Below are 60948 nucleotides of genomic sequence, written 5' to 3'. Positions count from 1 at the left end.
ACAGTCCATCCTTTTCTTCACCTTTCCATTTCACTTGCTTTCTCCTCCTTTGGGAATGGGGAGCCTCCACTCAGTATTTAGAACAGAGTAAATACCTTCTCCGGATCACTCCTCCTTCCAACCTCCAGAATTTTTTGAAATTAAAATTCACATTCTGGGATCCTGGATTAGTGGCCTGTTTTGGATTCAGCAGTTAGTGATATATCTCCTCTTTCTGTTGACATAGGAGTTTCCCCAATGCCAAAGCACGTGGTCATTAAGGGGGAGAACAATACTGAGAAGAGAGGTGGTTCCTGCCAAGAGTCCCAGGTAGGACTCGGTTGGATGGAGGAGGCTTTACCCTTTTACAAAGTGTTGAGTTCAAATTCCAGTTCACTCCTTCCACAAATGTTTATTAACCAGCCATGCTGTTTTGTGCTGGGCCTTTAGCTCCAGATTTCTTTCTCTGAAGACAGAACAGAAGAAATGAGCTGGAAGTGCTTCAGGAGGGGTTTTGACATCAGGAATGCTTTTCCGGCCGTGTAGAGTTATTACATAGCCAAAGAAGATGTGGTGCTGCCTGCTCTGGAGAGCTTTAAACTTGGAAGAAATTCCTACCTGCTAGGCGGGCAGGCAGAGGCACCATGGGGAAGGCCACGGTCTTGAGACAGGTGGGGAAGATCAAGCCGAGGGACCTGAGGCCAAGTGTGGGATACCATCACAGCTCAGAGCACACCCTGAACTTTTCCAAGACAGGAGCACAGGTGGGGTCTGGTCTGACTGGGTTCCGAGTCCAGGTCTAGCAGGGAAAGATGCGTGCTTATCCCCTACACCCCACTCACACATGGGACACGCAGGCAGCTATGCACACGTGGATACATGGAACCACACGCTCAAACACAGAAACTCAAAACACACGGAGAGAACCCACACAGCCACCCACACCGAAGTCCTGCCCGCCGCCTGCGGTGCGCTCTGTAAACACGCACTCACATCCGCCCGCACAGGGCACACGCAGCCTCTCGTCCCCGGCGCCCGTGTGCGTGCGCTCGCCCTTGGGCGCTTCTGTCTGTGTGTGCCCCCGGCTTCCAATCGTTCCTTTGGGAGGGGGAGGAGTGGCTGCGAGGAGTGAGAGACTGGCGGGCAAGCTGAGGAGAAGGGAGGGAGAGCAGAGGGAGGGGGGAACCCGGCCGGGGGAGGAGGAGAGAGGCGAGGAGGCGGCTCTGGCAGCGCGCGGCGGCGGCGGCGGTAGCGGCAGCGGCAGCGGCAGCAGCAGCGGCGGCGCGGAGAGCTCGGACTGGGAGCCCGAAGCTCGGCTGGGCAGCGGGAGAGGAGGAGCCGCAGGAACTGCAGCTCTGCCAGCTTGGGCCGAGCCCAGAGACACCGGCCTGGCTGGTCCACGCCAGCCGCAGGTGGGAAGGGCCTGGGATGGGGGGTGAGTGTCTCGGCTGGGGCTGAAGCTGAGCCGAGGTGCTGTCTCCTCCCTATGTTCCGTAGACCGTGGCTGAGCATGGAGCTGTCCCCCCGCAGTCCTCCGGAGATGCTGGAGGAGTCGGATTGCCCGTCACCCCTGGAGCTGAAGTCGGGCCCCAGCAAGAAGATGTGGATTAAGCTTCGGTCTCTGTAAGTCCCCGGCCCCGGGAATGGGGGGAAGGGACCTTAGGGAGCCTGAGCGGGAGGAGGAGGGGGGATAACGAGCTGGGCTGTGGGCTGGTTCTCTCCAGCACACATGTTGGCAGGTGCGAGGAAACACGGCCCTGACACGCGTGGCCAGGCCACATGTGCAAGGCATGTGCGGAGCAAGCCGGCCGGTTGGAGCGGGCTTAGGAGTTGCAAAGGTAACGATGTGCCTGTGCCTGTGGACCCCTGGCTGACAGACGCAGCGCGTAGAGGGGGCACAGTAGATGCAGTGTGTCAGGGCTGCAGGAGGGCAGCAGAAGTGCCAGGCTGACTCACACGTATCCCTGTGCAGAGTTGTGCAGATGTGGGCCACATGACATGCGTGTGCATGAGTGACCGCGGGTCGCAGAGGTATGTAGCGTGATTGCACACAGCTTTAGATCTACTGCATGGGAATACTTGTGCCAACCTGTGGGTCATATGTATCTCAATTGGGATTGGTAGTTTCTGCCTCCTGCACAGGGAGTGGGGGTGGGGGACACCCTATGCCTGAGCTGCTCATCTCTTGGGGCCTGGAAACTCACTCTATATATTAATGATGAGGGTACCCACCTGGAATCTGGAGCGGGGGTTGGAGCCCCCATCTGGAAGCTGAAGGAGGTGACGATGGTGAAGAAAGATTAATTAACAGAGGCAAGGTAACTGGCTTAATCAAAGCCTTTTTGTTTATATAGGGTCTTCCAGGATCTCCAAGCACATTTGGGCATCTTTTCCTATTGTTTCAGTACCACGGCCCTGTGGAGGTATAAATGGGGGAAGGACGAACTCAGGTATCTCATACTCCAGTCCCAGGGGAGGAAAGGAACTTTCCTCCTGCTCCTTAGAAAAAAAGAGGATTGGGTCAAAGACAAGCCAGGCACCATGTTTGTGTCCCAGTCAGCTGCTGCCATCGGGAAATCTCCACAGTCTGTTGATTCTTAATCAGGGAACAAGAGAAGATGTCCCTCTCTCTGAGATGAATCCATGGCCCCAGGAACGAGGAAATGGATAGGAGACTATGGATGTTTAGAGAGGAAACACAGTAAACACAGCCCAAATCCATTTCCTCCATAGTGAGCACTGAAGCTTTCTATTTCTGGGTCTGGTAGAGGGAGCGATGAGGGTAGGGGCTGGATAGATGCTTATGTTATATTGTTCTTTAAATACTTTACTGTGGTGATAAGATGACACCTTTCTATGGCAGGTGGGTCTGATTTATACACGAGCTACTTGGAGAGGCCTTAGGGAGAACTGAGGCGTAGTGGGCAACAAGGCTTGGAATCCAGATGTGCTTCTCAGTCCCCCTCCTTGGCTGCCTCTGGCCAATCCAATTTGCTGGGCTCTATGAAGCGCAGCCTTGGAATGAGTTCTGGGATGAAGAAATGGAAAACCGGATTGAATTGATTTTTGTTGGGAGGAGCACTGTGTAATTCTTTTTTTGGGAGGAGCACTGTGTGATTTTGATAGAATATGATGCTCTGTTAATGATAAATGAGCTGGGGAAAGGGGCAGATAAGGAAATAGTTGAATAAGGGCCCCAGGTCCATAAATGGGAGAATTCAACACGTCTCAGGATGGCTCTCCTAGCACTAGTGGCTCATGATACTTACCTTGCCTCTGTTCCAGGTAACAGGGCCCCACAAAAGAGTGGATATTACTAGCTTCACTATCTCCCATGCATTTCTAACCAAAAGGCTTTCCCAAAAATGAATTGCTTTTTCTTCCTTTAGTGTGAGAAGCGCTCAATGGTGAGAGAAGAGGATTCCCAGAAGGAGGCATGAAACCTGGGAAGAGAAGGGAATAGAGGCAGCTGTCCCTCTAGAGTGCCTTAGCTGAGATGTCCTTACATGAGATTAGGGTGGATGAGGAATCCTATTCTTATTGATTAGATCATTCTGGTCTTCACTCACTTCAGCAGTCTGGTCCTTAAGAATGCTAGCTTTGTACAACAAATTAGCAAGGAAAAAATAAAGCTAGATACATGTAATGTAACTTGCCCAAAAAAGTATAATCTCCTGATTATTAATGGGCAGGAATAGATTCCCAGTTACACGTCCTCAAAGCAGAGAAAGACGTTGATATCAAGGTAGATCCCAACTTGATCGATGTTGGCTTACTGGATTTTGCCTTTTTGAATATTGGGGAGGCTCTGACAATTAGGTAAAGGGCTTTGCTGGGTAAGAGGTGGTAGTTTCCCAACTCTCTCAATGGGGTGGTTTCTGAAGAGGTGAGAAAGGAGATGTTCCCCCTTTTAAGTGGAAATAAAGGTTCCTCCCACCTTTGGCCAAGGTAGGGAAGGGTTGCTAAGTCTGGAAATAGGAAATAGATATGATTATCTTAGGATTGGGTACTGCATGGAAATGGAAACATGGAATATATACGTGTATGTATTTACCTAACTATCTATCTAGATCCTTCTATTCAACACATGCTATTTCCCCCCCTCTACCTTTTTAATTTCTGATTAGGACATCCAGACTTTCTTATGGGAGACTAGGCCTGGTGTTTCTGACTCTGGATAAAAAGCCCACAGTAATATAATCATGCAGGGCAATTTTTTTGTTGGGAAGAGCATCCAGGAATTCTGTTTCCCACACTAAGACATTGTCAAAAATAAATTCAGAATCTAATCTGGATCATATGAGCTGAAGAGAGTCTCTTAACTCTGTGATTTTACCTCTATCTTCAGGACAATTTCCCTAATTAAGCAGACTCATAAACCGAGGCATGAGAAAGGGTGAAAGAGGCATCTGGAGGTGATGAGTTGGCCAGGATGACTTTAAGCATCTCTGACCCTCAGAGGAAGTATTTGACTTGTCTATCTACCCTTCTCTGAGATCAGAGGGCTTTAGGGAATGGGAGGAAGACCAGAAGAGGTAGAAATAATTTTCTATGTCTTTTGTGAATCAAGAAAAATGATAAGCATTGATTTGCTATCCTCAGCTCATTTATTCATCCAACAGCTATTTCTCGAGTACCTTCTATGGGCCAGGTGGCATGCCGGATGCTGAGGATACAGTCAGTGGTGGACGAAACAGTCATAGTCCCTGTTCCTACAGAGCTTGTAATCTGTTTCAACTCCATCAAGTGGTGTGGAGAGTTGGGGAGGCTCCCTATTCCTTGTTTTGCTATACCCACCCAAGTGACGAAATTCTACCACTCTGGGTTTCTGCCTCATTTTTTCTTTAGGAGGCTTATATACATAGGAAAAGCATAAATATGCGTTCTCTTTTTCTCAGGATGGTATGAGTGTCGCTCTCTTTTCTCTGCTCCAGTTTCTCTTGGAATTTTACATTTTACAGATAGAACTTCCGCCTTCCTTTGTGACAGTATAGATATAGTTCCTTTCTCTTCTTTTCCCACATGGTACATACTCAGGACCCTGAAAGTCTAGGCTTAATGTTCTATGCTGTGGTTCAAGGTCATTGTAGATGAGCTGGAGCAGGAAACCCATTTGGGATTATTTTTGCTTATCTTAGTTTCGTCAGAGTCTAGTGTGATACCTTGAACATAACAAGCACTCAATAAATGCTGTTAAATGAAGGAATGAACAAATGAAATAGTGAATATATGTACATATGTCATGAGGTCCAGTTCTGTCTCTAATTCTGTGGTGCGTGTATCCCTTCGTGTTTGTTGAGTGGTGGGGGGAGGAGTAGGAAATGGAGATGGAGGAAAGGGAGATGATGATGATGATGTGGTTGTTTTGAGAGTGTGATGCTTAAAAGGTATGGGGTTTGGGGACCTCAAGATGGAGCCCGGAACTGAAGGAGTTACAGAGAAGATCCAGAAACTGGCATTTGGATTGTGTGAATGAGATATATTAGGATGAAATTGTGAATGCCTGCCTGACACGTATACATATGTGTTTGGGTAAAGGTTGGTATGTGTGCTGGGGACAGAGCTCCATGAAGATGTGTCTGTTTTTGTAAGTGGCATGTGTGATAATAAATGTGTTGTGAACGTGTGCACTTACCTGAATACCTGAAATTGTCCTAGTTATGAGATGATGTATGTGTGCATGTAGATAATGGGATAATATCTATTTGTGAGTTTGTGTATGTGTTTGTGACACTCAGATTTTTTGACATTCCTGGTAAGTTCCAGTGGATGGGAGGAAGAAGCTGAGGGACTGGGTGCCTCATTGATTTAACCCTGCCTTTTGCCCTCTTTTTGTATATGCCGCACGTAGTGATCTTCTGTGGCTCTTACCAGTTTTGAAAATCATGCTGCCATTCTCCTTTTCCTGCCTATGGATGTGGAGTGGCTGTGAATATTGCAGTATAAACTATGGTTCCTTGGACCTCTGGAGAAAAAGGAGTGTCATTTTTCTCAGACCTTGGTGGGGATAATTTTTTGGTGCTGTCCTCACTGGGTTAGTCCTTCTTCCTCTTCTAGCCATGACAAAGGGAATCTCTCCTCCCTGGGTTTCATACCCCACTTTTCCAACAAATGTCTCCTGTCTCTATTTCTTCCATCAGCTTTGTCTTGAATGAGGACTGTGTGGTATCTCTGAGAAGGTAGAGGGTAGAAAATTCCTGCATTAAGTTGAAGGTAAGGTATAGAGATAGGGGATCAAAGTCAGCCCCAAGGAAGAACTTCACAAACCTCTGGTCAGGATATGTGGCTGGAGGGAGGGAAGCAGGGAGGCAGGGTGGTTGTAGTGGGAGAGCATGGGGAATATTGGGAGACTTGAGTTGGAGTTTATGTTTCTGCTCAAACAATTACAGCTGTGTAATGTTTAAGTCACATAGACTCTCTGAGTTCTTTTTTTTTTTTTTTTTTTTTTTTTTTTTTTGTTTTGCTTTGCCACCCAGGCTGGAGTGAAGTGGCTCGATCTCAGCTCACTGCAACTTCTGCCTCCCAGGTTCAAGCAATTCTCCTCCCTCAGCCTCCCGAGTAGCTGGGATTACAGGCGTGCCACCATGCTCGGCTTTTTGTATTTTTAGTAGAGATGGGGTTTCACCATGTTGGCCAGGCTGGTCTCGAACCTCTCACCTTGCGATCTGCCCACCTCAGCCTTGCAAAGTGCCGGGATTACAGGTGTTAACCACTGCACTGGCCTGAGTCTCAGTTCTTCATTTGATGTTATCATGTAAAAGTAAAGCCTGAAGGTCTTTCAGCATGGGAGAGCTTGCTTTGTGAAGAGGCAGGAAAATGGGAATGAATGAGCAACTATTGGCTGGGATGAGGGAGACAAAGATTCAAGATGTAGGAATATTACCTAACAGGTTTGAGCCATGATTGGAAGAGTCTCGGTGATGATTATCTGGAAGGAGTGAAGGCATGTGTCTGAGCTTAGAGACCAGGAGGATAGGTGGGCTGGAGGAGGGCTATATTATGAAGGATGTGGGCCACTGAGGTCAAAAGAAAGGAGAGGAAATTACTCCTTACTGTCTTTTCCCAATGGTCAAACTGGAAATGGATGGAACAGTTGCAGTTCTGAGACAAGGTGAGTGTAGGGGGCCCAGGGACTGCCATAGGTGGGTTCTATGAACATTGGAGAATTCCCTTCTGACATTTATTTCAAGCCCCTAGGCCTGAGGGTAACATCAGGTATACCACGTCGTATTTTAGAAAATCACTGAAGTCTCTTAGAATCCAAACATCATTGTGCTTGTCCAGGAGCCTCAGGAGGTGGTTAGAAAAAAGGCAGAGAGGAGATTTCACATTTGAGGTTGCATTTGCCACTTTTGCCCAGAGGCAGGTGAAGGAGGTTGGGGATGAATGGGTCTAGAAGGCCAGGCGAGATACTCAGTTGGAAAAAAGCCTGGACATGTATAACTGCACCCTGCCAGGCAGTTCCTGAAATCAAAGGAATGGTGGCCTCCCCATCTCCCAGACACCCCAATCCCCGACCTCTTAAAAAAACAATCCTTTTGTCACCTTCAGATTGAGATGGAAGAGCAGAAAACCTTGAAAACAGGTCTTCCCTCTCTTTTGAGTCTTTAAAGGAATCCTTGGGGATTTGTCTCCAACTCCTCTGCTCTCTCTCATTTTCTCTTCTTTGATTCTTCCTCCATTTTCTCCTTTGCCCCCTCTTTTTCTGGGTTTGCTTTTGCTGTAAGGCTCCCTTTCGCTCTTCTCAGTTGTCCTGTTTCCTCTCTCTGTCCCCATTCCCTTTGACTGACCCTTTCACTCTTGCCGTCAGTACTTCTGCCTCACCTTGGCCAGGAGTCAGAAAATCCCTGTGGCTCCCCCCTTGACCGAGGGGTTGCTGTGGTGATGGTGCAGGATAAGCTTGCTACGGGTGCCCTGTGGGGCCTTAGGAGTCCAGCTTCAACTCCTGTCTTCTGTAAGATGTATCTTTTGCCTTCTCAGTGACCTCATCCTACCAGCCACTCTGGGGAGGAAACCAAGTAATTGCCTTTGAATCTCTGGGGACTGATTTTTCTCAGGTACGGAAGTTGAATAGCTATTTTCCAACTCTCTTCAGGATAGTGGCAGAGAAAGAGGGACAAAACCAGGGCAGGAGGTGGGGTGGAGGTGAGACAACTGGGGAGACTGGAAGTTGTCAGATAATGAGATTGTCTCCTAAGAGAGCAAGACTACATGGTCTAAGAGAACTGGGGATCATTCCTCTCTTCCTTTGGGAAGGGGCATAGATGGGAATTGAGCAGGGAAAAAAGGGTTTCTGAGAAAGGAAATGGATGTTATCCATGCAATGCAGGGACGTCCTAGTACCCGTGCTGTTGCCCCTCTGCCCCAGTCCTGCAACTGCTCCTACCCTCCAGCTGGAGCTGCGTCTATGGAGCTTATTCCTCAGAAGAAAACACCAGATTCCACTTCAGCACTGAGACCTGGCAAAGGTGCACTGAGGCAGCTGTGTTGGGGTTTTGGTAGACAGGAAGGCTTGGTGGGAAAAAGCCCAGGGTGTTTTTGGGGTGCGGCCTGGGGGCATAGGGCATGGAGAAGAGCTAGAAGGTGCTTCAGGTGGTGCTGTTGGATAGAGCCAGACTTCCAGGTCAGTTGATTCCACAGCTGCAGTGAGAAGTCAGATTGGCAAATAATTTTGGTGGCTGCAGTGGGGTGATTAGGCGGCCAGCTGGTGTTGGCATCATTTAGGTTGGGAAGGGAGCTTGGCTAGCTGGGGATTGAGGGCTAGGGCTGGGGGCTGGCTCGGGGGAGAGGCTTAGTGTTTCTCTGGCAGGCAGGACCTGGGGACTGGGGAAGTTTTTCCTTTTATTCCTATTCCTTGGCTTCCCTGCTCCCCTGTCTATCAGCTCTTGCATATCTGCTTGGCACCATGTCCCTAGTTCTCTCCTCTGTGCGCACCTTGTTTGGAAACTTCTTGGGGCCTGGACTGATTGAACACACATGCCAACAGTGTTGCCAAGCTCCCTAAACCATAAGCATGTCTCTACCAAGCAATTGCTTTAGAAATTCCAATCTGGAAGATACATAATAAGTGAAATTGCACGAGACACCTCGAAGACTTCTTGGTCCCTCCTGTTCTCTCCCCTTCTGCTCTTTTTTGAAATGCCAAGAAAATTAGCTGTTTTTTTTTTTTTTGTCGCAGTGAAATAAATTGAAGATAGATATGCAGGAGAACTTCCTGGAAAGTTCATGGAACTTTTCTCTGATAAAGAGAAAAGCTACCCTTCTTTTTTAAGCACTGGGTTAGAGGTGATTTGGGGAAGCAGTGAGCCGGTCAGAAAGGATGAACTCTGGAACTGGGAAGTTGAGGCCCAAGCATCCTACTTCCCTAGTGCCTCCAACCCAGGCCCTGAATCTGAGAACCATAAAGGCCACAGAGGAAGAAACGGATGCCCAGAGATAGTTGGTAAATTAGGGGCAGTGCTGGGACCAGACCCAAATCCTGCTGATCCATAATCTCATGCTGCCCTCATCACACCTGCAGTCAGACTCTTGCCAAGCTTTTAATTTGCTTTCCCATCCCAGACCACCTTCAACATCTGTTAGGCCCCCTGGAAGCAGGGCATCTGCTGGAAACAGATGTTGGGATGTGGTTTGGAGGGCTGGTGGGGTGGTCCTTGCCGAGGTGGTTAATGAGCAGAATCAAATGGTGCAGGGAGGGAGAAGAGGGGTGGACACATGAACCGGAGAAAGCGTTCTTCTGGACTGGGTGCTGGGAGCCTCCTCTTCAGTTTGCCTTTCTCTGACCTTCTCGCTCACCCCTCCCAATTCCTCCCTCTCAAGCACTGAAGTCTGACGGAGAGGTGACTCATTTGTGTTCTCGGCTGGGAGCTAGGACACCTGGGTTCTTATTAGTCTGAGCTAAGGCTCAAGCTGCTTAGATTATTCCCTTCCTCATGTGATCTGAGTTGTGCTGGGCTGTTGCTAGGATCACCTGTTAGGAACGGCTTCTGGTCAGAAGGCAGGGGGGAGTTGTCTTTAGACACAGGCACAAGAGGAGTCTGAAAGTAGACTCCCCCACTTCTTCAGTGTGTTCCCAGACTCTCTAATATAGCACCTTTCAAATCTCCTTTCATTTCCTCCCTGCCTCCTTAATATCTCCTACCCCTCTTCCTCATCTCCCTCCACTCTCCTGGTTTCCGTCCTTCCCCCAATATCTTCCAGTCTTCCCCAGGCTCGGCCCCATTCCCTTCCCTCATCCCACCCCCACCCATAGCTCTTCTGTCCAGTGCTGAGGGCTCTCTCACCACTGCTGCCATGTCAACAGTGCTTCCCAGGATGGCACCCTAGCTTTGCCACCAGGGGGGCTATTTTTATCTGTAGAGCCACCCCCGCCACAATGCCCAACCAGCTGCCAGAACTGGGGCTGTCTGTATAGCAATGGAAGCCAGGGGAGTGGGGGGTTGGGGGTGGGAATGCTCGGGTGAGGTGGAGAGCTGGTTGTTCTTGATTTCTGGAGCTTCGTGCTCTGCATACTCTGCAGCCTCTGCCTCCACTGCCTCCCCGGAGCCTCTGGAATAAGAAGCCAGAGAGAAGTCCTAAGCGTCTGCAGTGGTGGTGTCAGGGAGACTAGAGCTTTCTCGCCAATATCCAGGTGCCATTTGAGGCCTGGACAGAAAGTCAGGGGTCCTGGCTGCAAGAGTGGGCATATGGGATTTTGTTTATAAATGACTCTATGAATATTTGCTAAACTAACTAACGATTTGGACTAAATAATTGTCATTTGCATTCATGTATCACTTTAGAGTTCCCAAGGTGTTCTCATACCATACCATATCTGATTAGGTCCTCGTGAAAATTCTGTGAAGCATGTATTATTTACCCATTTTACACATCAGGAAACTGAAGCTCAGAGCGACTTTCCCAGGGTCACACACAGTAATAAAATCTAGGCAAAAGTTTCCCGATTTCTTTTAAAATTTAGTTTTTTCTTTTCAACTGAGTAGCCAGACAAGTCTCCTGATTTTAAACTCACACCCTCTATTGGAATTAGATGATTTCCTTGGTTCTTTCAATTCACGTCAGCCAGTGAATCCCTTCCCAAACGCCCACCCCTTTACCTCCACCGACCCCTACCCCTCTTCTCTTACCAGAGGCAGTCTCCCATCCTTTGTTTCCTATCTCAACTCTTTTTTTTTTTTTTGAGATGGAGTTTCACTCTTGTTGCCCAGGCTGGAGTGCAATGGCGCGATCTCGGCTCACCGCAACCTCCACCTCCTGGGTTCAGGCAATTCTCCTGCCTCAGCCTCCTGAGTAGCTGGGATTACAGGCACGCGCCACCATGCCCAGCTAATTTTTTTTGTATTTTTAGTAGAGACGGGGTTTCACTATGTTGACCAGGATGGTCTCGATCTCTTGACCTCGTGATCCACCTGCCTCGGCCTCCCAAAGTGCTGGGATTACAGGCGTGAGCCACCGCGCCCGGCCCTCTCAACTCTTATTCTTCAGTGTAGGCTGGGCAGGCATTAGAGTTGGGTTCCTTTCTATTTTTAAACTACATTTAAGGGCTAAAGGAAAATCCATACTGGACCCTTTGTTAAGGTCATCACATTTATGTCCTGCCTGCCAGCCAGGTGACAGTCTCCTTAGAGGTAGAGTGTGGGGTGTGTGTATATGTGTGGGTAAGTGTATATGTGTGAAATTTTTCCCCAGGAAGGGATGATGATTGACCATTATCCCTCCTTATTAGGAACAGTAAGTAATGATAACAGGCTAGGGCAAATGATGCAGCATACATATGTGGGCTGGAGTGGTGAGCAGTCATTCGTGCAACTGGCTTTGGTTCTAATGGGTAAGAGAGCAGAGGAAAGGACAACAGATCCTCTTAGAGGCTTTTCTAGTCCAAGACACCTTTTCTTTTCTTTGACTGAATCTTGCTCTGTCACCCAGCTGGAGGGCAGTGGCACCATCTTGGCGCACTGCAACCTCCACTGTCTGGAGGTTCAAGCGATTCCTCTGCTTCAGCCTCACAAGTAGCTGGGACTACAGGTGTGCAACACCATGCCCAGCTAATTTTTTGTATTTTAGTAGAGATAAGGTTTCACCATGCTGGCCAGGAAGGTCTTGATCTTCTGACCTTGTGATCTGCCTGCCTCGGCCTCTTAAAGTGCTGGGATTACAAGTGTTAGCCACCATGCCTTGCCAGAAACCTTTACTTTTCATTAGGAGAGTTGAGGTTAGCACTTACTTGGGTAGAGTGGCAGGGTCTGGAGTGAGGGTACAAGATGAGGCAGGGAAGCTGGGCTGGGTTGGAGGTTGTTAGTGTTCCAGGCTGTGTGCTGCCATCTGCCCTCACTCCCAGCCCCATCCTGCCACGCAAGCATGTCCACAGAACATGCCAAATGACTTGTCCTAATCTCCTGGGTGGCATCCAGGGTCTCTGACACTGGGTCTAGCGTGGTGGCTAATGCTTGTAATCCCAGCACTTTAAGAGGCCGAGTAGCTGGGACTACAGGCGGGCACCACCACACCCAGCTAATTTTTTGTACTTTAGTAGAGTTGGGGTCTCCCTGTCTGAGAAGAAAACACCAGGTTCAGATTCCACTTCAGCACTCAGATCTGACAAAGGTGCACTGAGGGAGCTGTGTTGGGGTTTTGGTAGAGAGGAAGGCTTGGTGGGAAAAAGCCCAGGGTGTTTTTGGGGTGCGGCCTGGGGGCATAGGGCATGGAGAAGAGCTAGAAAGGGGGTGCTTCAGGTGGTGCTGTTGGATGGAGCCAGACTTCCAGGTCAGTTGATTCCACAGCTGCAGTGAGAAGTCGTGATTGGCAAATAATTATGGTGGCTGCAGTGGGGTGATTAGCTGCCAGCTGGTGTGGTCATTGCGGGGAGGGTGGTGGTGGGACACAGAGAAAGAGATGGATACAGAGAGAGTGACTTTCTTTTCTTCCAAGATCTGCAGCAGCCCTGCTTCCTGGCTACCAGGAACAGCCTTAAGATATTTGACTTCCACTTCGCTTGTTGAAATTGAAGCCCACTTCCACTTGTCCCAGTACTCAGTGGAGCTGAGAAACAGCAGGCTCCCAAACTTCATTTGTTTCTAATTCTTCAAGGCTTTGGAATAATGACAAGGTATTTTAATTTCTTCCTGCTTTTGACGGGTAGAGGTAAAGGGAAACCTTCCTGTCATAAAATCCTAGCTCTTGGCCTGTGTCTTCTCTTTTCCCTTTCTACTGACGTACTCAACCCCATTAGTTCCTTTTCCTCTTTACCACATCACTCCCAGCCACAGACCTAGATCTAAGAGATTGCAGATCCCCGAACTCTTTTTCCCCAGTGCGTTGGGCTTCACCCGCCGGCTCTCCTTCTTAGCCCCGCCCAACTCCTCAGCTGACCAATCACGGCCCCAGTGTACTGTATTGGTGATGTCATCTCACAGCCAATCAGAAGGCTTGCTGGGACTGTGTGCGCACATCCACTTCGAGCTGCAGAGGCTGGGTTCTTCCCTCCCCAACCTTGGCAAAAGCAAAGTCTGAAGGCGAGAGAGGGGTTCCTGGTCCTCGGAACCCTTCTGGGCGCCTCTTTTGGCCCTTCTTGGGCTATCACATCGCTTCTCCTTACCTCTGAGCTGGATTGACCTCTCTCTGGTTAATTCATGTTTTTCCCCCAATTTCCATTTTATAAATGAGAAAACTGGGGCTGGTGGTGTTAATTTGCCCAACCCCTTGGTTTCTGTGAGCGGGTTCTCTTGACTTTCATTCGCTGCTTGGGGGCGGAGGGCCCTTCCCTCCTTGTTGAGCGGGTCTCTGGGTAAGGATCCCCTGACACCTAGCTTCTGGAAGCCCTCCCCACTGTTTCTCCTCCTCTGTGGGAAGTTCATTCCCAGGTCTTGCTTCCATTCTGCTAGGTGGGTTAACGCTCATTTTGAAGAATCGCCCCAGAAAAAGACCCTGAGAGGGAACTGAATCTGCTGAGCTCCTTTTGGGGGGTCTTGAAGGGCCCCTTCCCCTTCCTCTACAGACATCCTCTCCGTGACAGATTCAGGATGGTTCCCTGTCCCTGCACTCTTAAGCCTTTTGCTAACCCCCTTTTTCCCAAAGAGGAGCCCCACCTCCTCAGAGCAAGGGGCTGGCCTGTGCTATTTCTGGCCTTTCTGGGATTCTTCTGAGAACAGATTCTTGTTTTCCGTCTGATTCAGATGTGAAACTTTTCCCGCAGCCTCCTCTCTCACCCAGTTCCGGTAGGCTGGGCCTCTGCCTCCCCACTGTCTTCTTCAGGCAGCCAGGCCCCTCCCCAAAGTTCTCCCTGGTCAGTTGTTCAGTTCTACTGGGACCTGGAGGAGGAAGGCAGGGGCCAAAGAGGAAGCTGTCCCCCTTAGGGGCCTTGGGGCCCGCGGGGTCAGCATTTCGATACTCTGAAGCAGGAAACTTTGATTCCCATGGCAAACCTTGTTCCTGTTCAGAGGAGCCACCTCCAGGGCCCCATCCTCAGGTAGGTGCCAGGGTTGAGGAGAGGAAGAGGGAGGAGGAAAAGGACAGGTTGTTCATAGATCCATCAGTTGTAGTTTGGTTAAGTGGAGAGATCAAGACCTGACAGCCCCCCATGTTGTGTGTGTGTGTGTGTGTGTGTGTGTGCACGCGCACACCAACTTCACCTTTTACTCTGTCCATCTTGCCCTTCACCTTATTCTCCTTCCGTTTCCATCTTCCTCACCCTTTTTAAAATCGCTTCTTCTCGACTATGGCAGATGACTTATCGGTGTTTCTTCCTTTTCTCTCCTTCCTGACTCCCAACACCTTTAAGACCTCACATCCCTTTGAAATTTCATCTTGTCTTAAGAACACAAACTGGAAATAGACTTTTTCTCCTGACTCCCAGCCCCTCTCTTATTCTAAAGTCCTTCAGAGTTAGGAGCTCCCCAGACCCACTCAAAGTCCCCACTTCACTGTTCTTCTGCAGGAAGTCCTTCTCTGGCTTCCCTGTCCTAAGCCCCCTACTTATGATGATATTTTTGGGAATGTGGATGCTGGAAGCAGAGGCAGAGGACTTTAGAAATCTCCAGAACACCAGCCATGGCGATCCAAAGAAATGAACTGTAGGAGCTGGAGAAGCTGAGCTCTTCTGAGGTGTTGGGGTTATCACTGCCAGTCTATTCCTGCCAAAGGCTGCCTAGAGCTGGAACTCCTGGAAGACTGTGACCTTCCAGGAGTCAGGATCTGAGGCTTTTCCCATCATGCAGAGGCTGAAGGTAACTCACAAAGAAGTGGTGGTGGTGAAACAGGCAGGGATGGAGGTCAAAGGAAAGTTGGGGGAAGCTGCCAGTTTTCCTTGGGGCGGGATGAGGACTGGACAAGGTTGAGTGTGCCCTTCTACAGGGAAAGGTACCGTTACTGTGCCAGATTCCATGTGGCTGAAACAGAGGGCTTGGATTAAAACTGATGTTGGTAGGAGAGAAGGACTTCCTGCAGAAGAACAGTGAGGTGAGGACTTTGAGTGGTCTGGGGAGATCCTAACTTTAGAATAAGAGAGGGTCCTGCCAGGCCAGAAAGTGCGGATGGTGTGGGGGGTTATTTGACTTCAGGAGGGTACAGTCCAGCACCTGGATCCTTTCAGCCACTTGAGTCCAGGTCCTCTTCTTAGACTTCTCATTTGTCAAATTTATTCTTTAATTTTTTTCCCTCCCTCCCCGCCTCCTTCTGGTGTCTGGATCATGTTTGGTTCAGATTTCAACAGAAGTTAGACAAGAGCTCCTGGACAAGCTCTGCAAGTGAGGGAAGGAGAAACTCGGAGGGAAGCATGTGCTGGAAGTCAGCCTACAACCTTACTCTTCTCAGACTCACCATTAGTTTCAGAAATCCCGGCTCAGAAATCTCCATTGTGAGCTCTGGGAGACAGCCTCACACCTGATTAATTTTCCCCTTTCCCTTCTATTTATTTAATGAACTTTTGCTGAGCACATTCTGTGTGCTCTGAGGATGCAGGCCAAGGTAAACAAGTCACTGTCAGCGTCATCAAGACACTCACAGTCCCCTGTGGGCCAACCAACAGAATTAATTAAGGTTGGATGGGCTGAGACTGCAGAAGCTATGGTGAAATGGGTTCCAGCCTCTCTCCAATCTAATTGCATGATTAGGCTTGTTCTGCATTAACAGCTTCATTGTTTGGGGACATGGTTAGGTTCCATTAGCTTGAATTGTAGGCCTCGACAACCTGACTGAGATGGATGAGTTGTGTGACCTTAGATAAGTCCCTTAACCTCCCTCATAAGGTGCTTGTGAAGATCAAATGAAGTTTGTAATTGTAAAGGAAAGATCATGGCTATTCTTTCTCCCATTTCCTCCGTTGGGGACTTCCTAATTACCAGCCTCTATCCAAACCAGCTCAGTCTTTTCCATCTAGACTTGGGAGATAGAAGGTACTTGGATTTGGAGGGAGTGTGATGTGAGCTGGGTAGGACCACCATGATGTTGGTCAGTCGATTCCTATTCAAATTACATTTATGGAGACCTTTTGTATGTGCCAGGACTTTTAATGTATTATATCACTTAATCCTTTTATTAATCACCCTGTGAAATGTTTGTTATCATCCTTACCATTTTATAGATGAACAAGTTGAGGCTCTAAGATAAACATTCTCAAAGTTTAATATATATTAGAATAATCTGGGGTGTTTTTTAAAAATGCAGATTGGGCTAGGAACTGTGGCTCACACCTGTAATCCTAACACTTTGGGAGGCCTCAAGCTGAGGATTGCTTAAACCCAGGAGCTTGAAGTTGCAGTGAGCTATGATCACGCCACTTCTTGTCCAGGAGCTCTTGTCTAGCTTCTGTTGAAATCTGTTGAACCAAACATGATCCAGACACCAGAATGAGGTGGGGAGGGACCAAAAGGAAGATTAAAGAATGAATTTGACAAATGAGAAGTCTCAGAAGAGAACCTGTACTCAAGTGGCTGAAAGGATCTGTGCTAAACTGTACCTTCCTGAAGTCAAATAACCACTCCCCACACCCATACTTTCTGGCCTGGCAGGACCTTCTCTTATTTTAAAGTCCTTTAGAGTTAGAATCTCCCCAGATCCACTCAAAATCCGTACCTCAGTGTTTTTCTGCAGGAAGTCCAGAACTATGATCTGGGTAACCTTGACTTGACAGCAAGACCTTGTCTCTTAAAAAAAAGCAGGCTGGGTGCAGTGGCTCATGCCTTTAATCCTAGCACTTTGGGAGGATGAGGTGGGAGGATCAATTGAGGCCAGAAGTTTGAGAACAACCTGGGCAACAGCAGGATCCCATCTCTACCCCCATCCCAAAAAAAAAAAAAAAAAAAAAAATTAGCGGGGCATGGTAGTACCTGCCTGTAGTCCTAGCTACTCAGGAGGCTGAGGCAGGAGGATTGATTAAGCCTGGGAGGTGGAGGCTGCAGTGAGCTGTGATTGTGCCACTGCACTCCAGCCTGGGCGTCAAAGTGAGATCCTACCTCAAAGTTTTTAAAAAAACAAACAGATCCCTGGGCTGTACCCCCAGAAATGCTGATTCAGCAGCTGTGGAGTGAGACCTAGAATCTATATTTTTTACATGTATCCAAGGTGATTTTAAAGACCACCAGTACTTTAATAAGTACTGATTAAGAGTTAGTGACTTGCTCCAAGGCTCACAGCAGGAAGTAACAGCTTTGAATCCAGGATTCATGCCTCTCAGACTCGTGCTGCTGCTGGATACATCTCACCAAAGCTGCCTCCTGGGCCTTGGTTTCTGCATTGTAAATGGAATGGCAATTCCTTCTCCACCTCCCTCCCTCATAGGCCCATTGTGAGGATAAAATGAGATAATGTAGGAGAAAGTGCTTTTAAAAATGTAGAGCTGGCAGCATTGTTAGCGATTATGCAAATATATGCAAATGAGTGGCCGTGGGCGTGGCTGTTCACTTTGGGAGCTTGTGCTGGGATGTGGGTTTCAAAAGGTGGGTCGAGAAAGAAGAACTTTGGTGATAGGCATTGACCCCTGGGGAAAGTTTCTTTAAAAAGGATAAGCCTCGGGTGGGAATCGGGGGAGAGAGAGAACTACAGGCAGTAGAAGAGGCCTGCCTTCTTTTTTGGGTTTTATGTCCCCAGATTTGAGGGCCCCTGGCTGTGGGGACTGATCGGCAGAGGGAAGCCCCTGCTTGTGCCTGGGCACCAAAGGCAAAGCATACCTCTTTGTTCTGTGATCTCTGGGTGGGGTACTCTGGGAGATACTGGCTCATAGCCCCTTTCTAGCTCATTTAGCTGGGAAAGCCTTTTATGATGTCTCGCCTCTATTCCTCCTCCCTAATGAAGCTGGAGCTGGGGCTGAGCTTTACTAAAATCATCCTCTTTCTTGTTAAACAACCTGCTGTTTCCACATGGAGACAGTGCAGCAGGAAGGCTGAAAGTGAGATGTGAGGATAGCCCACCAAGGAGGTCGCAGTGCCATCCTCCAACATCTTTGCCACTTTCCCTTCTGCCCTGTTTGCTCTCAGATGTGTCGTCCAGGACTGCTAGGCCCTGAGGTGAGAACTGGCCTGTGATGCTTCCTGGGGCTGGCTATTTTGGGCACCCCTATTCCAAAGCTGCCGAGATCCTGGGATTCTAGAGCTACTTCTGTTCAGGAACGCCATTGTTCTCCCTCCCCCGGCATCCCTGGGAATTGATGCTAATTTCAGCCTCTGGTCCCTGACTCATTCTCTTCTCCTCCCTGACTCATAGGGTGACCTTGGGTTTTTGAAGCCCCTCTCAGTGGGGAATTATGGTGGCCACTATTTCAGCCCCGGGCTGGTTTTAGGTGGGTGGGGCAGGGTGAGAGAAAGGAGTGAGAGAAAGGAGTGTTTAACTGCTTTCATTAAAATCACCATCTGAAGAGCTTTGTTTGTTTTGTGACTGCCTGGGCTGGACTCATCAGACTTCTAAGAAAATCTCCCAGTTAATCATCAAACCCCAGCATTCATAAGTTTAAACCACGAGGGGATTGTCCCTTCAGGCAAAGCATCCAGTGAGTGAGATTCCTGGCCCTACCCCAGCACTTTTATTCTGGAGGAAGCTTCATCAGGACAGAGGCATGGGGTGGAGATAGTAACTGTCAGAAGTTCTCTCTGGTGTAAGATGGAAAGGCAGGGGTTAACCTGGCTTTGTCCTGGTTGATGGATTCTGGAATCATAATCCATTAGCTTTGCCTGCATGGAGAGAGGCCAGGCAAAAGCATTCAGATTTGTCTTTGTTCTGTGCTTTTGCCATCCCTGCCAGGCACACAGGGGCTGTGGACATGTAACCTCCACCCCCACACCATGACCAAGAGACAATGAAATATTCTTGGGGGCTATCTTGATTGCTATTGATCCCAAAGCCCTCTTCCATGGGGAGAAATAAGCAGTTTCAACTCTTGGTTATTCAGGCTATAAAACAGATCATCCTAAAAACATCGCTTCAGGGGCTTGTACCTGCCCAATTCTGTGGGGCCCTGGCAGTTTAAACAAGACAAAGCACTGATTAAAGAGGGACTATTGAGAGGTCAGATGGTGGGAGGGATGGTGGAGTCAGGAAAGCTTGGCATTAAACTTTGGGTATAGATAAACTTAATACAGGCAGTGGCAATAGCTTGAGATTAAAAAAGAAACATTAGCTGCTATTATGATTAATGTTCGAATTCTTAACTATTTATGAAAGATTGAGGATGTTTCTGTAAAATGTACCTTATTACGGGGTATCCTCTTCTCATGATAAGGTAGCTGTGCCTAAGTGGCCTCTTTCTATCTGCTCCCTGCAGGCTGCGCTACATGGTGAAGCAGTTGGAAAATGGGGAGGTAAACATCGAGGAGCTGAAGAAAAACCTGGAGTACACCGCTTCTCTGCTGGAGGCTGTCTACATAGATGAGACACGGTGAGAGAGAACGACAGAATGAGAGGGGGCAGGTGTGGCATGGACAGAGACCGGAAGAGAGAGAGTGGACCAGATATAAAGAGCTCTAGGTAGTGGCCGGGCACAGTGGCTCACGCCTGTAATCCCAGCACTTTGGAGGCCAAGATGGGTAGATTCTTTGAGCCCAGGAATTTGAGACCACTCTGTCTCTACAAAAAATGTAAAAAATTTAGCCAGGCATGGTAGCAGCTCCTATAGTTCTAGCTACTCGGGAGGCTGAGGTGGAAGGATGGCTTGAGCCCAGGAGGCAAAGGTTTGCCATGAATTGAAATCACACTGCTGCGCTCCAGCTCCAGCCTGGGTGACAGAACAAGACTCTGTCTGAAAACAAAAACAAAAACAGAGCTCCAGGTATCCAGGCAGAAACAGTGGTAGAGATAAAGAGGCAGAGGCAGACATAGAGGTACAGAGATAGTGACAAACACAGATATCAAGAAGGACAGATGACTGCTTCAGAGTTGGAAGGGACCTTAAGGCTCATCTGCTCCAGTGTGGAATGCCTCTAGACATGTGCTGCCCAAAATGGGAGCCACCATTCTGGGTGGCTATTGAGCACCTGAAATGTGGCAAGTATGAATTGAAATGTGTATGCAAAATACATGATGGATTTCAAAGATTTAGAAAAAAGAATGTAAGATATCTCATTAACATATTTTATAAAGCTGGGCATGGCAGCTCATGCCTGTAATCCTAGCACTTTGGGAGGCTGAGTCAGGCTGACTGCTTGAGCCCAGGAGTTCGAGACCAGCCTGGGCAATATGATGAAACCCTGTCTCTACAAAAAATTAAAAAATTAGCTGGGTAAGGTGGTGTACACCTGTAGTCCCAGCTACTTTGGAGGCTGAGGGGGAGGATCACCTGAACCTGGGGAGGTTGAGGTTGCGGTGAACTGTAATCACACCACTGCACTCCAGCCTGGGCCTGTCTAAAAATACACGTGCGCACGCGCGTGCGTGCACACGCGTTCACACACACACACACACACACACACACACACACAAATGGTTTCATGTTGAAATGATATTTTGGAGGTATTAGGTAAAATAAAATTTATCATTGGGCACAGTGGCTCACGCCTATAATCCCAGCATTTTGGGAGGCTGAGGCAGGTGGACCACCTGAGGTCAGGAGTTCAAGACCAGCCTGACCAACATGGTGAAACCCCGTCTCTACTAAAAATACAAAAAGTAGCCAGGCGTGATGGTGGGCTCCTGTAATCCAGCTACTTCGGAGGCTGAGGTAGGAGAATCGCTGGAACCCAGGAGGCGAAGGTTGCAGTGAGCCGAAGTGGCACCACTGCATTCCAGCCTGGGCGACAGAGCGAGACTCCATCTCAAAGCATATATAAATAAATAAATAAAGTAAAATTTATCATTGAAACAAGTTTCACCTGTTTCTCTTTACCTTTTTAATGTGGCCTACTAGACAATTTAAAATTTCATATTTGTGACTTGCAGTTTATTTCTATTGGACGATGCTGCTCTATAGCATCCCTGAAAGACGCATTCCGTTTCCTGCTTGAACACTTCCAGAGTTGGGATGCTCACTACCTCACATAGAGACCTGTTTCATTACTGGAGATGTTAGATAGAGAAATACAAAGATAGAGAAAAAGAAAGGAAAGAGGAGGGTTGAAGACAGAGAGCGAGCTGGCATGAGAGTTACTAAATGTGGGGTGTGGCTGGGTACAGGGTCTCTAGGCTGTGGAAACCTGCTGTCTTTCCTCTGTGACTCCCCTTCTGGGGTCTCAGGCAAATCCTGGACACGGAGGACGAGCTGCAGGAGCTGCGGTCAGATGCTGTGCCTTCGGAGGTGCGGGACTGGCTGGCCTCCACCTTCACCCAGCAGGCCCGGGCCAAAGGCCGCCGAGCAGAGGAGAAGCCCAAGTTCCGAAGCATTGTGCATGCCGTGCAGGCGGGGATCTTCGTGGAACGGTGAGGCTCGCCCATACTCGGCCTCCTTCTGCCTCTGGCTGTGGCCCTCTTTCCTGGCCACCTCAGTCTTCCATGACCACCAGCCATATGATCCCATGGCTCATCCCCGTATCCCCAGCTGGCCAGACCTTTACTCCCAGACCTTCATATGTGGGCTTCTTTCCATTGTTCTCTCTTAGGATGTTCCGGAGAACATACACCTCTGTGGGTCCCACTTATTCTACTGCTGTCCTCAACTGTCTCAAGGTGACTCTGGGTTTTCGGGAAAGAGGAGAAGGTTGGTGGATGGAATAGCCACTGGGACTTCTAGACCCTGTTTATGGCATGATTTTTGCCTTCCCACTCGCCCCCCTTTTTTAAAATTTGAGATGGAATCTCTCTCTTGTCTTCCAGGCTGGAGTGCAGTGGCACAATCTCAGCTCACTGCAACCTCCACCTCCTGGGTTCAAGTGATTCTTCTGCCTCAACCTCCCAAGTAGCTGGGATTACAGGCACCTGCCACCATGCCCAGCTAATTTTTGTATTTTTAGTAGAGATGAGGTTTTACCATGTTGGCCAGGCTGGTCTCGAACTCTTGACCTTAAGTGATTCACCTATCTTGGCTTCCCAAAGTGCTGGGATTACAGGTGTGAGCCACTGCACCCAGCCTGCCTTCCCTTTTAACTGTTGTTCCCACGTTCATCAAAACAGCTTTTGCCCACTCTAGGAGCAAATTCCTACCTTCCTGTCTCTCCCATGCTGAGAGATATATGGGAAGAAAGAGGTACATTTCATCATCTCTTTTCTTTCCTATTTACCAAGACTTTGTACTCATGGGAAGTCCTTTTTGAAGTCTAACTTCAACCCCTGCTGCTGCTGGAAAGCAACATAGTCTATTGTTTCTCCACAGAACCTGGATCTCTGGTGCTTTGATGTCTTTTCCTTGAACCGGGCAGCAGATGACCATGCCCTGAGGACCATTGTTTTTGAGTTGCTGACTCGGCATAACCTCATCAGTCGCTTCAAGGTTGGGCAGCATCCTACCTCTACCTCCAGGCGGGATTCTCCATTCCTCTCATGCCTGTTCTAAAAGCCTCCTAACAAACAGATTTCACAGAATCCTCAGTCTCAACATCAGGGAAGTCTCCCCACACTCACGCCCAGTCTAGCCTATTTTTTTTTTTTTTTTTGAGATGGAGTCTCGCTCTGTTGCCCAGGCTGGAGTGCAATGGCACACTCTCAGCTCACCGTAGCCTCCGCCTCCCGGGTTTAAGTAATTCTCCTGCCTCAGCCTCCCAAGTAGCTGGAATACAGGTGCGCGCCACCATGCCTGGCTAATTTTTTTTTTTTTTTTTGTATTTTTAAGTAGAGACGTGATTTCCCCATGTTGGTCAGGCTGGTCTCGAACCCCTGACCTCATGATCCACCAGCCTCAGCCTCCCAAAGTGCTGGAATTACAGGCGTGAGCCACCGCACCCAGCTCCGGTTTAGCCTTTCTTTTACTTGCTGCACTCTTAGTTCCAGACTTCATTAATTGCTTTCTAGGGGGAGAGTCTAGGTTTGCATCCATCTAGCCTGGGATTCTGCCCTCTCCCTCTTTGCTTTTTTCCCCCAATTTGCCCTCTCTAGGCTGACTTGCAGTGTGGACACTGGAGGCCTGGAGTTCAGATGCTGTCAGCCAGTGCCCTTTGGGACTAGAATCCATGTGTTTCCTGGATAAAATTGGCCAATCCCTCCCCTGTCCCCTAGTTCTGGTCTCTGTGCAAGGAATTATCTGGAGAAGGTCAGCTCGTGACAGGGCTGGGGTGGGGTTGTATGACAGCAGGAGGGTGTGTGAACCTCATTTGCTCTTCAGCTTGTCTGAATGGGAAGAATTATATGAGATTCAAGTCCTTCCTAGATCCTACACCAGGAGGCAGCATCTTTTGGGAGGGAAAAAGTGCCAGGAAAAAAACCACTTTCACATGGAAAAACCACATTTGGGAGTAGAGGGTGAGGGAGGTTGAAGAGTCATGATGGGGATATTGGGTCAGCACTCTGGGGAGCAGTAGATATTAAAGGTGGAGGGAAACGTGGGTGCTCTGAAGGGCCATAGAGAGGGGCATTTAAAGGAGTACAGGTGGAGGGTCCGCTCCCAGGCCGGCTTCTGGAGGTCCTTCCATCCATCCTCTGCCTTCAGTTCACTAGAACAAATTATTTGTGCATGTGAGCCTTTCCTCCATCCTTGACTCCTCCTTTTAAAGCAACTCCCTAGGGGGTTTTCCAAACTTTCCTGCAATGGTCAGTTGAAATTTTCTTCAGTGCTTCTAGAAGCCTGTTCTGCAGTTTTACTTTCTTCTTTCCAATCCTGCCCTCTCCAGGACAGAGAGTAGCAGGGCTCTCTTTTCCCTAAGACTTTTCCCAGCTCATGTTTCTCCAAACTGACTCTAGACTTCAGTCACTAGCTTCTCCTAAACTCTGCCTCCTTACCTGGAAGGACTGGGTTTGGGGGACCCCAACAGTAGCTGTGTTGGGTTGGGTTTGGCCTAGGCCCAGTGTGCTTTGCTCCAAGGCAGTTAGAGGAAGGAGGGGTGCTTATTGTTTTAGTTCTCTCTGACGGTGGAGCCAGGAGGAGCTGCCCTTCTCAAACTCCACCTTCTCTTCCTGGGTACCTAGCCCCTCCCCTACTCCTCCCTTTTTCTTCCTTTTCCTCCAGGGACGCCATGGCAACGCAAAAGCAAGGGCAGTTGTCATGGAAACAGTCCTTTAAAATTTCCTGAATTTGGGGCACAGCCCTCCAGGGGTGTGGGTGGGGAATGTTAGGGTCTGACTGACTAGTGGTGCTTCTTCTGTGTCTCTGTTACCGTATTGCTCATCTCTACAGAAGCCTCCCGAGTCCTGACCCTTGGTCCCCTCCTAGCCTCAGGAGATCCAGGGACAGATCACCAGCCCTGTCCTTTGGGAGCCTTGAGCCTTTTGAAGTGGGCAGACATATCGTAAGGGCATACACAGAGACAGGGACAGAATTCAGAGTAGCTGGACAGAGCTCTGGCTCTGGGTGCTTTTGTGTGTGTATTGTGGGACTGAGGGTGTGGACACTGCTGCATGTGGAGGGTAGGGGTCAGGGAGGGCTTCTCAAAGGAGAGGGTGATCCACATCTGGCTAGAAGAGTCCTCTCTAGGTCATCTTATTCTTTCCCGTGCTTCCCACCTCTTCTTCATGGTTTTGGATTTGGGGATGGAGTGGGGTGGTTGGAAGGTAGAAGGGAAGCTTTCTTTCCTTTTCTTGGAAATCTCCAGGGAAATAATAATAATTATAGCTATTCTTTAGAGAGCATTTACTAAAAGCCTTGTACTTATCTCATTAAATTCCAGGTGGGTGGTATTATCTTCATTCTGCAATTAAGTGTCTGAGGCACAGAGAGGCACGTGGCTTGCCCAAGGTTGCACAGCCAGCAGGTGGTAGAGGCAGAATATGAGCCCAGGCTCACGTGACTAGGTCCTGTGACCTCTCCCTATGCCACGCTGCCTTCTAAAGAAAGATGGGGTTGTTGATCTTGATCCATAGTCACCATGATTCCTGTGGATCCGTCATATATCTCCATTCCCCCCACCCCCCTGCAGATTCCCACTGTGTTTTTGATGAGTTTCCTGGATGCCTTGGAGACAGGCTATGGGAAGTACAAGAATCCTTACCACAATCAGATCCATGCAGCTGATGTTGCCCAGACAGTCCATTGCTTCCTGCTCCGCACGGGGATGGTGGTAGGTGCCCTGGAGATCATTCTTCTGTGATTCAGGGCCTATGGCTACAAAACTGGGAAGTCTAGGCTGTAGTCCCATTTCTGCTTCTTCTCTTTGGTTCTTTTTGGGCACTCCAAAGCCTTTACAGAGTCAAATTAGATGAATTCACTCTAGAGAATTTGCAGGTAGACTAAAACTTCTTGGACAGTGCTAGGGACGTGTGCTGGGATGCAGTGGGAATGCTGCAGGTTCGAATGGAGGAAGGTCCTTGGCCATTCCAGGAGCTGAGAAACCTGGCTGCATTCATGAGAGCTGGCCTTGAGGCATGGGAGGGATGGGGTGAGTGGTCTAGCCTGTGTGTGGAGGTTCTTGGGCAGTGGCCAGCAGGGGTCAGTCTGTCCCTTTCCTCCTGTAGCACTGCCTGTCGGAGATTGAGGTCCTGGCCATCATCTTTGCTGCAGCCATCCATGATTATGAGCACACGGGCACTACCAACAGCTTCCACATCCAGACCAAGTGAGGCGTGGGGATGTGGCAGGGGCAGGAGGGGCCAAGCGGAGGTGGCGGAGGTTGCCAGAGCCCCTCATTACATGGGGTGGGCATGATGACCTTTGGCTTCGTAGGTCAGAATGTGCCATCCTGTACAATGATCGTTCAGTGCTGGAGAATCACCACATCAGCTCTGTTTTCCGACTGATGCAGGATGACGAGATGAACATTTTCATCAACCTCACCAAGGATGAGTTTGTGTGAGCATAAGCCAGTACTTGGCATCCCTAAGACTCCCTTACCACAAACCCTGTTTTCCACTCCCTGGACCTCCTGCCCCACAGCGCTGAGGGGGCTGATCACTTCTTTTTCTGTCCACTCAGAGAGCTCCGCGCCCTGGTCATTGAGATGGTGTTGGCCACGGACATGTCCTGCCATTTCCAGCAAGTGAAGACCATGAAGACGGCCTTGCAGCAGCTGGAGAGGTGGTGTCTGGTGGGGTGTGGCTGGGGCCAGGCCAGAGGGAGGGGTGTGTGAACTGGAAGGTGTACACACGGGTAGTTGGTGTGCCAGGTCTTTACCTGGATGCAGAGACTCCACTGGCTGCAGGTATCTGACTGCATCTCTGTGTGTGTGTGTGTGTGTGCGTGTGCGTGTGTGTCCTTACGTTTATGTACCGTCTAGGCAGCTGATCCACTGGAGAGTGCTTTGAGCTGGGAATCTGAGATGGGGGGTCCTCACCGCAGCTCCAGGACAGGCGTACTCTTGAATGTTGGAAAATTCATTCAACCCTTTTGGACCCCAGTTGTATTACCTCTGAAATGGTGAAAATGATGTGCCTCCCCCTACGACAGCTTGCCCCTGGTTCCCAATCTCATAGGGCTATAGGGAGAGTCATGTGAGGTTAAAAAAATATACTGAACAAATGCATAATTACATCTAATGCTGCTTAAAAGTGTGTGGCAGCATATAAATGTGTGTGTGTGTGTGTGTGCTGAAGGTGTGTGTTAATCTCTGTGTATGGTGTTTATGTGTGGGAGAGTATGCAGTGTCACAGCAGGTCATTGTTGAGGGTATAATAATAATTACTATTATTCTAAATAATATCTAGTGAGTACTTATTATGTGCTAGACACGCTCCTGAATACTTATTTGTTGTTTGTCACTTAAGTCTCAGAACTACTCAATATGTGGTAGAGTTGCTATTTCCATTTTAGAGTTGAAGAAAATGAAATATGGAAATTTTAAGTAACTTGCTCAATGTCACACAGCTAACGTGTAGTGTGTATATAGATCTGAACCCAGGCCTTTTGATTCTAAGAGCCTGGGCTCTTGGCTACTAATCTGTGCTGCTACCTAAACATATATAAGTGTGTGTCTGTGTGTCAGTGTGGTGTGTGTGTGTGTCTGTAGCTTTGGAGGGTGTTTGAAATTACTTGAGGCTGGGCATGGTGGCTCATGCCTGTAATCCCAGCACTTTGGGAGGCTGAGGCAGGTGGATCACTTGAGGTCAGGTTTTGAGACCAGCCTGGCCAACATGGCAAAGCCCTGTCTCTACCAAAAAAATACAGAAATCAGCTGGGTGTGGTGGATGGGCACCTGTATTCCCAGCTACTTGGGAGGCTGAGGTGGGAGAATCACTTGAACCCAGGTGATGGAGGTTGCAGTGAGCTGAGATTGTGTCACTGCGCTCCAGCCTGGGCAACAGAGTGAGACTCTTGTCTCAAAAAAAAAAAAAAAAAAAGAAGTTATATGAAATGGTGTGCCTGGGAAGTTAGGGAGTGGTCCAGGTTTCTTTTTCCTAAAAGATCAGTCTCCCTTCCCTTGCCACCTGCCCCAACCAGGATTGACAAGCCCAAGGCCCTGTCTCTACTGCTCCATGCTGCCGACATCAGCCACCCAACCAAGCAGTGGCTGGTCCACAGCCGCTGGACCAAGGCCCTCATGGAGGAATTCTTCCGCCAGGTAGCATGGCATCTTTGCCTCCCCCGTGCCATGGGGGCGTTCTCTCCCCTTTTGCCCCCCAAGTTCCCCACTCCTATTCCATATCCTTCTTTCACTACCTGTAGCCACTGACCTGATCCCAAATCCCTGGGGTAAAATCCTGTTATCCTAAAAGCCTAACAATAGTTGCATTTCATTTGCATGTACTTCATTTGCATATTGCTCATTTCCAGGTCAAGGGTGCAGACAGTTCGCACAACATCCCCCTGCCCCCCACCCGTACCCCAGATCTGGTGGGTCTGAGGTATCCTCTCCAGCTTTCCTACCCTGTTGTCTCCTCTAGGGCGACAAGGAGGCAGAGTTGGGCCTGCCCTTTTCTCCGCTCTGTGACCGCACTTCCACCCTGGTGGCACAGTCTCAGATAGGTGAGTGTCCTCTCCTGCAGGGAGGGAGGACTGGGAAGGGGAAAAGATGCTGCCTGGGCCAGGACTGGTTCAAGTCCTCAACCCCCCACACCGTTCTTCCTGTAGAGGAAAACCTGCTGTGCTAGAGCGTGGGGTCCTGGGATGGGAAGCCGGGGGCTGCAATGGCAGGGAGGAGCTCTCTGGGGCACGAGACATCATCCCAAAGCCTGCCCCGCATTGGGAAGTTTCCAGCCCCAGGTTACCTCTCCACCCTCTTTAATAAGCAGCCAGGGGTCCAGGCCATGCCAGCCGGATCCTCTGCCTAGTCTTCCAGGTAATAGTAAGACATCTCTACGGCATCGCTCCTCCACTGCAGGGTTCATTGACTTCATTGTGGAGCCCACGTTCTCTGTGCTGACTGATGTGGCAGAGAAGAGTGTTCAGCCCCTGTCGGATGAGGACTCCAAGTCTAAAAACCAGCCCAGGTGAGGGTGGCTGGCATAGCCAGATATCCTGGTTTGGGAAGGCAAAGGTAGGGAGGGATTTGGACTCGCAGAGAAGACAGACTCACAGCTATGGTGGGGTGGGGGGAGGCAGGCTGCTTCAAGCTTGGGAGTCCCTCTGTAGTCAGGGGCAGGAGGATGGGAGCAGAAAGGTGTGACCTGCACCCGTGGTCCCCTTCACCATGTTTTTGTTTCTTCCATTAGCTCTGTCTTTACTGCCTTCTGGATAATCTTGTTTTAATTTTTCTTCTACCAGGAGGGAAGATGTGGAGAGGGAGGAGTGAAATTAGCGGGAGAGGTACAGGGACTTTGGGGAGTATCTAGTAGAGGGAAAAGAGGAAGACAAAGTTCCCCGATCTTCTGCTGGTCTTCCATATCCTCCAATCCCAGGGCTAAGGTGACTCTGGAGTGGGCTAGGTCTTACCTCTTGGGACTGTTGGGGGGGGTTCTGCTTCTAGCTTTCAGTGGCGCCAGCCCTCTCTCGATGTGGAAGTGGGAGACCCCAACCCTGATGTGGTCAGTTTTCGTTCCACCTGGCTCAAGCGCCTTCAGGAGAACAAGCAGAAATGGAAGGAACGGGCAGCGAGTGGTGGGTACCATGGCAGAGGGGGGGCGGTGAGAACTTGTGTGGATGGCTCTTGGGGTACTAGGAGGTCCGTTTTTCTTAAGCCTCTGGGGAAACCCTTCACTGGACTCGTTGAGTTGGGAATGGAGCTGATCAGACCATTTAGATCACAGGAAAGACTGGCTGAATGGCCTGGACTGTTCTAAGAATGGGGGTGGAGCGATGACAGAGAGACAGCCAGACATTCCACAACCCCAGGGTCCCTGTGCACACTGTGATCCCTGTAAATGGTATCCCTGTAGATTTGGCTAATTTGGTGGCCCTGGCTGGGAAATCTCTTCCTTCATGGGGGGCGGGGGTGGTAGGGTGGTGTTGAAGGTTCTGAGTTTTAGCAAGGCTAGAGAGGCTCTTCCTAAGTGGAGATGGGTTGAATGCAGTTCAGCTTGAAGGCAGGGTGATGGAGGTGAATCCCTTACTTGTCTCCACATACTCCTTGGGTTCTGGGGAAGAATACTTCTTGGGCTAAGCTCAGCTTCCTTTATGTTCCTCTGCAGGCATCACCAACCAGATGTCCATTGATGAGCTGTCCCCCTGTGAAGAAGAGACCCCACCCTCCCCTGCTGAAGATGAACACAACCAGAATGGGAATCTGGATTAGCCCCGGGGCTGGCCCAGGTGAGCCTGTGGTGGTGGAGGGATATAGCTAGGTGTCTACCCTGGTATCTTGATGGGTCATCTCTGGGCTCCAATGGATGTGAGATTCTCCCTCCCTCTTTTGAGCAGTAAAATGGAGGGAGTAAAGATACAGAATGGAGCCAAAGTGTGGGTGGAGCAGGGAAATCCTCCCACCTCTTCTGTCCCCTGGTCCCTGTAGGAAGGAAGGAGGGAGTTCCTCAGAACAGCAGCAGAACAGGGCGGGCCGTGCCAGGCGACAGCTAACCTGCCCTGCCCCTTAGGAAGGGTCAGGGAAAAGGAGCCCAGCCACGGCTCAGTGAGGACGGCTGCACGTGACTTCGCCCCTACCCACCCCCTTGGCTAGGCACCCTTCTGAAGGGGAGCTTTTGCACAACTCTACTCGGGTCTGAGTGGGGATCAGGACTTGGAGAAGGAAGGTCAGGCTGGAGGCAAAGGCAAAGCTCAGGACACTGAAGCTTCTCCCTCTTTTCCCAGGTCTTCACTGAGTCCAAAGTGTTTGATGTCATCAGCACCATCCATCAGGACTGGCTCCCCCATCTGCTCCAAGGGAGCGTGGCCGTGGAAGAAACAACCCACCCGAAGGCCAAACGCCAGAGATTTGGGGTTGGGGAAAGGGCCCCTCCCCACCTGACACCCACTGGGGCACACTTTCATGTGCCGGCAGCAAGACTGGGGAACTTCAGGCTCCCAATGGTCACTGTGCCCATCCCTCAGCCTCTGGACTCTCTTCATCGCCAAGTGGCTGCCTCGGAGCGGGGAGCTTCCTGGAGGCTTCCCAGGGCCTTGGGGGAGGGTCAGAGATGCCAGCCCCCTGCGCCCTCCCCTATCCTTTTTGCCTCCAAGTTTCTAAGCAATACATTTTGGGGGTTCCCTCAGCCCCCCACCCCAGATCTTAGCTGGCAGGTCTGGGTTCCCCTTTTCTTCCCCTGGGAAGGGCTGGAATAGAATAGAAAGCTGGGGGTTTTCAGAGCCCTGTGCGTGAGGAGGGGAGCAGGTTCCTTCAGGGCATGGTACCTTTCTAGGACCTGGGAATGGGGTGGGTAGGACATCCTCTTCACCCCACAATTGCACTGCTTCAGCCCATCTCCAGCCTGATCCTCCCCAACCTTCCTTCTCTTCCATTCTGGTCCAGTGACTGGGGAAAAAGGAGCCATTGTGACCAGGGGCTGCAGGAGCCCTTTCCTGGGACCTTCCTTGGGACTGGTCTGGGCCCCAGGGCTTCCCACCTGCCCTGGCTGAGTCCTGAGCCCTTTGCCTCCTTCCTCTCCCATAGGGCTGGGAGGCTCCCATCCGACCAATGTCTGTAAAGTGCTTTGAGATCTCCCCAGCAAAGCACCTTCAGGATGTATCTTATCAGCACAGGCAGGAGACACCAGCTGGGTTAGGGTCAAGGGTACCTGGGGAGGGTGAGGTATAATCCAGTAACCTGTGTTGCTAAAAGAGAGGGTCTGTCCTTTCCTTTCCACCTCTCAGAACTGGTCCAGCTGCAGGCCCTAAGAAGCTCCTCCCCCGGGACAAGTGGGGGGTAGTGGGTGAAAGGCAGATGGAGGAGGGCTCAGGGCTGCTGCCTTCCTGTCCTCTGGAGAGAACCCAGCCAGGCACGGTGCCCGTTCCTCTCCTCAGGCTCCTCCTTGCCCCCACCTTGCCCCAGGAAAGGCCAAAGTCCAGGTGACTGCCCTCCTTCTTTCTTGTAAATACCAACCATGCATTTGTACAGTGGGCCCTGTTCATGCGAAATCCGTATCCATGGTCTTCTAGACCTGCTACCCCAATACTTCCACCCCACCCCACCCTGAGTAGGGCAGAGACGCATGTGACTCACCCCTGCCCTTGGTCTCCCAGACCCCTGCTGTAGCCAGAGAACAATAAAGAAGGGAGACCAGGCCTGACTGTGTGTTCACTGGGTGCAAGTGGACCGAGCGTCTTCACGTACATACACTTTTTTCAGCATGATAAAACCTGGGTGAGGTGTTCTCCCTTACACACACATATATATATAGAGTGTTATCTATCTGGGCAAGCTGAGGCCCAGACAGGAGGCCATGCCCGAGGGCTCACAGTAGGTGCGTGGCAGAAGTGGGGCCTGACGCTTCTCAGGCTCTGCTCTTTCCTCTGTATCACATGCTCCAGCAGGGAGGGGGAAAGTCTGGCCTTCTCCCCGTCCTCTCTCCCACTACCTGGGAAAATCAAAAACAGCAGCAGGAGAGAGGCCTGGCTGTGAGATCTGAGACAGTTTCTTCTCTTAGGTTTGTTCTGTGTCTTATCTGGGCTCCTCAGTGTCTAGGACAAGGGGACCCTTCCAGTCTCCAGCGTGGCCTCTTCATTATGAGCCACTGTGTTGTCTATCCATTGTTGCTAACGGGTTGAAATAAGGGACGGCGGTCCCACAGCTGGAAGAGGGAACACATCCTGAGGCTTGGGAATCCAAAAGGAAGGCAGCGGAGGCTCGGACAGGCGAGGAGGTATCCGCACACCACCACACCCTCTTTCCCAGGGGCCAGGTGCCATGGCGCAGTTCCCCCTTTGTCCAGCAGATGGAGCCCACAGCACAGTCACAGCTGGACACCGTACAGGCCTTAGAGCGCCAAGTCTTCCAGCTGCAGGGCAGGCCTGCGAGGTGGTCTGATCATTCCTCAATAGGAAAAGAGAACCTGGGCCTTTTCTTCCTGCGCGGCACCCTGGAAGTTAGTCCTCCCACCTATCTGACCCTCATCTCTCTTCCCACAGCAAGTAAAGTCAGGACTAGGGGAAGAACTCTTCCCTGCTCAAGGCTTCTCCCCGCTCCTCTATTTCTTCCTTCCCAGAGGCAGCTTGGCAGGAGGGTGGGGGCTGTGGCCAGCGCAGGCGGGAGAAAGGATTCTCCGAGTTGGGAAAGAAGGAAAGTGCCAAGGACCTAACACCAAATTTATCACTTTTTAAAAACAAGAGATTTTCCCCAAAAGTGAAGAAATAAGAAACAAATCCGGTGTCCATGCATTCCCAGACTGCAGTCCTCATTCCAGGTACCTCCTCCTCTCTCAGACCTGTATGGAGGAAGGGGGCAGAATGAGAAGGTGAGAGGCCAGAGGGTCATTTTGCCCCTTCCCCTGCTGGCCATCCCATGTGTCAACATCTAACGTCTTAGGAAGCTTGTTCTCATGTCTGAGCAGTCTCTCCTCTGTCCAGTCTGTGCAGGGGGCTGGAGATTGTAAAGTCAAGGCTCAGGAAGTCACCTCATCAATGCATCCTCCAGGCAGGGAGAGCCACCGCCCACCTCACCTGGGCAGGTGTGGATCTCCCTTTGGGTTCCAAATCCCCTTTATCAAAAAATCCATGGCCTACTGCTATCACCCATTCCAGGAGCCAGGAGTCTCACACAAAGTCTAATCTCAATCCTTCTTGCTGCAGCTATCCATTTCTTTTTGTCTGTCAGAGGAGATGCAAGTCCTTTTACCATAAAGGATAACTCTTCAGGGACTGAAGCTGGTTGTTTCCCTTTTCCTAGACTCCAAATACTAGTCCCTTGCCTTTGTCCACATAGCCTCCTCTCCTGCGACCTGGCAGCCCAGCCCTGGGGTCTTACCGAGTTGGCTCACTTGGAATCCAATGGTGGTATATGGGTTGAGGGTTCCTTTGTGCTGGGTTCCTTACTGCCTCTTTCCTGAGTTTTAGGGATGGATTCTGCAGGCTCTGGGGAGAGAAAATAGGTGGTGGGAGGAAGAGGTAGCATTCATAAACGCACTGGGGAGGGAACTGCTTCTCCTCACTGCAGTGAGGGCCCCAAGACCAAGTTGGGTGCAATCAGGCAAGACCAACAGGGTCTTCTTTGACCACAATTACTACAATAGGTTCACTTTTTAAAAATCTTCAATAAAATGGGAAAGAATAAACCCTCTAAAAAGAGTTTAAAAAACAAAACTCAATATGTGTCTAAACCTGACATGAACTCATAGGAGACTATTTTTAGTCTTTATTCTGCTTAGTAAGACCATTCATTGGATTGCAGAAATGTTATGTGTTTGATTATAGGGTTCTCTGCCGGGAATACGATGTGATACACAGTTTACATACTGTATCTTCACAACATTGGAAGCATTCTGAGTTCTGGAATAGTTCTGGGATAAGGGACAGTGGCCATAGCCCAGTGCTACCAGCTTCCACGTCCTGCATGCTCGGCATGTGTCAGGTGCTGTGCTAAGAGCCAGTCTCACTGAATAGCCACACACAACCACTGCAAGAGGCGTCCTCATTACCATTTTATACCCTGAGGTTAAGGCGTTAAAGCAGCAAGTGGCAGAGCCAGGATTCTAGCCTGTGAGAGCTGTTCCCATGAAGTGGGTTTCCCCTATGTAGCCACAGGGGGGATCTTTCAGGTTCATGGAAGGGTTTGATATCACTCAGTAAGGGAGAGTGAAGATTTAACTATAAGCAGAATATGCAAATCGATTCATATCCTTGAGACAGTTTTTACCTACCACTAGGCCTCTCCCAGCTCCAACTCTTTTCCCTCCCCCCAGTGGGTAAAGCTTGCCTCCTGCTGGGCTGGGAAACAGGATGCCTGGGGCCCTTCCCAGCCTGAACATACTTTTTGCTGTCCCAGAGGTGCCCAGCCTTGACTCCACTTCTGTGTCTGGGATCCCAGGTGGGCGGGACTCCTGGGTCCCTGTGCTCTCAGTGGTTCCCTCAGGCTCCTCTCCTTGCTCCTGTTGCCCCAGGTGATGTTCAACCATCATTTGGAGCTCTGGGGACACACAGAAAGGGAGGGAATGCTGGACATGACTGCCTTCAATCTGCCTGGAGTCTCTGCTGTGGACCCCCAGATTCAGCAGCCTCACTGAAGGGGCAGCAGGCATTGCTGGGTGTTTGACTTTCCCAACCACTGAGATCTGAGCAAGAAGGGGACACTAGCTGGCAATAAGGAGGGATGAAAGCTAGACCATAAAAAGTACTCTTTTCCGCTAGGCACGGTGGCTCACGCCTGTAATCCCAGCACTTTGGGAGGCTGAGACAGGCGGATAACTTAAGGTTGGGAGTTCAAGACCAGCCTGACCAACATGGAGAAACCCTGTCTCTATTAAAAATACAAAAAAATTATCCAGGCATGGTGGTGCATGCCTGTAATCCCAGCTACTCGGGAGGCTGAGGCAGGAGAATCACTTGAACCTGGGAGGCAGAGGTTGCGGTAAGGCGAGATCGTACTACTGCACTCCAGCCCCGGCAATAAGAGTGAAACTCTGTTTCAAAAAAAAAAAGTACTCTTTTTCACAGATGAGGGAGGTGTAGGAGGAGAGCCTTTAGGAACAAGAGATCCTCCTATCTTGCTGGGATACATGGTCTTCCCTGGGGGAAGGTGGAAAGGCTCAATTTAGATTCAAGAAAAATTGAGTACCTTATACGTGTTGTGCACTGTGCCGGTGAGTTCACATAGATTATTTCATCTGTTATAATGAGGTAGTATTCAAGGCTCAGTAAGTTAAGCAGTTTTTCCAAGACCACCCAGCTAGTCGGCGGCAAAACTGGGATTCCAGCCTCAGTTCGTCTAGCAACAGCGCTACCATAATCAAGGCAGATTTAACGACCTCCCTTCCAAAGGGCAGTAGGTGTGCTCCCCAGCTTCAGGCGTAGAGGAGAGAAAAGGGATGAGAGGGGTCTTGCGAACCTTTCATTGTGGGTGTGATTCTTGTCATCTTCTTCCGTTGCCGTGGAGACATTGCCACAGTAGACTGTGAAGGACACAGAGCACAGATGGGTGCCAGCCCCCCTTGCCCTCCTCCTTGGCCTTGCCAGGCTTTTGGATTGGAGCTTGGGGTAGGTGTGAGCTTCAAAAAGTCGGGGAAGAAAACTCCTGCTTCCCCAACCACCTCGACAGTGGTGAGCAAGGAGACTGTGTGAGAGAGAGAGACAGAGAGTGTGTGTGTGTGTGTGTGTGTGTGTGTGTGTGTGTATCTGTGTGTGTGTGGTGCATGTGTATATGTTCACTCATGCACATTGGCGGGTAGGGGCATAGGGAAATGAGAGTCAAAAATATCCTAGAGATGGGCGGCAGGGTTTTAAGGAATAATCCCCTAATGAACGTGGGGGTTCTCTGGCTGGGCTGAGTGGGATGGGCCAGCTCACCTTGAGATGTGGGTTGGGGATCCGGTCTTCATCTATCTCTGAAGAGAACAGAGAAAGGAGAGGGTGATGAGGACAGGAAACCAGGGATTCCCATAGAGCTGACTTCTCAGGGGAGGGGATTCTGCAGCCACGCTCCTCTTGGGCTGTTCCTCACATCCGTCCCCAGGTGTCACATCTTGGCCCTCTTGGCTGCCCCAGGGCTTTTCACCGGAGCGCCTCTCCTGCACTGCCGCTACCTCCACCCCCTGCATCTAGTCCTGTCCTTGACTCTGTGGTCAACCTGCGCCTGCATCCTTGCCTCAGACCCGGAGATCCACGAAGGCAGGATCTGTGGTCTTTGTGCTTTTTTCTTCCTCTGAAGTATCCATGTCTCTTTTTCTTTCAATCATTCCTCCATCCCAGGGTCAGCCAGAGCTGAGCCCTTCCTAGGAGGGAACAGTGGTACAGAACAGTACACTTGTTCTGCGCGGGGTCTGGAAAGTACAGCTGGCGGTGAGCTGGAGACCCCGGCATCCTGAGCTCCAGCCTCGAGTCTTAGCCTGACACCTTCTCTTCCACACCCCTGTCACGCTCCCCTGCCATTCTTGGAGACCTTGTTTTCTCCCCAGACCTTGATGGGGATGCTGGTGACCAGAATCTCAGCTGCTGCCTGAACTGCTTCTAACCTCCCCCTCCCACTCTGGGGGCTGTTAAGAGCTGGTGGAGGCGATCCCTCCCCCTCACAGCTGACACTGCCTCTGGGGGTGGGGGTAGCAGCATCTCAGTTGCTGGAGAAACCTGGACGGCTGTTGCCACAGCAACCAGCACTCAGTTGACCACCCCAATTCCTAGGGGGCTTAGGAGCCAGGTGGTCTCCCCACTTCCTAACACTGCTCCATCTTTCCAAAAGCAAAGGAAATTCTGCAATCCTGCCACCACTTTCCTGCCCTCAGGACTGAGGACATCCCTGCCTCCTCAGAGCCGTTCCTCTTCCATCTAGTATCCACCTCTCCCATTGGGACCCACTGCTGCAGTGGCCCCCACTCCCTTCAGCAACCTGTCCCTGGCTTACCTGGGGATGACTGGTCACTGGTCAGCACGAGGGTGGCAGGGGTGGGGCGGCGTCTCCGAATCTGAGGGAAGGTGGGAAATAGGGAAGAGGTCAATTACACATGGAAGCATCAAAGCCCCACCCAAAACCACTCAGTAAGATAAACCAGGCTAGCCTACTTAACACACCTCAAAAAATGCCATGTTGATGCAGCTGGAGGCCATTATCCTAAGCAAACTTATGCAGAAACAGAAAACCAAATACCGCACATCCTCACTTCTAAGTGGGAGCTAAACACTGAGTACACATGGACATAAAGACAGGAACAATAGACACTGAGGAATACACGAGTGGGAGGGAGAAGGGCAAGGGCTGAGAAGCTACCTATTGGGTACTATGCTCACTATCTGGATCAATCGTACCCCAAACCTCAGCACCACACAATAAACCTTTGTAACAAACCTGCACATGTACCACCCCCCGAATCTAAAATAAAAGTTGAAAAAAATGCCATGTTACACTGGACTGACTGTTCCAGGGTGAACATCCCCGGATGCCTCCTCCCCTGGGGAGAGCTAATCCTAAGGACCCAGAAGACCCCCTCCCCTTCCCCCTCCCTGCATGCCCCCATCTACCCTGTTCTGTCTCTCTACTTCCCCCTGGTCCCAGCCCCAGCTCTCCATCTCAGCAGCTATATCTGCTCTGCACATTGATCTCTGGCCTGCTGTCCTTCCGCCCATCCTGGATCAATGGTCAGAAATAACTTAAGAGGGCACAGGGCTTTCTCCCAGTCTTCTAACCCACTCCCCAAGCAGACGTTAACATTTGGTGTGACAGCACCTGCAGAGAGCATCCTTTTCAAGCGCCCCCCAGTCTGGGGGGACAGCACAGAGAAGGATCTGAATGTGCATCTCCTCTGGCCTGTGCCCCTCACTCCTGAATGTCCTCTCTATCCTTGGATACATTGCCTTTCTCATTTGTGAGGAAATGGGGTTGGGGGAATCCTTGTCATGGTAAATATAATATCAATACACGGAGGAGCCCTAGGCAGGACCCTGGTCAGGGCCTAAAGCTTAGCTGAAAAATCTTATCCTAGGCTCCATGTCCCAGCCTAAGAAATTAACATATAAAGCTGACCGACTACCCTGCCTCTGAGCCCCCTTACCCCCACTGTTGTTCTTTTGTCACACTGCCAATAAAGTTGATTGTTGTTGAAGTCAGTCCAAGGACTCCTGGGAGGTGTAGTTTTTCGCCTTTCTCTGGAGGCTTTAGAAGCTTGGAAGCGAGGGGAAGGATGGGGGTTAGAGAATGACCCTCTAGGTTAGCAATGGGGAGGGGTGGGAAGGCTAATGGGGCTGGAAAAAGGGCTAAAATTATCCTGGGCTGAGAGGAGTAGGGTGAGGACACTGAATGATCAAACCCTTATCTTTGCTTGTCCATTATTTAGAATCATCACCACTGGCTGTGGGAGATGAGGGAGGTGAACACTGCCCCCCTCTATCCCCAGAAAAGTGGGGGGCACTGGCTATGGCAAGATGGGCTGTTTAAGCCTGAGGGGGGACTCTAAAGAAAAAACAGGATGCCCAGAATGGAGGTGTGGAGAGGGAGGGCATCATTTTCCCGGGAGAATTCAGTCACATCTGTTTTAGGTGGCATTTCAAGGTCCCGCAGTCCAGTCCTTTGTGTATGTGTGTAAGTGTGTACATGTATGAGCTGCATGAACATGAACTGTGATGCACATGGGCAGGGAACCATCTGTTTCTTGTACAAGGGGTAGGGGCCATCCTTTGACTAGAAGACTCCTCTACTTCTTTCCATCCCGGAGGGGCCAGGTGTGGTGGTGGTAGAAGACAGGAAGGGACAGGGAGAGGGTGGAGTGGAGATTAGTGGGTTGAAATAACATCAGAGTGGGGAGCCCAAGAAGGAGACTGCAATTATGACAGAGGGCAGCAGGGCTGTGTGGTCTTGGACAGGTCCCTTCTTGCTATCCTTACAGCAGAAAGGAGGAAAGTCAGACTTCCTGAGGCACCTCCCAGGCACCTGAAATAGTAGGAGATCAGTAGACGGTCTCTTTTCTTTATGTTATACCTATCCCAAATCCTAGCTCTCAAGAGCACGTGGTACCTTCGCTTCGGAATTATTTCCAAACCAGTCATGTCAAGGATCTGGAAGCTGTGGGCACCCCTCCACCCCTGCCACTCTGTGCTCTATAACTTACAGCTTCCAACTCCTTTTGCCCTCCCATGTTGGTCTGGGTTAGGAGCACCTGCCAAGCCTGGAGCTTTTTGCCTAACACAGCAGGAGGGGCTGAGGTTAGACTGCAGGAAGAATTTCAGGCCTATGAGACACAGATTCTGAAGATTAGAGAAAGCAGGCCCAAGTCCCTGCTCTCTTTTTCCCTCTGGCTCCCTTGTCCCCTAGATCCCTGAACCAGCTGGCCTACCCCCTCCTCCTCCCCGCACACCTACTACACCTGCCTCCTCCAACACCAAGCAGATGCAGGTGCCAGGCCCTGTCTGTGCCAGTGGGAGGCAGTTCTCTTTGGAACCACATCCCCAGCCTCCACCGCCCAGACTCTTGAGCCCCTTTCCTGGGTCTGAGGTTATCCTGACCGATGCCCTGCCTCCAGGCATGGCAGCCTTTCCCCTGACTCCCAGGGAACACGCCCCATGCTGGTGGCTCTGCGTCCTCCTCCTGCTCTACAGATTTGTGAGGCTTCACCACAATCTTTCCCGTAGTCACATCTTAGAGCTCTGAGGCAGGGGTTCACCCCAGGCCAGAGACAGGATGGAGACACAGGTACCTAACCCTACCTCCACAATGGGAAGCTAAAGTGATGGGGAGAGTGTGTGTACCCGCTCTTCCCTTCACATCAGACCTTATTCTACCAAACAGCTGGAGTAACAAAAACGACAAAAAAACACTCTCTTTACCTTATTCCAAGAGGTCACAAAGTTTTTTTTTGTTTGTTTTTTTTTTGGTGGGGCGGGAGGAGGGGGCGGGGGTGGCCAGCCACAGCCTGGCAGCTCGTTGGGAGAAACAGAGAACTGACCTTGTGGGAAATTGATATTCTTTAGGAATGGGATTGTCTAGGCAAATGGACAGAGATTACAAAGAGATGGAGCAATAGGCAAATAAGCAAATATTTGGCGAACGAGCAGTAGTAAGGACCACGGGTAGTCGCCTGCTCCACACACACGCTCACTCTCCCCGAGGCATACACTTGCTCACACACTGCCCCCTCTGCCAGGCTGCTCTGAGCTAAAAATAGACCAGGCGAGGAGGCTGGGCCAGGGCCCTGGACTCCCACCCCTTGAGCCAAGGCTGTCACAGTGCTTCTCCCTTGCATATGGTTCATCTTGAACCCCAGCCCCTGGAAAGTCTCCACGTCCGGCTTCCCAGTGCCACCAGCCCAGTCCCACCCGGCCTCCCCACTCCAAAGGGCAGGAGTTGGGAATAAGGACCATGTGCCCAGACTTGAAGAAGGCAGCCTCAGCCTATGACCACCCCTCTCCCGCCTCCCCGGAGCCCCAGCCCTCTCAGTTGTCCTCAGTTCCTTCCTGTTATCACTTTGGGAGCCCAGCAAGGTGGCCCCCAGTTAGGAGGGGACAGGGAGAGCTGTTTCTCCTCTTCCAACTCCCACCCTTCCAGGCCCCCCCTCCATTACCGACCCCTCCCCAGACCCCTCCCGCACTGCTGCTGTTCCCTTCAGTGCCACCACCAAGCTCAGAAACTCTGGTGGGGTTGACTGGGTGAGCGATGCAGGGTTGTTTAAGGAGGGAGGGGTCGTGTCCTCAAGCAGGCCCCCTCCCCCAGGGCTGGGGAGGAAGATAGCGACTCTCGCGGGGCCAGGCATGGAGAGGAGGCGCTCTTCCTTCGCTCAGTCTCATAGAAGCACAGATCCGAGATGTGGCTCTGACGGTGGGGGAGGGGACAGAAGACCCCCCCCCTCCCCAAAATGAGCGTTCGTCCTCAAAAGGGCACGCTGCTAAGGGAGGACCAGGCAGGGATCCCGGGTTCCACCAGTCCCGGGGTCCCTCGTCCTTGGCTGGGCGCGTCCCCTGCCGCCCCGCCCTGCTCCGCACCTGCTCCGCCGCCTCGGGGTCAAGGTGCGGCTCCAGCAGCGGGACCGTGAACTGGATCTTTCGGGGGCTGCTGTCTTGCTCCATGGCTGGGGCGGCGGCCGCTGGGCGCGCGCTGCGGCGGGAGGGAAGGCGGCGGGACTCGGGGCTGGGGCGGGCGCGCTGCCTCTCCGCTCCGCTCCGGCCCCGGCCCCAGCCCGGCGCGCTCGGCTCCCGGCTCCCGGCACAGCGCTCCCAGCTCGCGGCTCCCGGGACTCTGCAGCCGCCGATTGGCTCCGCAGCCGCCCCTCCCGGACCCTCCCCCTCCCCCAGCCCGGAGCCTTAACCCCGTCGTGGCTGCGCGGCGGCTGCGGGGGTCACCGCCCCGCGGGCCGGCGAGTCCGGGCGTGGCCCAGGAGCCGTCGTAGCGGACAGCTCAGGCAGAGACCTCAGCGTCCTCGGAGTTTTGGGCAGGGAGTGGGGGTGGGGAGCGGCTAGGAAGAACTTCTCCTGGCCGGGGCGGGTTGTAGGGGCTGGGAAAGTAGAGGGGCGTTGCAGGAGAGGAGGCTGCAAACGCGAGGGGAAGACTGCGTTTATGATTTTGAAGGGGGTGGTATTATAGAGAAAAGAGGGAAAGGGGATTTAGGCATGCAGCAGGAGGGATTAAGGTTAGACTTCGAGAGGGACTTTCCCTTGAAAGGAAAACACTAGGCGGAGGTAAAAACTTGGAGGGAAATACAAGGTCTGCACACCCGTCCTGTGTTCCCTCTGTGCCAGGGAGAGGAACCGGAAGACCTCGGATGGTCTCCGGAGGGCGCGTTTCTCCTGAAGTGCATGTGGGGGTGGGAGGAGGGCTTGGGGAGAGAGGACCATCTGGGACTCAGCAAAAGGAATAATGAGGCTGGGGAGCCAATCGTGCTTGTGAAATCGAGTTCCTTTTCTGCTTGCTAAATTAGGGGATGTAAGGTAGGTGAAAGGCCTGCGAGGGGAACGTGCCTGGGGGTGGGGAGAGGAACTCCTTTGGTGGGGTGGCTTGTTTACAGATGGGGTTGGTTTCCAATTTCACTATTGGCAGGATACTGAAAAGGAGCTGCTGTAACTGAAGGGATGGAGGTTAGACTACAGGAAGAACTTACTAGTTTGGTGGAAGACGGAGATGCCAGTCAATACGAGCCAGTGAGGGAGATAGGATATTCACAGGAGCTGGTGTGCATGGTGCTAAGGGCTGGGGATCACTAGACAGGGGAAGGGGAGGTGCTGGGCACCTGGGGAGGGTAGGGCTGGATGCATCTTCGCTGGGGAGAGGGTGGAGAGAACTGGGGACGGGGAGGCCAGCACAGGGAGTGCTGGAAGAGGTTTAAGAGGTCTGCCTCTTAAAGCAAGCAACCGGCAAGTTCCATACAGATTTACGCCTGGTTCTGGGAGAAGCCTATGATCATCCTCTCCTCTAAGGGGTCAGCCTCAACCCTCAGTTGCCTCCTCTCCTGGGCAGCCCTTGCCGGACCTTGATTTCACAAGGCCCCTTCCCCTCTAACCTCCCAAAATAACTTGTCCTGCCCTCCCCCCAGCCATATCTTTTTACATATGTCAGGCTCAGTTTTCTCAGGGTAAGGCTGGGGTTATGGGGACCCAGTGGGCCAGCTGGATCTCTGTCTGCATGTTAACTGGCCCCTGTTTTGCTGTCGCTTGGACTCCAGGATGGACTCTCCACACCCAGCCTGTACCTGCAGGGCCCCTTTGCTCTCTGGGTAGCAGGGCCAGATGGAAAACAGCTGGTTGGGCTTCCCTGTCTCCCTTTATTCCCAACCTTTGCACAGATCCCCCCACGAGAAGTGACAGTGGAGAAAGAGATCTTGAAGGCCCCGAAGCAGAGAGGATAAGGGTTGGGGCTAGGGAGATACCTGGCCCATGAGGGCCCAGCTGCTTGCTCTAGCTTCCTCCCTGCTCACTCCACCTCCCAACCACACATACACAGATCAGGATCCAAAATATCCTCTGAACAGGTGACTTGTCTATTCCCCATCCCATGCTACCAGGACTGTGGGATGTGAAGCCAGGATTCTCGCATCCCTGTGTCTGGGGATTCAGGCTTCCCGCATGAGCCTCAATCTCATTTGTAAAACAGAGGATCCGACCTCCTAGGGTTGAGTATCACATAGGTAGAGTCCCTGGTGCATAGAAGGTCTCAGTTCATTGTAGCTGCTGGTTTTATTGTTATCTCCTAGCAGGCTGGCAGAGTTGGGGGGGGGTGGTCACTCGGAGTGGTCACCTCTCCACCCCCAGCCCAGTCATCCAGCTTGCCTGGGCCTCTTTCGTATTCCCTGATCTCCCTCAAACTTTGGTCTGGTCATGGAAATTCCTCCCCAAGTCTCTCACCCACCCTGTGTTGCCTTCTCAAGTCCCAGATTCTCAGAGTCCTTTGTCCTGAAAGCCATAGGTAAGGAGAGAGACCAAGAGAGCTGGAGCTCTGGAGAGATGGCTGATGAGGGGCTGCGTGGGAAGAGGGGTCCTGCAGCAGCCGGTGCTGGGGTGGAGGCAGAGGAGGAGAGAGGAGGGAGAGGGAAGAGCGACAGCTCCCAGTACTGGCTTTGGGAGGAGGAGACTGGGGAAAGTGGGCGAAGCGTTTCTGGGTAGCAGGGAGGTAGAGTGTGGCTGGGTGCAGCCTTTGGTGCTGGGTAAGCTGGAATGGGTCTGTCTGTGAAGGTGTGTGTTTATTGTCATTTTGACTTTTATTTATGTCCATAGCTATGTGAGTGCCTGTTGGGCCGATGGGTGTACAAAGGTGTGGGTTGCTCACACACAGGCCCTGGGCGCTGCAGAGGGCTTGATGCCCGCTGTTGGAACCTTTCCTAGAGCGAGTAAGAGTCAGAGCCTGCCTCACCCCAACTCCTTCCCTCAGCTTGCATGTTTCTATGTTAGGCGCGTGTGTTCACAGCCCTGCTGCAGTCACAGCCGGGGCTGGAGAAGCAGCAGCTGTATGTGGTGAACTGCTGGCTCCATGAAATATTTAAAGTTACAGGGATGTGACTGGGTCATGCAGTCACTTAATGACACTCACCCTCCCCTATTCTCGGCACTGGACTGTCAGTTAATGGGGCTGCTCTTTGTCGCCCTCAGCACTTTCTGCTTTTATCTGTGCACCCTTCTCACCCCCACGAACCTCCTCATGCATTAATCCACTAATCCTCACAGCCACCCAGGAGGGAGGGCAGGTATTAGGGTGTTTATTTTACTTCTCGAGGGGAGGGTAGTGTGGCGAGGTGTTGCTAAGATGGGCACCTGGGACAGGGTATGAAAGGTCGGGGTTCAGTTTCTCCATCTGCTGCCAACTCTCTGGGTGACTTGGGGTTGCTTGCCCTACCCCCAACTGGATTCAGTTTCCTTCTCTTCAAAATGAAGGGGACCAGGTGACTGCAGATTTCTTCTGTTCTGTTATTCTGTTGTTCTGACTTGAGGGTGCTCCTGTCACACAGCCGGGAAGTCTCAGAAACCAGGTGAGAACCCAGGAGGCCCAGGACCTTCCCTGTATCTTTGCCTTTCTCCCTGCCTGGCCAGTGTGGTGGAGGCACACTCCTGCTTGTTGAAAACGTGAGGCACACACACATTTTATCTGCACAGTTCAGAGGAGGTGGGGCCAGAGATGGCTTTTATCCACCCAAAGGAGCAGCGACCCCATCCAAGTGGTCCCCCAGGAAGCCATATGCTCATGCCGATGTGCTGCAGTTTCTCAAATGTTTCTGGAAACTCTTGGAGTCATCTCAGAGCTTGAGGCATATGCTCTGACAATCCTCATGCGGGGTGAATCCTCGTCTTTTAGGGTGGCTTTGCTCCTTTGGAAATGACTGAGAGCCTTTAGGGGCCAACCCTTGTGAAGATGGGGGGGGAGGCCAGGTGGGGGTAAGCCTTGATCTGGAAGAGAGATGTGGGTCCCCTGCAGTGAGACTGTGTGTCCTGTGGGGTTTGAGCCCACCTAGAAGGCTTCCCTGCAAGAAGTTTCCAGAGCTTCTTGTGAGCCCCGGAAGCAGCATTGGAGTAGATATGTGGCCTCCTAGGGGACAACTTGGAAGCCCAGCCTCCTCTGACTGTCCTGGTTTGCCTGTGAAAAAGCCCAGAGTTGCAATTCTGCTAGGCTTGAGTCCACACCCACCTGCAGCTGGCAGTCTTGGGAATGGGGCCAGAGCTGGTGATTCAAACAGAGGGGATGCTCATTTTCAAAGTGCTTTGCCTCTCCATGAACCCCCAAATCCACTGGTAGGGTGAAAGAGACTTCAAGAACAGCCACTTGAACCCTTCAGGCTAGAGAGGAGAAATCAAGGCAATAGGGAGGAACAGCTTTTCCAAGGACCAGAAGCCAGGCCAGCACTTTCCCCAGTAAACCAGATTTGGTGGCTACGGCAGGGTAATGGCTGAACCTGAAGCAAGGTCATGGACTAGAAGACCTCTTGAGATGCATTTGAACACTATGATTATCAACAATCCAGAAGGCCCAATACCTAGCTAGCCTCTAGCTAGCCCCTTCTATCCCCAACCTGCTAAAAGGTTAAAGTTATTCTTTTGGCTGAGCGCGGAGGTTCACGCCTGTAATCCCAGCACTTTGGGAGTCTGAGCTGGCTGGATCATGAGGTCAGGAGTTCGAGACCAGCCTGATCAACATGGTGAAACCCTGTCTCTACTAAAAATAGAAAAAATCAGTCAGGCATGGTGGTGGGTGCCTGTAATCCCAGCTACTTGGGAGGCTGAGGTAGGAGAATTGCTTGAACCTGGGAGGCGAAAGCCGCAGTGAGCCCAGATCACACTATTGCACTCCAGCCTGGGAGACAGTGCGAGAGTCCATCTCAAAAAAAAAATATTCTTTTAACAAATATTTATTAGCAGGCCGGGCGCGGTGGCTCAAGCCTGTAATCCCAGCACTTTGGGAGGCCGAGGCGGGTGGATCACGAGGTCAAGAGATCGAGACCATCCTGGTCAACATGGTGAAACCCTGTCTCTACTAAAAAAATACAAAAAATTAGCTGGGCATGGTGGTGTGTGCCTGTAATCCCAGCTACTCAGGAGGCTGAGGCAAGAGAATTGCCTGAACCCAGGAGGCGGAGGTTGCGGTGAGCCGAGATCGTGCCATTGCACTCCAGCCTGGGTAACATGAGTGAAACTCTGTCTCAAAAAAAAAAAAAATATTTATTAGCTATTCCTATGTGTCACATATTATGCTAAGTGCTGGGGACACAGCAGAGCATAAAAGAGACACAGTCTGTCCATTGACACACGGCTTATGGCCTAACAGGAGCCAGGGCAGTGGTGGGTGAGTCATGATCAGCCAAGAGTTACGAAATCGGAAGCACAATGTGCTGCAGGATAAGGGGCATCAGAAAGGAGGTCAGCGTGACCTCCGACTGCAAAGACCCTCTTCTGCCCCTCCACACTAGCTCCTGTCAGCCCGGTGGTTAACCTCCGGAGAAGTCTGCCTAAGATCAAATCCTAGCTCTGTCACCTAGCAGCTTGGTGACTTTGGGCAAGGTGCTTAACCTTTCTGAGCTTCAATGTCCTCACCCTTAAAACTGGATTAATAAAGGTATCCCTATTATAATAATGTATAATGAGGGGTAGGATGAGATACTGTCTGTAATGTGCTGAGCACCTCTTAAACACTTGCAACTGTTTTCTCCTTTGATTCTTGAAAAAAAAAAAAAAGGGACGAAGAAAGGGGATTTCAGTGCTTTCAGAAATTGGGGGGAAGTTGTCTACAGAAGCACAGCCCCTGCCTCTTTTCAGCCAGGTCCTGCTTCTCCACAGCCTTGTTGGATCAGCTAATCTTGATGTCCAGCTGTGTCCTCATCAGCATGGACAATCACCCTGTTCTGCTAATTAACACCCGCCCTGTTAATGATTAAATCTAATAACTTTGACTTGAGGGTGGGAGGATGGAAAATTCCCCAACCACAGGACGGGATGAGGGTAGGGGCCCCTAGGGCTCTGGACCTGTTCCTCTAGGTGACCGGGGAGCAGATGCCTGCTTTTCTCTTGGGGGTGCTCAGCAGGGGAATGTGTATGGGGGGGTCATTTGAAAGTTACAGCCCAGTCCTCCTTCCCTGGTCCTCCCAGGCTTGGCAAAGGGCACTGGGCCCTAGCCCCAGCCCCAGCCCCAGCCCCAGCCCCAGCCCCAGCCTTGCATTCCTCTTGCCAAGGATTAGCCGTTGCCTGTTGCTGTGCTGGAGCATGGGGTCAGAAGTGTGTCAGCTCCTTAGGACTGCTGTGACACTCTGTGCCTCTTTCGGCTTCTAGCAACTCCAGGTGTTCCTTGGTGTATGGCAGCATGACTCTGATTTCCTGATTTCTGCCTCTATCTTCACATGGTCTTCTTCCCTTATATTCTTTCTTTTCTTTCTTTTTTTTTTTTTTTGATACAGGGTCTTGCTCTGTGACCCAGGCTGGAGGGCAGTGATGTGATCTCGGCTCGCTGCAATCTCTGCCTCCCGGGTTCACACGATCCTTCCCCATCAGTCTCCCGAGTAGCTGAGACCACAGACGTTCGCCACCACGCCTGGCTACATTTTGTATTTTTAGTAGAGGTGGGGTTTCACCATGTTGGTCAGGCTGGTCTTGAACTCCTGACCCCAGATGTCCACCCACCTCGGCCTCCCAGAGTGCTGGGATGACAGGCGTGAGCCACCTCGCCCGGCCCTTCCTCCCTCTAGTGTGTCTGCGTCCTCTCCTCTTCTAACAAGGACACCAGTCGTTGGATTTAGGGCCCACCCCAAATCCAGCATTATTTCCTCTTGAAATTGTAATTAATTACATTAGCAAAGACCTTATTTCTGTATTCTGAAGTTTTGGGTGGACATGAACTTTTGGGAGACACTATGCCACCCACTACAGATGGTGACAGTGCCTGATGGGGCAGGGAGATGGTGTGTGCTCTAAGATTAGGATGATGGTGGGTCCTGCCAGAACAAGCATAGGAGGCCAGTGGCCCCCTGTCTCTCTCCCCTCCCCAAGAAGAGACAGATGTGTTCAGAATCCCTGGTTGGGGCTGGGCTGGTCTCAGGGGGCCTTAAAGAGGAGGCTACTGGTGGTGAAGAGGGAGAAGAGATGGGAGCAGGGGTGTTCTAGGCTGCAGAAAAGAAGGCGGAGAGGAGGACTTGGAAGGAACAATCTTGGGTCCCTGTAATTCAGTCCCAGTGGAAGGGGAGCCTGTAACCCGTGTGAGGAACCACCACAGCTTGGCGTATGATGAGAAAATGAAGTGGGTTTTGTTTTCACAGTCCAAGACGCATTCTGGTTTCATGATGCTTGTTGTTCTAGCCTTCCTTTATACTTCATTGGGGGGTGGACCCGGGTAAAGTTTTCTTTGCTTCCGGGTGAAAACCCAGGAAAGCCTCTGAACCTTGTTGCTCACTCTCAGGTGAGGGGTAGTCTCTATTCAGAAATTAGAACGACCAGGCAAATATACGAATCAAAACCTGAGGCCATTTAGTGTCCCTTCTCCAGGCTGCTGGGCCTGCTTCAGTTGGAAGCTTGCGTGGGAAAGCAGGGAGCGGCTGACTCTGCTCTGCTTCTCCCTCACGTTCTCCCTCCTGCTCTGCCCCGAGCCTGGCTCTTCCCCGGCTCTCACTAGACGCTGTTTCCGAGTGAGGTGTGCTGGTGAGCGGTGGGGCGGTGCAGAGCCGACCGGCAGGGGTAGATCAGTTTTGAGAACAGTCCGTGCTCAGCCTCCTCCATCAGCGGGTGCCATCCTCAGACTCTGTGTTCTCTGGTGATTATTCTCTCACAGGGGTTTTCCAGGGTCCTCAGGGGTCACCTCACCTGTGTCCCAGGAGTTGAACTCCTTCCTCAGCTGCTGGGGTCCTTTTGTTCTTTGAGGTAGCCCTATTGCCAAGGATCCAGGAGGGACCCAGGGGAAGGCACTGGTCTCCGTCTCCAGGGGTCCGTAGCTGGTTCTTTCCTGGTTAGGCAAACCCTGTGGCATAGGCTGTCTCAGCAGCAGCTCTGCCGGAATGCCCACATGCCCTCAGTCCCCTCTCTCCTTCTAAACGTCTGAGCAGCACTCAGACTCCAGAACACCCTGTTCCCTGTGCTGGGGGCCACATTCTCAGCTCTTGGGGTAACGCCTGCGGGCATCTCACTGGGTTTGCTGTAAGGGCGTAGGCGCCTCTCTCCTTCCTTGGGAGGGACGGGATGGGGCTGACAGCACAGTTTTCTCCATACATTTCCTCCTCACAGACTCCTCCCTCCTCTCTATACTATGACCCTCTTTTATATCCTCGATCTGGCTGAGGGGGTCAGAAATTAGTTTTAAAATTTTTCATATGATGATTTGGTGCTTCTGTTTGAAATTTCCTTCGTTATATCTTGGTGCCTGGAAATTATACTTTTCTATCCTTTTACAAAAGAAATTGGGTTTAAGACTGTGTCAGGAGGGAAGGGTGTCGGGCTCTAAGTCTATCCTAGCAGCTTTGCTGCTTTGAGGGAAAGCCAGGCACAAACCAAACGGCCCGGCGGCGGAATGGCCACCAGAGGGCAGCAGATCCTGCTTCAAACCCTGCGTCCCTCCTTGGACTCATGGGTACTAGATTATTTCATTCAATCTCCAGAGGCCAGGTGCCCCGAGGTGCTGGGGGTTCAGCTCTCATGGCATCTCGGTCAGTTCCCTGGCATTAGCCCCGCTTCCTGGCTTCCTGCAGTGTAACTACCATTCTTCCTTTTTGAAGTATCAAAAATGAATCAGTCTGTGTCTGATGCTAACAGCCCGTGTGCTAAGCACCGTGTTGCGATGGGTGCAGAGATCAAAGCCATACTCTCTGCCCTGGAGAAGCCCAGCTGGCGAGGGAGACTTGTGAACAGACACTAGGAGCTGCAAAATAGTAACTGGTGTTGTGGAGGCAGAAATAAGGACTGTGGGAGCATTGAGGAAGGGGCAGCCTGAAGGAACAAGAGAAGGCTTTGCAGAAGAGGGAAAATTGGAGTTAGGCTTTTTTTTTTTTTTAAAGGTTGAGTAGGACTTCAGGGAAGAAGAATGTGAGAATAAGGAGGAAGCAGATTGACAAATTTCTGGTGGACAAGGGTGGTGAAATTAGCAAGGGAGGTGGAGACAGGGTAGCAAAGAGTGGAGGCAAGGGCTGTGTTTGGAGACTGAGGGGAGACTGGGGTCTTGGGGGAACTTTGGGGAGAGCCCTTAGCAGAAGAAGAGCTTCCTTTTCCTCTCCCAGTTTCCAGGAAGAGGGTCTGAGACTCTGTGGCTGCAAGTATTTTATTGAACTGAGAAGTTATTGGAGGAAATGGAGGAGGATGGGAGCCCTGAACTCTTCAGAGAAGAAACACTTAAAGGATCTGATGTTGTTTAGCTGGGAGAAAAGAAGATTCGATGTTGTCTAGCTGGGCAGGTGAGCTTGGCATAAGAGAGTGAGTGAGAGCATGGGCTTTGAATGGAGTCAGTCCAGCCTTGGAACAAATCCTTACTCTTCCAATACTCCAGTGTCCCTGGGCTCATTGCTTTGCTTCTCTGATCTCATTTCTTTATCTAAGAAATAGGAATAATAATAATTTCTACATCCTAGAGACGTTTCAAGTATTGAATGGGATAATATACACAAAACTCTTAGCACAGTTCTTGGTTAATTCTCATTAAGTGGTATTATTTATTATGAGAATTGCCCTTAAATGCTTTAAAGGTTGTCATGTGGAAGTAAGAACCGACTTACCTGTGCTGCTCCACCAGGCTGAACAAGTTAGAGGGAGATGGATTCGACTGGCAGGGTGGCAGAGTGCCCATGTGGGCCGCTAGAGCCTGGAGGGAGCTGCCTTATGGAGAAGGAGATCTCTGCTGATGAAGGCATCCAAGTAGAAGCTGTCCGGGGGCTCTTTCCAAATCAATGCTTTGGGATCCTGGGTTGTTCTGATATTTTGCACCAGTCTGTGAGTGAAAGATTCTGTGATTCCACTTAAAGGAAAAGAGCCCCTGGGACAGGAGGGAAGGAGCTGGCAGTAGAGAGAATCAGTGCTTTGCTAGTCTAGGGCCAGATAATCTGAGGCGTCTGCTGCTCTGTCTCCTTGGGTGAGGGAGGACTTGCGATGGGCTCTGTGGGGGCTGTCCTGGCCCTCTTCCTGTCTCCCTTCGATGGAACTCCATATTCAGTGTAGGAAGTTTGGGAGTGAGGGGGGACATTCTTTTTTAAAATAAGATCCTTCCCCACCCCCAATAAGAGAAAGTCCCCATTTTGGAGTCCCCCTACCTGAACATGTATTGAGAAGCCCTTTCTGTGATGTAACTTCAGGCTTCCTCACTCCAGGCTTCTTCTGGTGCTGGGTTAGGTTCTGTGGGCAGGTGATCTTGTCCTCACCTCTGCAGGAATTCTGTGGTGGAGGGAGGAGAGCACTGGGTTTTTGAGAGGAAGGCTTCTCAGCCCCTCCCAGCATCCTTCTCTTCTAACCACTCTGGGAAAGGGAGCCCCTTGTCTGCTGCCCCTTCCCTGTGCCCATTTCCATTAGACGGGAGGGCTTTGCTTCCTTCCTTACACGAGGGTGGGTGTCAGACTGAACCCTTCTAGCCTCTCTCTGTTCCTTACCGACTTGCTGTTTTCTAGAAAAAAAAAAAGCAGCAATTTTACTGACCACTCATTCATTTGTTTATTCAATCCATTCATGAATTCAATTCAGAGTCATTCATTGAACTTGCTTTGCCCAGTAATTACTGTTCAAAGTACTGGAGAGAAAAGGGTGAATAGTAATGAGTGATATGTTCCCAGGTTTCATGGGGCTTACATTTTTGTGAGGTAAAAAGTATATAAACAAGTAAATAAATGTATAAATAAGAAAATTTCAGAGCCGAGGAAATGCACTGAGGGGAATAAACAAGGCGAGGTGTTAGAAGTAACTGGGCGAGGGTGGGCGGGGGTGGCTAGGGAAGCTCTCTGCTAAGGTGACATTTGAACCAAGACCTGAAGGGTGAAAGGGAGCCAGCTACGCAGACAGCAAGAGGAAGAGGATTCTAAGCAGAGTGATCAAGGATGAAAATGGGAAAGGTGCTGGTGTGTCCGGGGACCGTGAAAGACACCAGTGCGGTCACACTGCATTGGGCAGGAGAGTGGAATAAGATGAGCTTGGGGGGATATTTGGAAGCCAGACCACACAGGGCCTTGCCGACCCTGGTAAAAAGTTTGGATTTTATTTGAAGTGTGATGGGAACCACCTGATAATTTTAAGGAGCAGACATGATCTGATACATACTTTGAAAGATCACTTGTCTAGTTCCTGATGGAGCCTGGATTGTAAGGGGTTTCAGTGGAGGCAGCCAGGTTACTCAGAAAGCCGAGGTTTGGGTGATAAACAGTGGGAGTGGAAATAGGATAGTGGCAGAGAAATGGGGAGGGAGGGGCAAAGTCAGGATACATTTTAGAGATAGAATCTATAGCCTTGTTGCTGAATTGATTGTGGGGATTGAGGGAAAGGCAGAAATCAAGATGGACACTTAGGTTTTTGGTTTGAGTAATTGAGTATCTGGTGTTGATATTTAATGAGACGGAAAGATGAGGCGAGAGGTGTCTGAAGGCACTGGTTCGGGGTGGTAACAGGATTGCAATGCCATGGCTTAAACAGAACGGAAGTTAGACAGAGATAATATGGTGGCCGCACAATATTCTGGACCTTCTGTCTCATTACCCTTTCTTTTCAATATGTAGCTTCCGTTTAGTGGCATAAGAGGGCTGCTGCAGCTCCCATGCGTTTATCTCGTTCCAGCCAGCAGGAAGGACTCGGAAAGGAGAAAGGGAGGACCCACTCTTGCTGTCAAGGGCACCGCTGTAATTTGCCCTTATCATATTTGTTCATATCCTCCTGGCCACAACCTAGTCACATGGCCACAGCTGTCTGTAAGGAAGCTTGGGAAACGTAGTTATTAGTTACATGGAAAAAACAGCAGGGCCAGTGAATCAGAGGTCTGGATCAGGTGGAAGAATTGCTCCAACTGGACTTCTACCAAAATGCAGATGGAAGGGCAGGAAGTTGTGGGCAGAGGTGGGACTGTTGAATTTAGGATTTTGGAAGTGTCTGGAGTGAGGCGTAGGCCGAGGTACAAGGTAAGGACTAAAAAGCCAGAGTGTCGGGAGGTCATCGGCATGAACGTTGACTGTCCTCAAGAATAAGGACAGGAGCTACTGGGAAGAAAAGACCAGGTGCTGAGGTTAGGGGCTCTCTCTAAGGAAGGGGGCAGCATATGTTCTGAGTGTCAAAGGAGGGGAGATTTTAGAGTAGGAAGGAGGAGGAATGGTTTAGAAGCAGCAATGGAGAAAAAGGAGGAATCTCCTTCTTCCTGCCTTCTGGCTCTGATGAAATTGGTGGCTAAAGGAGAAAGCAGTTCCCATGTGAGCATGTAACAGAGGTTGTGAGATTCTCAGAAAATCTGAATTTTTTTTTTTTTTTTTTTTTTTAAAGGGACAGGTTCTTATTCTTACCCAGGCTGGAGTACAAGTGGCATGATTGTAGCTCACTGCAGCCTTGAATTCCTGGGCTCAAGTGATCCTCCTGCCTCAGCCTCTGAAGTAGCTGGGGCTACCGGCATGTGCCACCATGCCTAGCTGATTGTTTTTATTTTAGGGTCTTGCTATGTTGCCCAGTCTGGTCTTGAAAACTAGGCCTCAAGTGATTCTCCCACCTGGGCCTCCCAAAGTGCCAGGATTACAGGCATGAGCCACACACCTGGCTTAAAAATGTTATTTTAGATTAGGCAGTATCAGTTGAAAGATGGGAGAAGAAAGAAAAAGAAGGAAGATTAAGCAATAGAGAGAATATTCAAAACAAGACATTGGGAACATCAAGGAATTTACTGATCACAAATCAGGAGTTCTAGAGGGCATAGTAAAAGGGCTTGGCAGAGAGAGACTGGGAAGAGAGAATTGGGCTGGATTTGGGGCTGACAGAGCCAAACAGGGTTGGGGTTCTGGGTAACAAATGCATCTGGAAGCTTTGGCTTGGCCCTGGCGGTGACTGCGGTCAACAGAGAGACAGGACGCGAGGGTCTTGGTTGTCCCTCTTTCTCCAAGAGGAATCGGGACAAGGAATAGACCTCAGTGCCATGGTTTCAAGGCCTTTGGTGACGGATTCCTGTGGCTTAAGGGGGATGTGAGTGGTGGCTTATCCCACGGGAGCAGGAGATGTGTGGGAGCAGAATAACTAATGGCCCCACAAAGACGTCCACATCTGAAATCACAGAACTTGTGAGTGTGTTAGGTTACATTGGCAATAGAGAATTGAGTTTGCAGATTGAACTGAAGTTGCTAATCAGCTGTTTTTCTTTTCTTTTTTCTTTTCTTTTTTTTTGAGAGGGAATCGCACTCTGTCAAAAGTGCAATGGCATGGTCTTGGCTCACCGCAACCTCTGATTCCTGGGTTCAAGTGCTTCTCTCACCTGTCTCCTAAGTAGCTGGCACTACAGGCGCCTGCCACCACACCTGGCTAATTTTTGTATTTTTAGTAGAGATGGGGTTTCACTGTGTTGGCCAGGCTGGTATCGAACTCCTGACCTCACGATCTGTCTACCTCAGCCTCCCAAAATGTTGGGATTACAGGTGTGGGCCACTGCGCCCAGCTTCAGCTGGTCTTACAATAGGGAAATTATCCTAGATTATCTGGGTGGGTGCAGTGTAATAATCTCAAGCATCCTTAAATGTGGACAAAGGACTCCAAAGAGAGAAGCAGATTGATGGCAGGGTGAGAAGACTTGGCTGGATGGGGCTGGCTTTGAAAATGGAGGAATGGGGCCGTGGGCCAAAGACCGCGGACAGCCTCTAGAAGCCGGTAAGGGCAAGGAAATGAATTCTCCCCTAGAGCCTCCTGAAAGGAACGCAGCCCTGCTGACACGCCTTGATTTGAGCCCAGGGAGACCCATCTGGAACTCCTGAACTACAGAATTGTAAGATAATAAATGTGGGTTGTTTTAAGCTGGTAAATTTGCGGTAATTTGTAATTAGAAAATAATACGAGGCGAAAGGCTGTCTTCTGGGTGACTGCTCCTTCCCGCAGGGTGAGATGCTATGACAGCTGGTGAGACAGAACATTTATTACACCACGTTTCACCAGGGGGTCGAGTTAATGCACCAACAGGCATGTTCCTCAGCAGCTTTGCCTCTTTCTCTCCTGCCCTCTCTCATGAGCATAAGCCCTTGGACAGGGCTTCCCCTCCCTACCTCTGCCCTGGGGGATGCCTGCTGTTTCTTTCTCTGTTGAGCAGCTCAGGCAGCAGGACAGAGAGAAGGCCCCTTTTGGGCTTGTGTCTCGACCAGCATTCCCCAGCTCAGCCTTGCCAGAGAGGTCAGAGTGCTGTGGGTTCTCTGGCACTTGTCTGGCCATTAATAAAACTGAAGCTTTAGTTTCCTTTTTGCTCCCTGTTCTCTGGACACCTCCATTGGCCAGACTCAGACAGGCAGAGGGATGGCATGCTGGTGGCCCTCCCTGGAGCTGTGATGGTGAAGTCAGGATACATTATAGAGACAGAATCTATAGCCTTGTTGGTGAATTGATTGTGGGGACTGAAGGAAAGGCAGAAATCAAGACTGACTCTTAGGTTTTTGGTTTGAGTAATTGAGTTTCTGGTGGTGATATTTAACGAGATGGAAGATGAGGTGGAGAGGTATAGGAAGGCTCTGGTTCAGGGGTAGTAACAAGATTGCAATGCCATGGTACTTAAACAGAACGGAAGTTAGGCAGAGATAATATGGTGGCCTTGGGGGACCCAGATTCGGTTAACAGCAAAGGCGCCAAAGGTAACTCTGACCTGCAGCTGCATGGGCGCAGCTGACGCTGGAATGAGATTTTCCTAATTCCACTTGGGTACAGAGCATAAGGCTATGAAGGTTTGGCTTCAGATGAGGTGTGCTAATGTTTCGTAGGTGGTGCTAGGGTGGCTGTCCCAGTTCTTGATTGTCTACTTTGGTTTTGTTGTTCACTCTTTTCTTAGTTTTCATTTAACATTTTTCTCCTGTTCTTTTTTCTCACCCACAGACGCAGGTCCCAGCATCTGCTTTGTTTTGAACTGCATTTAAGGTGGCAGAAGGACATGGGAGGGGTTTCGTTTATGGTCTGATCACAGGCTCCTAAGATTATTTCCTACCACGTAGTCTGAGAGTGGTGTGGGGTTGTACATTTATCCAGCCAGGGTTTCAGATTTCAGAGGCCCACTGTGGGATTAACCACAGAGATGTGGTTGACTTCATGCAGTAAAAATGACAAGATCCTGTATGTGGAGGAAATGTGGTTGTGGGGGAAAGTGAAGAAAAACTCAATAGAATTACCATAGACTTGAAGAGTACGGGAGAAATGAACAAGTCCTGTGCCAGGAACACTCTTTAGAAATCCTATTTTCCTAAAGAATCAAGGAAACATGGGGTTCATATAAGATACAAGTCTTGGTCTTATAGTGAGAAAAGTCAGAGAGAAAGGGAAAAGAAAAAAGAAGGTAGTTCTGTTGATTGAGTCGGGAGAAAAGATGAGATTTTCTCGGGAGAAAGTTTGAGTTCATAGAACCCATGCTTGAGATACGTTAAAAGAGAAGGGAATGTTTCTATCCCTAAGTCGTTTCAAGGCTGGAACTAGAAAAGAGCAGAATATTTATTTATTTCTAGATCAGGGAGGGTGAGTGGGACCTGGAGAGATTTAACAACGATGCAAAACAGTTTGAGGCCACTAGAGGGAGCATGGATCCAGTCACTTGCACAGAGTGAGCAAAGAGGATGAGGTTTAGTGGTGAAACGTTACTGGGCAAATTTCCAGTAACGCACTTTTTTTTTTTTTTTTTTTTTTTAATGAGGGCTTGGGGGCTGTTATCACCCATACCCTGAGGAAGCATGCCACAGAATTACTGAGAAGATGAAATGCACTCTAAAGGGAATTCATGGGTGAAATAAATAGATCTAGTCACATCTGAGAGTCTATGTTTTTCAAGTTTTTAATTTTCTAACTGACAAATCATAGTTGTGTACATTTATGGGGTACAATGTGATGTTTCAAAATATGTATGCATTGTGGTATGATTGAATCAAGCTTAAATTTCTAAATATACTGAGATGATAGAAATATCTTAAGCCCCCACTTTGAGAGAAAACGCAGTATTCATGTCCCCACCCTCTGATGGCAAACTTAATGCCAGAATTAGTCACTCCCACTTGTGAAGTCAAGGCTTCCTCTCTTCTTGCAGATACCGCTTAGTTTCTGCCACAGCCTGATCCTGGTATTAGCCATGGGATTTCTGTACAGCTCGAGTGCCCCATGTGTCTTTTGAGCCATGAGGAGGAGACTGTCATTGAGACGCCTTGCCTTCACCTCTTCCGTTGCAACTGAACCTTCCCTGGCTAAGCAAGACAAACTCCTGCCCCCTGTGCTGCCATGAGCTGCTCACCGCTAATGACATGAAGGAGGAGCACGGATGCGATGAAGCGCACAGCAGCAGAGGAAGAACGGCTGGAGAATCTCCATGGAGCCAGGCACACCAGGGGCCCTGCGGCTGAGCACTGGCCCTCCATGACATCTTTCTCCTGCACCTTGAACCGGTGTAAAAGGTTTTTTCTTCCACCTTCTACCCCTCCAAAAAAAAAAAAAAAAAAACAAAACCTTAAAAACCCCACAAAAAACCATGTGCTAGCCTGGGCACATAATTGCTCTGGGGCCTGACAATGTGCTTGTGTTTGATTGGTGTGGAGCTGGTGCATGGTATTTCATGTATCCTAGTTACTCTAACTTTGAAAAGGAGGGAACCGCCGGGTGTGGTGGCTCACACCTGTAATCTCAGCACTTTGGGAGGCCGAGGCGGGTGGATCATGAGGTCAAGAGATCGAGACCATCCTGGTCAACATGGTGAAACCCCGTCTCTACTAAAATATAAAAATTAGCTGGACATGGTGGCATGCGTCTGTAGTCCCAGCTACTTTGGAGGCTGAGGCAGGAGAATTGATTGAGCCCGGGAAGTGGAGGTTGCAGTGAGCTGAGATCACACCACTGCACTCCAGCCTGGTGCCTGGGGACAGAGCGAGACTCTGTGCCCCACCCCCCAAAAAAAGGAAAAGAGGGACCCATGAGCTCCTTGGGGTTGGATTAAGTCAACTTCATAGATGCTGGAGGAACTACTCACATTTCAGGGGGAAAAAGACCAGAATGCAGCCGGTCCCCTGCCTCCAGGCATAGCAGCTTTTTCCCTGATTCTGAGGGAACCCGCTCCATGCTGGTGGCTCTGGGTCCTCCTCATTATCTACAGATTTGTGAGGCTTCACCACGATCCCTTCTGTAGTCACAGCTTAGAGCTCTGAGGCAGGGGCTCACCCCAGGCCAAAGAGAGGATGGAGACGCAGGTACCTAACCTTATCTCTATACTGGGAAGCTAAAGTGATAGGGAGAGTGTGTGTACCCCCTCTTTCCCTTCCAGATCTTATTCTACCAAATAGCTGGAGCAACAAAAAGGACAAGAACTACTCCCAGGCCAGGCACAGTGGCTCACACCTGTAATCCCAGCATTTTGGGAGGTCAAGGCAGGCAGATCAATCATGAGGTCAAGAGATCAAGACCATTCTGGCCGATGTGATAAAATCCTGTCTTTACTAAAAATACAAAAGTTAGCGCGGTGTGGTGGTACCAGCCTGTAATTCCAGCTACTCAGGGGGCTGAGGGAGGAGAATCGCTTGAACCCGGGAGGTGGAGGTTGTAGTGAGCTGAGATTGCACCATTGCACTCCAGCCTGGGTGACAGAGTGAGACTCTGTCTAAAACAAAACAAAGCAAAAAACAAAACAACACAACAAGACAAAAAAAAGAAAGAAAACAAACCACTCTCTCCACCCCATCCCAAGAGGTCACAAAGTTTTTCAGGTTTGAAGGCCCAGCCAGCACGTGGCAGCTGGGTAGGGGAGACAAAGCAAGAGTTTTTGGGAATGGATTTTCTATTTATTCATTTAGAGACATAGTCTCACTCTGTCACCATGGGCTGGAGCGCAGTGGTGCAATCATAACTCACTGCAGCATTGAACTCCTGGGCTCAAGCGACCCTTTTATGTCAGCCTCCCAAGCAGCTGGGACTACATGTGTGCACCACCACACCCAGCAAACTGTATATATATATATATTTTAATAGATGTGGGGGTCTTGCTGTGTTGCTCAGGCTACTCTCAAACTCCTGGCCTCAAGTGATCCTGCCATTTTGGCCTCCTAAATTGTTGGGATTGTAGGTGAGAGCCATCATGCCTGGCTGGGAAATGAATTTTCTTTCAGAATGGAGATGCCTAGACAAATGAACATACCTAGATGCCTTTTGAATGAGACTCTGGGCTAAGGATGAGAAGAATAAAACATTGGGAAAGGAGGAATTTTGGACTTTCCTTTTCTCGCATTGAAAGAATTTCAATTGAAAAATTGAAAGTATTTCAATTCCGTTCTTTGTTCCTTTTGAAATGAGGATCGCTTGAGCCCATGAAGCAGAGGTTGTAGTGAGCTGAGGTTGTGCCAATGCATTTCAGCCTGGGTGACAGAATGAGGCCCTGCCAAAAAGAAAAAAAAAAATAGAGGAGGGTTTATGTTCAAACTTAGGACTTCCCCCCACCCTCCCGCTAATGTTGAATTATTTGATCTTTTGTGCTGCTATGTAGCACTTATTTTGTAACCCTCAAGTGAGCTGTACTGAGCAGACTGGAGAGAGGAAATAGAGTCTAGGGAACAGTGCAGTCTTGGAGTTAGTTTGTGTCCTATTTGAACTCAATTCAGGGGCTTGGGTACCAACAGTAAACTTGCCACCCCATCAATTTCAGGAGGAAAGAACTGTGGCGAGAAGCTGTGCTTGTTTTTTTTTTCATCTGAAAATGGAGATAACAAATTTTTTAAGTATTTTGCAAGGGCCGAATGGGTAAATATGTATAAAGCATTTGGCACCAGGGCCTGCCATATAGTGGGAGTTACTGTATATTAAATCAGTGGGCATATGGTAAGGCCACTTTTTTTTTTTTTTTGAGACAGAGTCTGCACTCCAGGCTGGAATACAGTGGCAGGATCTCGGCTCACTGCAACCTCCGCCTCCCAGGTTCAAGGAATTCTCTGCCTCAGCCTCCCAAGTAGCTGGGACTACAGGCACTCGCCACCACACCCGGCTAATTTTTGTATTTTTAGTAGAGTCGGGGTTTCACCATGTTGGCCAGGCTGGTCTTGAACTCCTGACCTTATGATCCACCTGCCTCAGCCTCCCAAAGTGCTGGGATTACAGGCATGAGCCACCATGCCCGATTTGTAAGGCCACTTTTTAAGGCACAAATGGCCAAATATCTGCAGGGTGGAAGACCACTCTGATGCGCTGCTGGTCTTCTCTCCCCTACCCCTCAAATCACAGCTGCGGCTGGTCACAGATCTCAGGCTCACCTGTTAAGCCCAAAGGCTTCAGAAGAGAGAAGGCTGCTCTGTGCTGGGGACATTTCTTCCTATCTCCTCCCAACAAGAAGAGCAAGTTGAAGGGAATACTTCCCAGCCTACCTGTCCATTCCTTCCTTCCTCCTCCCTGGGGGGAGAGTACAGACCTTATGGATGGGAGCCTGATAGTGGCTTCTCCAGCCCTGGGTGTCTTGCTGTGTTGCTCAGGCTAGTCTCAAACTCCTGGTCTCAAGCGTTCTGTTCATTAGTGAGTCAGTTGGGGTT

The 60948-nt window shown here is 50.4% G+C and overlaps 2 protein-coding genes across 8 annotated transcripts; one reads left to right on the top strand and one right to left on the bottom strand.

Moving 5' to 3' along the window:
- The first annotated feature begins 244 nt into the window (after positions 1 to 244).
- On the top strand, positions 245 to 31999 carry PDE1B (phosphodiesterase 1B). Of its 7 annotated transcripts, XM_032291698.1 has the most exons (16): positions 245 to 1391; positions 1477 to 1602; positions 19727 to 19840; positions 21631 to 21813; positions 21993 to 22059; positions 22703 to 22819; positions 25395 to 25535; positions 25930 to 26030; positions 26138 to 26263; positions 26387 to 26488; positions 27848 to 27968; positions 28291 to 28372; positions 28728 to 28836; positions 29313 to 29443; positions 29974 to 30094; positions 30590 to 31999. In XM_032291698.1, exons 2-15 carry the CDS (start codon positions 1490 to 1492, stop codon positions 30075 to 30077), a joined length of 1611 nt encoding a protein of 536 aa, XP_032147589.1. In that variant the 5' UTR covers positions 245 to 1391; positions 1477 to 1489; the 3' UTR covers positions 30078 to 30094; positions 30590 to 31999. The 7 variants fall into 7 exon arrangements, with proteins under 7 accessions (XP_032147589.1, XP_032147597.1, XP_032147591.1 ...); XM_032291706.1 differs by lacking the exons at positions 245 to 1391; positions 1477 to 1602 and adding an exon at positions 1699 to 1817; XM_032291700.1 differs by lacking the exons at positions 245 to 1391; positions 1477 to 1602 and adding an exon at positions 1884 to 2010.
- Positions 32000 to 33005: 1006 nt separating this feature from the next.
- PPP1R1A (protein phosphatase 1 regulatory inhibitor subunit 1A) lies at positions 33006 to 41587 on the bottom strand. The gene is made up of 7 exons (XM_032291712.1): positions 41327 to 41587; positions 37263 to 37323; positions 36212 to 36249; positions 35754 to 35817; positions 34680 to 34835; positions 33678 to 33784; positions 33006 to 33138 (listed from the first exon to the last, which is right to left on the bottom strand). The coding sequence occupies exons 1-6, from the start codon at positions 41408 to 41410 to the stop codon at positions 33687 to 33689; spliced, it is 501 nt and encodes a 166-aa protein (XP_032147603.1). The 5' UTR covers positions 41411 to 41587; the 3' UTR covers positions 33006 to 33138; positions 33678 to 33686.
- Between the last annotated feature and the right edge of the window lie 19361 nt (positions 41588 to 60948).

The sequence above is a fragment of the Sapajus apella genome, unplaced genomic scaffold (genome assembly GCF_009761245.1).
Source record: "Sapajus apella isolate SASKATOON/1434 unplaced genomic scaffold, GSC_monkey_1.0 scaffold2, whole genome shotgun sequence".
Classification (NCBI taxonomy): Eukaryota; Metazoa; Chordata; class Mammalia; order Primates; family Cebidae; genus Sapajus; species Sapajus apella.
Note: the sequence above shows the minus strand (reverse complement) of the source record. Positions and strands in the feature narration are given on the sequence as shown.

Bases quoted from the DNA above. Each gene is read 5' to 3' on its own strand.
- PDE1B (XM_032291698.1), top strand. From the start codon at position 1,490: ATGGAGCTGTCCCCCCGCAGTCCTCCGGAGATGCTGGAGGAGTCGGAT. The intron at 26,264-26,386 runs GTGAGCATAAGC...CTGTCCACTCAG, and splicing joins CTCACCAAGGATGAGTTTGT to AGAGCTCCGCGCCCTGGTCA. The intron at 26,489-27,847 runs GTGGTGTCTGGT...TGCCCCAACCAG, and splicing joins GCCTTGCAGCAGCTGGAGAG to GATTGACAAGCCCAAGGCCC.
- PPP1R1A (XM_032291712.1), bottom strand. From the start codon at position 41,410: ATGGAGCAAGACAGCAGCCCCCGAAAGATCCAGTTCACGGTCCCGCTG. The intron at 37,324-41,326 runs GTGCGGAGCAGG...ACCTTCCCTCAG, and splicing joins ACCCCGAGGCGGCGGAGCAG to ATTCGGAGACGCCGCCCCAC. The intron at 33,785-34,679 runs GTATGTTCAGGC...TTCTCTCCCCAG, and splicing joins CACCTCTGGGACAGCAAAAA to AGCCTGCAGAATCCATCCCT.